Source organism: Lethenteron reissneri, chromosome 17, assembly GCF_015708825.2.
Source record: "Lethenteron reissneri isolate LAM-NWPU_2019-01 chromosome 17, ASM1570882v1, whole genome shotgun sequence".
Lineage (NCBI taxonomy): Eukaryota > Metazoa > Chordata > Hyperoartia > Petromyzontiformes > Petromyzontidae > Lethenteron > Lethenteron reissneri.
The window spans coordinates 8,148,799-8,220,887 of record NC_083795.1 but is presented as its reverse complement, the minus strand read 5'-3'; the positions used below and the strand labels follow the sequence as shown (position 1 = coordinate 8,220,887).

The window sequence follows — 72,089 nt, the reverse complement described above, 5'->3', positions numbered from 1 at the left end:
ACAGACAAATAATTAATTATTATTCGCTGACATTCCGGAGCTGGAGTAGGAGGGGGCTGGGGGGGGGCGGGCTTCCTTGTAAGTGGCAGCTTCGGCCAAAAAATTCGCTCCCGCTCCGAACGCATCGCCCATTTCCATCATCGTGCTCTGGACGTGCTGCACATCGCCTTGTGCCGGGGCACGCCTTGCTTGGGTGCCGACGGTTGCCTGTGCTGCCCGTGCAAAACGTTCAACAACGATCTTGATTTGAAGCTTTCGTGGCTGCAGGAATCCATATTCTTTGGTTCTTACGTGACTTGACCGAAAGAACCAAAGAGTATTTCAACAACGATGGTCATCTTCTTGGTTCGTGCGGTAAAGTCACGTAGAAGGGAAATAATAAAATATTAAAAATAAAACATAACAAAATAAAATTCTCACGACGTTTCGGCCACAACACACGCAGCCGTCCTCGGGTGAAGAACAGAGCTGTCTGAAAAACAGCGTCGTAATGAACACTGCTAACCTTGGTAGCGTATATTTAAATATATATTTATATATTTAAATATACGCTACCAAGGTTAGCAGTGCCACCTGAGGACGGCTGCTTGTGTTGTGGCCGAAACGTCGTGAGAATTTTATTTTATTACGTAAAATTTTTTATTATTTTATTATTTCCCTTCTACGTGACTTTACCGAAAGAACCAAGAAGATGAATCCCTGCAGTCACGAAAGCTTTAAATCAAAACTATGGTTATATATGCGCGCACAAGAAGGTGTCTCAAAACGGTGAAACACAACAGCAATCTGAGCATGCTTAGCATGTCGAGATAGGTTTGTTGTTGTTGTTGTTGTTGTTTTACGTGAACACAGTGCTCCTCGTGCGTAGACTTTCGTGGTTGTGTTGTTTTTGAATTGTACCGTGTTGTGATTTAGTTTGACATCCGACATTCCCACCCCCCCCCCCCCCTTTCCTGGGCTTGGTGGAAGCTTCTTGGGCATTTACACTATGAGACCTCCTTTACCAGTGGCAAAATATAGTAGTAGGTTTTTACCCTTCAAACTGCTACAAAAACTACTACTATATTTTGCCACCGGTAAAGGAGGTCTCATAGTGTAAATGCTTACCCCGAGCTCTCAATACTCTGATAGTGCGCTGTTTTTGAGTTGTACGCCTTTTGGCGTCATCTGGTCCAACACCAATGGAGACTAGGCTCTAAGAAAAGCTGTCTCGGGTGTGGACCAATCAACTTCAAGGACAGTGCATATCATTATCATTATCAGAGTTGTTTCTTTTTGTTAGCATTTTGACTGCTTGTGTTGTGGTTATTGCAAACATGATGCCTTGTATAAAGGTGTCAGTTTTTGTACCAGTTGAAAGGGTAAAACCCTACTACTACCTTCTTGAGCTTCTTTAGAAACTGAATTCAGTACCCGGAGCAGCGCCCATCACGATGAGCGAGACGTCGGGCGTTGTGCCAAACAACAACAACAACAGCAACAACAACAACAGCACCAACACGTGGAACAACCCACAACACACCGGAGAGCCACAATGTCCTGTTGTTGTTGTCGTAGCTTTTGCGCCTTTGAGCTACACCAGTAACAATTTCTGGACACTCCGCACACGCCTGGCTACGGAAGCTTTCTCCGGCGCTCGGCTGTATGCTGCTTCCAGGTGATACCACTTCTTACAACACAGCTGCTCTCTGTGTCATTTTCTGCTTCATTTCCTATTGAGCGAACACGCATTGATTGAGACATCTGAAGCGAACGACTTTGGCATTTGTGAACATTGTATTAAGCAGAAATGAATGTAATACATCAGAGTATAGGGCACGATAACCACGTGTGATTAAAAATCATTTTTCTATTTGATTACTGCACTGGGGTAATCATCAGCTGCTTATGTCCCGGTGTTGTGTTATAATGAAGTTTGTAAAAGAAAACTCGCTTTTAATCATGATGCGAATCAAAAAAGCGTCTAGTACGAGGAAAGATGACATTGTTCAAACTCATTGAGCCTGTTAAATCTATCGGAACAAAACCTCAAATTGTTGAAGCTACTGTAAAAAAATCAGTACTGTATAGTTGGGTGGCAAGGATTGTATTTTTCAGTTTTATTAAAACCTGCCCTAGAGCCAATCTATCATTTATGGGAATAAATATTTCAGGAGAACAACCCATTCAGTTTCGATAAGCTGGGTCGCGCTTTACCGCGGGACGGGGGAAAGAGGCTACATTTCTTCCCGGGCAGAATGTCTGCTCCATCAGAGCAAAGGGAAGTGGACCACCGTTTTCGAGTTGGGGACGTAGAAGAGGTTCATATTCTTAGGTTTTTTCGGTAAAGTCACGTAGGTAAAACATCAAAATTAATGAAAATAAAATAAAACAAAAATCACGACGTTTCGGAGGCAACACAAGTCTCCGTCATCAGGTGGGACCGTCACAGCCGAATTAGCTGCATCAAGTGAGGCCCCACCTGATGACGGAGACTTGTGTTGCCTCCGAAACGTCGTGATTTTTGTTTTATTTTATTTTATTTTCATTAATTTTGATGTTTTACCTACGTGACTTTACCGAAAAAAACCTAAGAATATGAATCCTTGTAGTCACGAAAGCTTCAAATCTAGAAGTAGAAGAGGTTCCACATCAAAGCATGGTGTTGGACGGTTGTTGTGTATGGCTATAGCCAAATCTTCTTAATGATCTTTTGAAACATCCGGCTGTCTGGCGCAGAAGAACTGTCAATCGTACGAAGCAGCTCTAGCCGTTGCTGCTGGGAAGGCCAGGGAGCCCATTCCAGGTACTTGGGGCGAACAATAGGCCTGTGTGTGTCACTCAAAGTGTACACCTCCGGTGTTTCAATGGCCACGGTCACACGGGAGTGAGGATCATTCCACACCGGCATCCTCCTGCCCTCTCGGATATCATTTCCCCCAGCAATAAACATCTAATCTCTCCTCCTGGCCTTTTTAATCAAAACACACTCCGAAAAAGGGGGGCTTTCTGTGGCATTGGGGTTCAGCTTTTAATGGGTGCTACCTTAGCTCCGTGGTGCTTTATCCCAAATTGTGTTTTTTACCGTTTCAGGAAGAGTAAGTTATGATTGACCGTCTTATACTGCGTTAGGTTTGTAATACTTTCTCATTTGTTAGCTTATATTTAAGTGATCGATTACGAGACTGATTATTGCCTTGATTACTTGACGAATCGCATAACAGGAGAATATCTGGTAGATACATTCTCACCTCTGTTCTCACGTGTGCTGGTGGCTTGGTGACATCATTGGTATAATCAGCCTCTTTCTCAAAAAACCCCATATGGTATGCCCGCTATTTGTCATATAGCGTCTTAAAATGCAGTCACATATTGTCCCTGTACGTTCAAATTGTTTTCAACATTTAGATTACACCTCGATTTCCTTTCCCTCCCCAGTGCCGACGTTTAAACACCGCATCAGCTACTCATTTAAGACTGTGTCGACCGAGCACCAGTCCAGATGTCACTCGACACTGATGTAAACCATGGCCAGGAATGAAACTCAGGGTCATCGGGTTCATAGCAAAGTGTCCTAACTGGTGTGACACCACTCCCCACATTCACACATATGCAGAAATACACACTAACAATACCACAACTTTTTTTTTATAAATAGTGGTATAAAATACAAAAATGTTTCACTAACAACATGTACATATTATCACGTATTATTTCTGAATCAGAATCCTGAAATTACCGTGGCAAGGTTTAAAAATGAAAACAATTCAAGGTTGTAATTCAATTATTGCACTACTTAAAAAGTAAATGGCTTTCAATGTTTTACCAGCACCACTTAAATTGTCTTTGTGCAGAAAACAATTGTTTATATATTTTTTAGATTGTGCAAGCTGATCTAACTTGTTTAGCAAAGCATATTTCTTTCCTGTATTTTAAATTAACATTTAATAATTTTACACAGCGACTGCATTGTTATTATTTACATGTTTATTTCATTCCTTACGCATATAATATTAATGTTGCCTTTTCCAGTTGCAAAATTACCCAGAATATGCCAGATCTCATTAGATCTCCGATGCTAAGCAGAGTTGAGCCTGGATAGTGTTTAGATGGGCAACCACCATGCATGTCAGGAAGCAAAGAGCAATCCAGCAAAATCCATTGTTATGCCATACCTTATATGCTTCCACGTCCATGCGACCTGCCCTCACCAACCCACACTGACCAGCGTGGTGAATAATGATATGCAATCACTTTCTTACCTTCTCACTGATAATTCGCTTGTTATTATGACAAATACCCATTTGTTCTGGCACCTCGAAACGTAATTCATGGGAAGCACGGTATCAACAATACATTCTAACACTTATGATGATTGTAAAATAGCCACCGCGACCTGCACAGTATCGGGTGCCCTTAGCCAACAGTAGATTGACAAAAGGGCTGTGCTTGTACACGTGCAATGTTGCATTTGTGGCCATATGCCTGCTGAAACTTTATGATGTCATCTCTCAGTTTCCCTCCTGGCCACTCTGCTACTACAAACCCTCACCCTTTTCCCAATAAATTGCAGGGATGCACTCTTACATGTTTACACTCTGCCTGTACCAATATTATGTTAAGTAAAGTTCTATCATATTTCACTTAATCTCAGTTTAGCTGCTTCGGTTGTGTAAATGTTTTTTTTATTGTTTCTGAATGTTTTATTATTATTATTTTTATTTTAGGCCACGGTTTGTAAGAGCTTGGTTGACTGCATCAATTTCCACTGAGTGAAATGTATTTTCATAGTTTACAAAGGCGAGGCATAATATTCGATTGTCTTTTCCACAATCTCATTCATCGTTTGTATGTGATCAATGATCGAACACATTTTCATAAACCGGCTTGCTCATGTGGATGGTTGGTCTCTAAATGTTCCGTTGTATTCTTCACAATAATTTAATTCAGTTCTTGAGATATAAAAAAATGATGCGTAAACACTTAGTATTTTTGGAAATTTTTTGGGTCCAACAAATTGTCCCACTTTATTCACATATTTGCTAAAGTTACGACAGTCATTTTAACAAGCAATCGATATGAGCCACGCGCAATGATTGAAGAACTCAACAAAGGGGGCTGCAAAGTGCCGTTCAAGATAAATGAGAGCGGTACAAAAGTCTCGGTAAAGCTTTCTCGCGTAGCTATATTAGTTTGCTATCAATAAGGTATTTAAACATCATCAATTTACACGTGGCATTAAATGCAGCGAAGAAAAAAAGGCACAAGCGAAACAGCAACCTCCCCCCTCCGCCAGCCTCCCTTTTTAGTAATTTAATTTATATCCAGCGACTTTCCTTATTTGAATAAGATTGACAATGGGCGAGTACAAAAGATGTTGCTTTGTGAATGAGCAGGCGCCATAAAGGCACTCCGAGAGACACACCGCACCGTGCCCAAATACATGGCAGCTTTGATCGCCAAGCGCCAGCATGGGTGGGGGGGTGGGTGAAGGGGTTGGGTAGGGCTAGGGCTAGGAGCAGCCCACGGTGTGGGTGGGGGAGTCGGAATAGATTTAGTGACACTGATGACTGTATGTGTTTTAATTCAGCAGGAGCCTCTTTAACACGGCTATTACTCCGGCGGCCCATTCACGTGCCTCCCTCGAGCCCAGCCTTTGTGTGACGCGCAGGCCCGGCTCGTTCCTCATCCGTTCACGGCCCCCGAATTGCATTGATCGCGAGGGCTCGCCTCCGGCCATCCCCGGCCGCTCCATTCAGCGCGCGAGCTCGCGACAGGGGATAGGGCGTCCTCGTTCCCGGAGACATCTGCTGCTGCGCGCTTTCTCCTCCTTCAAAGCGAGACGACGAACGCTCTTGTGACACACGCGGGGAGGGCCTCTGTTTTCTGTCTCTCTCCGTTTTTTGCCGCGCGCGACAACGAAATAAAAACCGTGTCGAGTTAAAAGCGCGGGCGGGTGTAGGAGGGTAGACAAAACGCGTTGTTAGCCAACGCCCTCAAATGATAGCTTCATTATGTGCTTGAGGCAGCTTTGGTTGATGTTTGGGTGTTGCTTGGTCAGTGATTTCTCTTTGAGACCTGGCGAAAAATCAAGCTACGCGTTTTAGGGGTGATGCCCGCGCGTTTTTTTTTTGGCACGATGTCCGACGTTTTGCCCCACGTTCCTGAAGTAGTTCTCAGAACGTGCAGCGAAACGTCGGGCATCACGCCGAAAAAAAACGAGAAACAAAGTCAAAATGGCACACCAAAGAATCGTGGTCAACAAAACGTTGTGTGGACGTTGATTTACACGGGAAATTATCTGCTGTATGCTGGGTTGTGTGCTGTGCGTAGATTTTCAATGTTATGCCTTTTAATATTTTACGCCAACCTTTGAATGTGGTTAAATAATGCATTTGAATGCTTTTAAAAAGCTGCGCGATCAAAACTGTTGATTTTAACATTCGCTATCGTTCATGAAAGAAAAGGAAAACAATCAACATCGCTTGTTCCTTAATTAAATCAAAGCGCATTTCAAAAAAATCAGAGTTTCCTTTTGGCTGAAACTGAGCTATAAAGTGTCCCTTTTCTCCTCGCTTTTATCAAAAGCCTTCCGGGATACATTTTCCAGACCCTGCCAAACTAGATGAACTGATACGTGATAGCCAAGCATTCAGGGAAAATCTTTGAACGTGTTTGAGAAATGACATGCACATTTCAGCAGAATTTCATAACACTTTCCTCAATTGTGTTTTAAACTGGCGGAGCGTCTATCAGATAGGATACGAGTATGAAAAGAATTCAATAACAGCGCTTGGTGAATGCTGAGGGCAATCATCAGTCACTAATTTTTTTTGTCTTATTTTAGTCATTATAAATTTGTTAGGACATGTTTTTATAATTTTACAACTCATTAACCTCTCGCCTCCAATTAATATACGGGCTGCACGGCGATTATAATGAATAATTATTCATACTTGACTTAAAGCTTTCGTGACTGCAGGAATTCATATTCTTTGGGTTTCTCGGTAAAGCCACGTAGATAAAAAATAATAATAATAAAATAGTAACAATATCACGACGTTCCGATCGCAACACAAGCAATCGTCATCAGGTGAAAAGTATAGCTGGAGAGCTGCTGAGGCAGGGAAAAAAGATTGTTATTATTTTATTTTTTATTATTTTTATATCCACGTGGCTTTACCGAAAGACCCAAATAATATAATTATTCATACGTCACGATAACCAAGAGATCACCTCTCTATTCATCGATGTTTTAATTTACGTGATGTCTTTAGATGTTATTTAAATTTTCTTGATGACTGTAAATAAATTAAGAAAAATTTTAAATAAAGATTTTCCAGTTGCTTCTTTATGCTGATAATTTCTATAACCATCTTAGCGGTGTTCATCTTAGCGTTGTTCCACTTAGTCTGCACAGTAGGATGTCAAAAGTCACCCGGAGGCTAGACTCATATTTAGAATATTTTGTTATTTTCACTCAGTCTTCCCAGAGCTGATCCGCTCTCAGTCGGGATTTAAAAAAAATCCAGCCCCCTCTGGACAGAAGATTACAATGCTAATTCAACGTATTTGCATTTTATTTTTGCCACTGATCTTATGACATATTTTGTATGTTGACTTGAAGAAGGCAAGGTCAGAATATGACTCTAATATGGATGTAATGGCAGCAGGCATAACACTAATTAATGAGGAAAATAATACAAATAAAACAAGGATATATACAAATGAAACAAGGATATATATACAACTTTTTTCGAATCCGTGAAATGAAGCATCTTTAAACTACATCGAGTACTGATCTGCAGAGTCAATGATACAAACATTGTCTTAGTTTTGGAGAGCAGTGGTGCAACCTGAGTTCAATTCTCAGCCACGGCGGGCATCAGAGGGAAGTAACATCAGAATAGGTCGTGAGCTCCCTACCTTCACCAACCCGCAGTGACCTGCGTGGTGAAGTATAGTCAAACAACCCTCATGATTGACACAACGTGAGGAGGCCTTCAGCAAGGAGCGGATTGACGAAGGGTTGGATGTAATTATGAGTATAACAAAACCTCAATGAGAGCAATAGTCCATGTCATACAATCATTTCTCCTGTCAACGATATCAGGGTCTGGCATTGAAAATCGCTAAAGTATAGAAATGGATCGCACACGAATTCACCCACTTATTAATGTATTGCTCGGCAGCTTAATTTGAGAAAATAGCCACCTTTTTTCAACTCATGTGGCAATTAATGTATTGCATTGCGTGCTGTTAAAATGGTGCAGCGTCTCTCTCTGGTAAATATTTAATGCATTGGCCACGAGGCATACTCCTCTTGTCCCGAAATGAAATGCCATTTTGTTAACCAAAGTAACAGCTGCGTGGAATTTTTTTTTTTTTAGAATGTGCTCAACTGAAATGATGTGTTTTTTTGAGAGCATCAACACTATCAGGTACCACTTCTGTGATAATTACACACAACACCTTCGACGGTGACACTTGCGCCGTACTAGCTGGGGAAGCATGACGAAGAAAGTTGTACTTAACCGGGCTTGTGTTTTTTGTAGTTGTTAAATTTCCTGCGGCAATTTTCCTGTAGATAGGGGAAGGATGGAATTTCATGAGGGACGTGAGAGCCTGTGGGTAAGATTAGACTTTTGGGCGATGCAAAGAGCACAGAGGGTCATGGGATAATCTTGTGCGCTGTGTTTGAAGCCAGCGGAAAACCTTGAGGTTTGCGAAGAAATGTCAATAAGCTGGATCGTAGGCAGTAGATTTTATGGATTACGCATTAACTGCGTACGCTCCCGTATGCTCGCTAGGGCAAGGTAGAACACATATACTCTTACGATTCAATATTAATGTATGGTTTATTTGCAGGACTAATAGAATATTATAGAGATATCCTGGCAGAGTAAGACGAATATTGTTCTGTATACATTTAATTCAGCTCTGGCAGATCTTGCTGAGTTTTTAATAGCCGCCGTTGTTGTGACATCACTCATGCGTCAATAAATGATTTCTGTTGCTCCATACCGAGCACAAACAGGCTCAATCTCGGCAGGCAGCGCCAGAAGCTTGCTGTGCATTGTCCCCAAGAGAAGCAGCTATACGTTTAACCACGTGCCATCTTGCGTTGACAATAAAACGTGGATATATACAGCGTCCATATGCGACCGCACCTCTCAACATGCTGTGCAAAATCATCGGGCATATTTATTTTATAGACAAATCGGTTATATGGGTCTCTATATAAGTCTCCCGGTCTCTGCGAATCAATACAATACGATGTGAATGTATAGCGTCTAAATGTAACCGCTTCTCAAGATGATGTACAGAAAAAAACCAGCGGGGAATATCTATTACACAGTGAAAATAGGCAGTCAGTCATAACCCAGACTTGTACAGCGGGCATGGAGTCGACAGCACGGACGGCAGGGGATATAGAGTTCCAGATATATGTGTAATCATCGTAATGACAAGTTCATCCTGTTCGTAGCCTTGCCACTACATTGCATTGCATTCACCGCTTAATTTTGTTTTTTTTCCTTCAATGTATCAAATGGTAACTCGGCTATCCACCATGCTTCCGTGTTGAGGTTTTTTGTTGTTAATGCTTTATATTCCAGCGTGCCTAACCCAGCTGTCTGCTCCCATCTCACACTTGGCTAGGCGCATGCAGGGTGTTGTGCCCTCCCCGCCTCCGACGCCCACATCTCTCCCAAATGCCCAGCCTTTCCCCGGCGGAGTAATACGGCTCTAATGAGGTGTAGATGAGCGCTAACTGCCAGTCCCCCAAGTGTCCGGGGCTGCCTTCCCCTCTGTCCCCGCCCCCCTCTCTGAATGGCTTCTCTTTACTAAACAATGGGACCTCATTATCACTCACTTAACTTTGTGGAGGGTCACAGCTGGGACATGGGGCAGAGGTGCCCCAAACAACAAGACAAATGTTCCTTGTCACGTCAAATACATCGCGGAATACGCGGAACAAAATCTTTTGTTGTTGCTCTCCAACAGAAAAAAAAAATGCTCGTTACACATTGTCACAAATCGGGCTCAGATACCGAGAATAACTTGGGGTGTAGTTACATTGCATAGGGGCGGTGCTTGCTTTAATCAGGCGTGCGTAAATTGTTGGGTCGTTTTCATTTCGGACGCATTTCGTTTAAACGCCGGGCCACTTTTCTTCATTTTGCGTTTGAGGAATACAAATTCACATGGGTGTGGATTCACCACCGCTGAGCGCGGTTGTATTAAGAACCCAATGAGTCAGAGAAAAGACCAGGTGGGGTCCCCCTTACTATCATCGCCCGGCTCCCTTGGGGTTCAGATCCGATCACTCCTGTGGGATGCAAACGAGCAGCGTTAGTCATTATCAGCCCGAGTGCTTTGGGGGGGAGAGTTTTATTCAAGTTGTCGATTTTTTCTTCAGAGCCGCGTGACTGATACGTGCAGTGGAGCCCATTGTTTTTTTGGGGGGCGGAGAGGGGGTTTGGGTATTCTCTCCCACAGATAAATAACTGCGGAGTGGAACCAGGGAGAAGGCAAAATAAGCGGAGGAAGACAACGGAAGAGATGGCACCGGCGAGATGAAATCACAGTTCAAAGGCCACTTACTGGACAGAAACAACTAAATAAAGGAAGGGATAGAAGAAAATGTGGGCGGCCTTTTGGCCAGCAAGTGGGACGTTACAGGCTGACAACAACAACAATTTAAGTCGCCTTTAAAGAACTTTGGAGCTTAAAAAAACCGTGACATCTGGCCAAGTAACGACGGTAGCTTACCTCCGTCTGGCATGGCTGCTCTGAGGTCCCAGCGGAACTATAAGCTGCTTCCACTGACAACAAAACAAAATAAAAACGTGAAATGAAACTCGTACTCTTTTGATAACGAAGATGCTTAAAATAAAAATGTGCAAATCACACGGTAAAAAAAATGAACCCCGCAAAACAATAATAGTTGCAAGCAGGTGAATGAATAGGTGGATACATAAATGATTGAATGGATGGGGAAGTGGCGCTCATAATTCTAGTCTTTTTAAAAATGGTCGGGGAATTGAAGTTGCCTTTACATATCAGAGCCCCGAGGCAGGTCTCAGTGCCACACACTACAGCTCGCTTAAACTGATGGAGCTCTACACGCCTTTCAAAGTAATTTTTTTTATGGAGAATGAAAAGGAATAATATCTGCCATTATTGCACAGGTTGTCCCCCTCATATCACTCTGCCGAAGCGGCTCGACACGTAATTATCACCTTTCGAGCCTACGATTCGATAATAAAAAAACATATTTTCTGTCTATGAACGTGGTGAGTCTAGCAGCTTCCAATGGTTGAACCCACACACCACCAACTGTAAAATATCGATGCCCATGCGTGCGATTCAACACATTGTATTGCGAGCTTAAGAATCTATACGAATCGACGCATCAAAACAACCCGAATAGGCACTAGGCAAGAATCGAGTCACCCCTACCCTACCACTTCCCCACAAATCAACTACTTATTATGATTCGGGGTTGCAATTTGATTCAAAAATCAATTATTCGTCTCATTTTTTGCCAAATCCTTTCTATTGTTTCTCCCTCCATCCCTTCTAATTTCTACGATATTTTTATTTGCTGCATTCCTTTGAATGTAACAAAAGCCTCTCCCCAGTCTGTGTTTGTCATGGGGATTGTTTGACCATATTTGATCACGCTGGTCAGTACAGGCTGGTGAAGACGACTCGTTGACTGCTTCAGATATCACTCGCCACTCGTGTTCGTCGAGCCAGGGAATCATCGTTACAAGCCAAATATTCCACGAATATATATCCACGAATGGATATTCTGACTACATAATCCGCAAAGCCATCACCTCAACCGTGAGGAAGGAGTCATCTGAGGATCCAGTCAAAAGCATCACCTTTCCATACATAGCAGGGGTAACCAAAATTATTTCCAAAATGATGAACAAACACAAGATCCAGGTCCGATTTAACACAGTACATATAATTCGTGATCTGATCCCATCTGTGAAGGACAAGATTCCTGACATGTAATATCCCGAAGTCTACAAACTAAGCTGTATTTGCAGCAGCAGTTACATTGGGGAAACCAAGCGATATGTCTCGGACCGTGTTCGTGAGCACAAGGCAGATTTGAAACACGGTAGGACCAATACTTCTGCCGTGGCTGATCACTATTTTAATGCGGCTGGCTCACACGAAATTGATTTCTCTAAGACGATGGTACTTTGCAAGCCTACTGGCTATCAACAAATATTTGTTCATGAAGCTATCCATATATACAGACACAGACACAATTTCAATCGAGAGGATGGTTATAAACTCAGCAATCGTTGGAAAGATGTTATCAACCACTTTGGGTCATGACTTGATTTGTGTTTTCTTGTCAACCTCCACCGTCAGCAGTGTGGGTGTATGGAGCGAGGTGCAAATGATTGCCTGGCGGCCCTTTGATTGGTGTAGACCCACTGTGTTGGCGTTGATTTATTCTACATTTACATTAGCTGCCCCACCCATCCTGCTGGCACACTTGGACTACGCCCATCTCTAAACCTTTATAAAGTTTGCCTTTAGAGGCTAACCCCCCTTTTCCTGATGACAACCGCTTGTGTTGCGATTGAAATGTCGTGGTTTTATTTTTTATTTATTTTTATATTTTTTATTTTATTTGTATTATACTTAAATTACTGAAAGAACCATGAATAAGTCTACATTATAGACTGCCAATACGCTCACTAAGTTTAATAAACATTGCTACAGTCTACATCATAGACTGCCAATACGCTCACCAGCTTAAAAAACAGGCTACAGTCTACATTATAGACTGCCAGTACACTCACCGAGGTTAAGAACCAGGCTACAGTCTACATTATAGACTGCCAGTCCGCTCACTTCGATTAAAAACCAGGCTACAGTCTACATTAGTGTTTTTTTCATATATATTAATTTCACTTTATTTTTTATTATTATTATTTTTCTATCTACGTGACTTTACCGAAAGAACAAAAGAATATGAATTCCTGCAGCCACGAAAGTTTTAAGTAAAAAATTACACCACTTCTTGTTCCGTGATTCATTGTTCGTATCACAACCATCGGCTAAGTACCCGTGGCCCACTGGCAGAAAAAGTGAATGCCAAATTCTGGAGTGAAATATACAGGGTACAACTGTAAATTACATTATTTAAAGCAATGCCATGATTTCGTAGAGGATACAGCCAAACTTGTGGCCTTGAAACGGATTGCGCATTTTTTCTTTAACAAATCTACAATATCCATTGCACACGCCGCAGTATAAATAAAACATCCGGCACCAACTGTATGCAATGCATTTTTGCTAGAGATGCAACCCTCTTGCGATGCCCAGTACATTACTTCTCCCACCATTGTCAATGCCACGCTAAATAAGTAAACAGACCTGGCATTTGAGCCAGGGCCCATTTTGAAAAGGTAGAAAAGAGGCTTTGTTTGATGAATGTTGCCCGTTATCAAGGAGCCCTTTGTTTGGCCGCCTTGAGAAGGGCCTGATTGATGTGTCGGTGTACAGGGTAGCAGGCGGCAGGCTAATGAGGGGCAGAGACCTTCAGCACTCTACCTTGACTTTGTTTTACCTCAGGCACGGTGCTCTTATAGATGAACCCAACGCCGCCATTTGCTTTTCTTGTTGTTATTGTTGTTGCCATCGAGGCGGGCAATAACGCGGTGAAACTTCGTTTGCGCGAGTACACCACCACGCCACGTGCAGCACGCGGCGTGCCACTTGCGCGTATTACTGGTCCCCGCGCGTTGCCAAATTGCTTGCCCCGGAGGCTCAGTGGCACCGGCTCGGGGCAGCCTTTACAAACAGCCTGATTACAATCGCTGACCTCTGCTCCCTGGTGCCTCGCAGCTAAGTGGGGAAGCTTGTCTCGTTAGGCATTGTTTATTCACTCGCCGGCCAGGAGGGCCGCGCGCTGAGAACGCGGTCAGCAAGTGCCCGATGTTGTCTCGGGGTCGAGTTGGACCCGTTGAGGGCCGCAAAACCGGTGTGGTGTTTGATTCGTTGCTGCAGTGCAAACGTTAATAATCGAGAGTGAATCCAATGATTTTGTCATGGTGGATAATCATGAAGGTGCTACTTCCAAGACATTCGGACACAGCATGGCAGAGTTGGACACATACCCGTTTGAGGGGCTCTCTAGAGCCTCCCGATAGTGGAGGTCCTTCCTCCAGCCGTGGCGTGAGCAAGCAAGTGCAGGGCTGCGGCTTAACCTTCTACTAAATGAAGACAATGGATCAGTCTTGAACTTTACAAGTCCACCGTCATTATCATCAACAACCAGCAATTCAATGTCGGTGCCTATTTGTGACACGATAAAACTCCCGTTTAGCCAGTAGCCAGCTAGTTTACAAGGGAGATCCATGGTGCCACGCTCTGTCCTCTGCTCGATGAAGATTACTCGATGATGTTACCATTTCTCACGGTCCGGCAATGCCAAATTTCACCAAACTCCTGTCGATAGGCTCATTTAATCGTTCGAGCTCCACCATAGTCATCCTTTGGCTGCTATTTCATCATGAGTTTCTAACATCATCCCTTCTTGCAATGTGGCCTGCCCAAGCCCACTTACATTTCTTAACAGTCACTGTAATATTCTTGGTTCTTTGGGTAAAGTCACGTAGAAGGCAAATAATAAAATAATACAAATACAACTATACAAATTCTTACGACGTTTCGATTGCAACACAGGCAATTATTATTTCTCTTCTACGTGACTTTACCGAAGGAACCAAGAATATGAATCCCTGCAGTCACGAAAGCTTTAAATCGAAAAGTCACTGTAATATTTCTAAATTGCATTTATTTTCCAATTGATGTATTCCTATTTCAGTCTATGGATTTCCCAGGATGCACCTGTCCATGTTTAGTTGCAGTCCTAGCAGGCAATATTCGCTGATTGAAAACTTTCCAGCTCCATCACATTTAAATGGTTGCTTTTCATAATCGAATTTATCATTCCAAAAGCAGTCTATCCTGCTCTCACTCGCCTCTTTATTTTATCATGTTGGTCTGCCTTCAACAAACACCCTCGATATGCACACTGTGTTGCGTTTTACAGTTGTGTCACTTGAAAAATATATATGTGTTCACATAATTTATTAGGCTATTCAATAATTTCCTGTCGTTCACTGCCATTGTTATAATGACTATGTCGACGGTGCATCTGAGAAGCCTAACATTTTAAAAATCTTCATCACCTGAAGAGGTAACCACTATGCTGTGTGGTCCGAAAAGCAGAAAGCTCCCAGACCAGACGGAATAACTGCAGACGGCATAAAATAAGTGAGAACAGCTGTTTAAACAACATTTTCGTACCCCTTTGCTATGTGTTTTCACACACATTAAATATCTAAATAATGCAATAAGACATCAATCATCTCTTCAACAAGGATATAGGACGAAAATGAAGAATAGGACGAAAGTAAGAATCACGTGATGATCAACTTTTCACAAAAATGGCAGTGCACCAAATAATTGTCGATTTAGAGGCAACCAACCATGAGAAGAAGCTGGTGTCATATAAAGTTTATTTTTTACCACTGACTACATACATAGCATCAATCATAATCAATCAAATACCATCATGGCTAGATTGTGTAATCTATGAAAAAGTGTTTTATTCAGTGGAACGTGGAATAAAGTAGCTATACTGAGATTGAACAAAGAAAGTAACAAGATAAAATTTAATCTTGACTTAAAGCTTTCGTGACTGTAGGAATTCATATTCTTGGGTCGTAGATAGTTTTGTTAATTTTTGTTATTTCATTTGCACCTATCTACGTGACTTTACCGAAAGACCCAAGAATAAAGATACAATTATAAAAGGAGTCAGGCAAGAATGCACACTCTCACCAACAACATTCAAATACATTGTCTGAAAATTTTAAAAGTAATTTCTTATATAAAAAAAGTTATCTGCGTAACATTATTCTTTTAAAATATGTAATTCACAAATATCATTGTTACCAAAGCACACTAACAATACTTGTTATTATTTCACACGAACAGTTCATTCACACAGCAGTTCCGGAATAAATGAGATATGAAGCAAATACAAAAACATGAATTCCATACACAGCAATAACAAATGTTCTCCTTTGCAAGCACACTTACTCCATCTCCATCCACAAGCCAGCCTCACATCGCTCTGCATGTGTGCTGTGGTATTCGCGAGACAATTTTGCAGAGTGAAAACGTCCACACCGCCACCCACTCACAGTCCCTCGCTGCCTTACTTGGAACATACACTCGGCGATCTGTGAGTGAACTCCCAAGTAAATCTGTGCTAATTGCACTGATTCCAAACACGCAGTATAATCAGAAGCCATGGTAATCTCCTAAGCCGAGGGCTTGTTGTGTTAAAAAGAGGTGCAATTTGTCTCGGTGATTTACCGTGTGCAAAGCAGGGATATTTTTCATAAGCCTCGCGCACCAACAGCAGGAGTTACCGATAAATCCTTCTTCTTTTTCCGGTGTCACGTGCCAAGACGCTGGCCACATATTCTTTAATAGGTTCCTGGCCTTTATTAAAGCTCTAAAAGCCATTAGGAGGAGCGAGCTATGGGGCACTCCGTCATGGTTGGCAACGCCGACACAGCTTGTTAAACAGATGATTGAGCTCGGGATAATGTAATTACCACTCTTACTCAATTGCAAGTAGAGCCATTTACATTTTTATAATTACATAAGGCTATATCTAATGGGTCTCCAAGTACTATTTGCCATAGTAACTGGTGTGGCAATAATGGTAATTTAACAACCTCTCTGACTAAAGTGCAGGTTTCCAAATTTCAATTAAATATAATTTTTAAAACATGCTCATTTTGTTGGATATCAGTGTATTGATAAGAAAAAATTATTTAACAGCGAATAAAGAAATAAAAAAGGGAGAGTAATGAAAACGAATGGTTTATACAATTTTAACTGTATAGAATGTACATTAAGTATTTGCGTTACATTGAAATAGCAGTTACTTCATTTCATATATAAAACGTTGATTATGAATAATACATATGTTTTTTTTGTTTTTATTGTATGACTTTGCGTAAAAAAACTGAACGAATTAATGAAATAGACTTATAAACATATGATAATAATAGTATACAATATTTTAAAAATTCAGAAGTCTGAAGTAGCCATGTGATAATTCAGTGTAACCATTATCGCAGTCCGACACATTATCAGTGGCCATCATTTATCGAGAGTAAATGTCGGGACCAACAACACGAGAGCTATAAGTCGACATTCCTACCATTAACCTCTCCCTCTCTATAATACCGTAATGTATATATTTATCCAGGATGCCACACTGAGTCATATGACTGCTGTTCAAGAGGACCCTGCATTGAATTTGTATTTTAGGATGTTTGCAACCAATTCATGGGTTGTTTAAACACGTGGGAGGAAAACTGGAGCACCCGGAGACAAACCACGGGTGCGAGGGGGCAACACTCTATCCCCATACAGATGGACACAGATGGCAATTAGTGCACATTTGCTGTACTGACTTCTCCTGGTGACCCAGGGTATGGCACTTTCAATGCCCATGGGAAGGGATTTCGATAAAGTTTGTGCGATTCACCAACCATCACTGCCTCCACAGTGCTGGATTGCAGGCGTTTGTCGGTAATAGTGATGAAAATAAAAGCAACTTGTACGTTTGTTTATAATAATTCAAAGCTTTCCTTTGACAAACTCTCGATTGAGGTTAGTCACAATTCGATCTCAGTGTACCACAAGATGGCAGCATAAAACAGGTTGCTCACCCAGACAACTTTGCCAGCGACAGCATTCGTGACACACTGGTTACCTGTTTATGATGCCATCAGCCAAACTATGGCCGCATTAAAAATACATTTAAAAACTGTACTGCACAAAAGCGTCTCTCATAATGTGCCATTTGTATTCGTGCACAGATTGAATCACAAATTGTATTGGGGGGAAAAAATATAGAAACAACCTAAATGAGCTTCCACAAAAAATAATAGCGCTCTATTTACGAGTCATAATAGTTAGTCACTCTTCTCGCTATGCGTGTCAGCAGGCTACAACTTTCAACTGAAGAGATGTACATGCCGAATAAAAAAACAACGGGGGCTCTCTGATTCACGATCGACAGCGAACATGTTACGTTCGCTGTCAAGGCACCCTATCCTGCACAAAACGACTAAATGTGTTTGAGATGTCGCGTTACAGAAGATTGGAATGAGCAAGATGGCATTCTGAGAAAGAGAAGAAGATGATGCGCTGAGAGTAAATGGCTAAAAAGTCGAATGGGAAGTCTCATGCGAAGGAAGGTGGCATATATATTTTCGGCATATCCAAAGAGGCTTAAGCTGGAGATAGGACTACGATGATTCTGCAAGGGAAACATAGAAGGGAAGGGGGTGGATCAGTTGATGGGACACTGTGATGAGTTGAACGGGAGTCTCAATGACAGACGCTGAAGATCGCGAAAGATGGACAACATCTGTCATGGACATCAACCCTCCGTTATGACGATGACACGAGAAGATAGATAAATAGTCTGAACAAGTGTATCTTTTCAAGATAAGCAACATTATCTTAAATTAGTTTCTTATGAAACTGCCTTCAAATAGTGTTTTAATTCACCATTCATGAGTTGTGGGTTTAAGAATACGTTTCAATACATTCAACTTTTTATTGCATGCATCTGGATCCCATCATCATCATCATCACCAACATCGTTATCCACTGTTGGATGAAAGCTTTCCCAAGTTGTTACACTCCCTCGCGGTTCTACAAGACCGCAATCCATCTCGCTCCTTGCACAGAAGCTGATCTTAATGCCCCTTCTAGATTTGAAGCTTTCGTGACTGCAATGATTCATATTCTTAGTTTTTTTCGGTAAAGTCACGTAGGTAAAAAACATAAAAAAGGAAAATAAAATAAAATAAAAAAAATTAAAATCACGACGTTTCGGAGGCAACACACGGAAGCTTGTGTTGCCTCCGAAACGTCGTGATTTTTATTTTTTTTTATTTTATTTTACTTTTTTATGTTTTTTACCTACGTGACTTTACCGAAAAAACCTAAGAATACTTAATGCCCCTTTTGCCGTTTGTGCCGTTCTCTTTGTGCTAAATAAATAGAATAGAATTTTCTCATTTGGCTGCCATTCCATCACTAGGCTCGTCTATGAGCCATCAACTCTGCTCGCGAAATGCCCTGCCCAAGGCCACTCTCACTTTGCTCTGGTCGATTTAATGTCTCTTGTTTGTGTTTGTTGCCCGATGCACGTGTTACTCTCTCTTTATCTCAGTGTTAGGGGCGGCCACAGTGGTGAGATGTAACTACCTCGACTGGTATGCAGAAAGTCGTGGGTTCGATTCAGACCCTGACGCCTGCTGCTGTATATTTAGGGTTTGCATGTCTCTCTCCCCGTGGTTGTGTGGATTTTTCTCCGGGTCCTCCGGGTTTTCTCTCCACATTTAGAATGAACACGCGTTTAGGGTATTTGGCTGCTATACATTTCCACGTGATAAGCCACTTCATTAAGCTATCGTTTGTGGCCAGGTCGCTTCTGAAAAAGAGCTGTATAGCTCAGTGGGCCTTACCTTGTAAAAAAAAAATTGCTTAGTAGTATAGTTTATAGATGGTTCAAACATTTTCGGATGTATATTTATGAATTTATCTTACAATCCAATGTTTAGCAAACATCTTCCAACATTTCTGTGAATAGTCTTGGTGGCAGCGCATTGCCTTCCCTTCCTCTATTCGCTTTTATGAGTTTTTTTTTAATATGGCAATACATTTTTTTTTCTTCAAGATTAGAAAAAGGTAGAGCCTTCAAAAGTATAAAAAGAAGCATGTTGTTGTGTACGGTAACCAAAGGAGCAAACCTGAATAAAGGCACGCTCCAATTTTAATTAAAAAATACGACAATACCACTGCAAAACTTGTCAAACTTTGCCACAAGTTTTCAGCGTGCCATCGAGAAGCATTTTGAGGCTGTTAGATTGTGTGAACACGGTGCTTTGATGCGTGGCCTGATTCATTTTCGCTGGCCACTACAGCAATAATGACATTTTGATTATCTTTTATTTCCCCCGGTATGGGTGGCAATGGGGAATGCATTTCTCTTCATAGAGCTGTAAAGGACCTATTTGTGTGTTGGGAGCACCATTACAAAAAAAAAGTGACTTCAAAGACTCAATGGCCCCCCAAAAAAAATCAATTCACTCCCTGTCGTATCTGGTATCTGTAAAAGCACAATATAATATCCTTATATTAATGCAGTCTTTGTGGTGAGAGAATGTGAGTTATATTCAGTTAAAAGAAGTTAGACTTGTGAAAGATTACACTAAAAGATACATCATGAGACTTACCAAAGGACAGGACTTTCTATATTGTCCTGAATCTGTTAGAGGCGATGAAAGGAAATCATTACGGAGCCCATTGTGCATTCCATGATTGTTTCACAATGCAGTTGCTGCTCTGTGGAATTATACCTGCGTTACTTGCACTTATTATTTTAATCAATAATGAAGGTGAATATAAAAAATACCAATAAAGAAGAAAGACTTTAGAAAGGGAAACAAACTTGAGGGTTTAATGTTGAAATGGATAAATAGATTTATATTGATTCATACGCTACTTTTACTGAATTGCGTTTGTAATCGTCGACGTTTTTTAAAAAATCTTTGTTGATGTTGTGTGCAATGAGTTAATGTGACCCCCTCCAAACACTACATTTACCACAATGTTCCAAAATAAACAAAAAATCATGGATTCTTGAATTAGGATCCTGGATCGTGATAACGCATTGAATTACCCGCAGTTTGAGTGAATCATTGCACTCTTACATTAAACCATATTGACAATAAACTGTTCATTATGTTAGATATATTTATCATCACGTGAAATGAAGGGGTACGTTAACGCTTTCAAGTGAATGTATTTTAGTTTGTACCTAATATATATTTTAAAAATAACCTGTGCGTATATATATTAAACATGCGATATTATACACATCATGTTCATAAGGAACTCCGAGGGGGAAATAAATGCATGTTTTTCAAAATAAATTCTTTTGACCCATTTTATTTCATTACTTTAGGCAAAAAGGAAGGCATCCCAGTTATAGGACACATGCAGAGTCAAGTACTTGAATCAGTGTTTCTTTAAAAATATCCTTCCACATTATACCAGCACCCTCCAGCTTAATGATGATTCACTTTAATTACGGACCAATTGTAAATGATTCAATATTCTTCACCATTTATTACATTTCAATTTCCTTGGCCCTTTCATTGACACCAGGCATGCTCATGGGGGAGTAGAGTTAATTAACTGTAATGTAAATGGAAAAAAATACATCAAAATGGTTTTGGAGTCCAGAGAGATGAAGAGGATTTTTTTTGGGGCCACCGACTTAATACATGGTCATGTATTGACACCCAAGTCACTGGCTCTTAATGTTCATGTATACTTCTCCAAACCTTCGTCGCTCATGGTCAAAGATGCCCATAGTCATGGCAACACCAGGCTCTGGTCTATTTTTTTCGTGAAGAAATCTGTGCACTCAAATGCACAATGTTGGAGGAATAAAATAATCCGATTACATTCATTGTGGTGCTCTTGTTGTGCATAGTCTTAACAATAAACGACATTTTCTGTATAACGAAAAATAAGAATAGGTTATACCTTTGCTGGCAATAAAGCAGGTGTTAAGATGTTCAATCACCAAATATAAACCCTTTGCAATGCATGGAGTGAGACAAGGCCATAAAGAAGGCTGTCTCTTGTGTAGGCTAATCAGTTTCAAATACAATGCATATATTATCAGCGCTTATTTGTTTGTATGTTTTGCTACAAGCATGTGTGGTTAATGCAGACATTGGACATCGTAACACCTGTTTTATTGCCAGACAGGGTAAAACCAATTCTTATTTTTCATCAACTTGGATACTGGCAAAAAGGCCCTGTAGATATTTTTTTCTGCATAGTTTTTCTCAATGGCATTGTTACAATGTAAGTGATTAAAAACACAAACATGTTCGATTATATTTAGGTTTAGTGTCTATCGGTTTTGTTACACGGTGAAAATGTGAATCTTGACGTTTTCCAATTTAGTTCATTTTACATGAGATTCGCTTTTAAATTCACTAAACCTGCAGGTTTTACAATGCACTTCCATTTATGAAAATAAAAACACAAGATAAATCATCAATATTATCACCAGCAGCCATGATGAATCCACTGCTTGGATGAATACCTTTCTCAAATTTGCCTCCCATCTCTCACGTACTGTACCGCAACACAGCAATCTGCCCAGCGAGTTCATTTCATTGCTCCGTTTGCTCAGTAGACGCTCTCCATTCCTTGGCTGCCACTCCGTCACTTATCTTGACCATCGGCCAAGACAGAATCTGTGTTTAGACTGATGTCCAGTAGGAGCGGGTCAGAAAGTTACAACAACGAACAGTACAAAAACACGATAGGAGTGCAAAGTGTAGGAAAGGTATGCACATCACAAAAAAAGATTAAAGTTTTTTAAAAAATCCAGGTGAGGCCCACTGAGCTATTAGCTTCTTTTTCATAAGCGACCTGACCACAAACGACAGCTCTACGAAGTGGCTTATCATTTGAATATTTATAGCAGCCAATTTATCTAAATAATGAATACCAATATACTTTACAGGAATGCAATGGCACTGCTTAATTGGCTTATATTATTGTATGTCCAGTACCTGCGGGCAGTTTGTTGAGTAGATGAATGTGCACAGGCTGCTTAAACATGCAACAAGTTCAACATTTTACCTTTTCCCCCACAGATGTCAAACACACATCAAACACAGTTCTTTCCTCCCCCCCCCAACATTGTACTCGATTCCCTCAAGCAGGGATTCAAAGGGATTCCCTCCTGTTACTAAATCAGAAGTGAAACATTGCAGACGGGAAGTCAATGACACAGAAGTGATGCCGATATTGAGAAAAGGAAGTCAATATCATGCACATCAATAGCTGAGGTCACCAAAATCCCTCGGGGTGACATTTCTCAAGAAAAGAAAAGCAATAATGTAAAAAAAATCAGACTTTTAATGGCGTTAGCGAGGATTTGCAATCCCCGTGAGATGTGTTAATGTTTCAGTTTGTATTTATTAATAAATGTACATATTCCGAGAGACGCATTCTTGGAATTGCATTGAGAGGGAGAAAGAGGAACATCTGGATAACAGAACATTCACAGGTTAAAGACGAACAGCAATTCAAACTGTAAAAAAAAAACACGTAAGCGAGCTTGAGCAGCACGTGTCGCTGTAAGAGATGATTGCCGATGGTCGAGGATAGTGATGGAATGGCATCCGAGGAATGAAATGCATTTTTCGATTTAAAGCTTTCGTGACTGCAGGGATTCATCTTCTTGGTTCTTTGGGTAAAGTCACGTAGAAGGGAAGTAATACAATAATAAAAATAAAGCATAATAAAATAATATAATAATATAATATATTATTTTATTACTTCCCTTCTACGTGACTTTACCCAAAGAACCAAGAAGATGAATGGAATGCATTTGAGAGTACATCCACCGAGGAAATGGAGTGGTGAAATCGTGTGGACGTGCTGGGTGGGGGTTTATATCGCCGGATCGCGAGCGATGGCAGTGGTTCGTGAAGGACTCCATTCAGCGGTGGATTTACCGTGGCTGACGATGAAGAAGCGGATGACGGTGATGATGGTGATGATGGTATAATTTAAACACACCTCTCAGTGGAGTTGTTTCCAAAAAAAATATTAATTGGCAAAAAATGCATTTCATTCAGCAAGCCTTCCTGCTACATGTTTTGTCTTGGATGCTGATTGCTTTGGCGCAATGATGGAGATAATTGGGTAATTAATTTGATGCTGATTTCATTATAAATATAGATTTTTCAACGTGACAGTAAAAAGTGCTTACCATAAAGGGGTTTGGGCTAATTACTTAGAAAATGTCAATACATTGTTTTTCCTTTTTTTAAGATGAAATAGCATTTGACCACGTTATCGTACGTAAATTATTCCTTGATGAAGACCAGCACTCAACCAAAAAAATTATACTCGTGAGAAAAAAATATCATAAGCACGGTTGTGTTAGTAATTACGATGACAACACACTGCGTTCTTTCTAAAACTTTGCAAACGTGCTTTTTGTGTAGCACGAGCGGTATCCAGTGGCCTCTGGACATGTCTCATGGAATTGCAGAGATGCAACGTTTAATCGGAATAAGCTGCTTTTAAAATGGTAAACATACTGCTCGGTGGCGTTTTGGGAATGGGCGAACACAGAAAGCGGCCCTTTTGAGTTTAAATAAAAAGTAACAGAACCCTGTGTTCTTGCTGGAAATGATGTTGGCCTTGAGGCTAATTTAAAGGCATGGCAGTAAGTGAAAAACTCAGGCTGTTTTTAAAAGTTCCATTTGTCTTGCTGCTCAGCGAGGTGTTTACCAGTTTTGTTCCCGTGCGTGTGGACAGTAATTACCAATAGAGCATGAAGCCTCTATTGATTCCACAAAGTCCTTATCAATCATCATAGGCCGAGTCCATTCCCCAGCCCGACATTATGAGGTATCATGGGCCTATTTCGAGAAATTATTATCACATTCTAGAAGGGAAATACATCACGGTGATTGAATTTACACTTTGCTGCATTCAACATATACGCACCCTGAATAATAGTTGTCTCAGGCAATATATTCTTTTAAGTGTAATTTATGAGTGCCCCTACACCAGTATGTGGGGCTTCATCCCAAATCATAAAAGCTTAAGTACAGCGAATTTGTGCGCCGTAAATTTTCTGCTACAGGGGCTAATATCAGGCTTGATTTGGTACGAGGTACTGCGGTACAGAGGCACAGGGACTATTTCATCGCACACGCTCCAAACTTGCGGCGGTGTTAGCCGCCAAACATCGCCGGTGCCGACAACTCATGGCCAAACGAATGGCCGCTCTTGTGTCACTGATTTGGGAATGAGCGGTATGAAAATGGGACTATCCTTCCAAGGCTCAATCGAGAGGTGTTGGTCAAAGATGAATGCAGTCCACGCGCGTACCTCTGCATGGGTAATGTGCACTGTGCATCGCCGTGTTATTTCCACTGGGTTTTAGGGACGCGAGGGTTGAGAGAAGGGGAAAATGGACACACACAAAAAATACCCACGGCTGTAAATGCTACATCCAATGAACAGTAATGCTTTTATGTGTGTGAAGAGCCCGTATGCCTTGTTTAGATATTTAACATTTGAAATGTGAATGCCCGTTGCATTTGCATGTAATTCTATCCCTTGAAGACGTCGTCTGCATCTTAGAAATTCCACCCAGTATTATATTTTATTTCAGGAAGAGTGCAGGGAATGTTACAGTGTATTATTTAGTACACGCCGCATTTAAAGTGGTACGTGAACTCTCGTTACGTGCCTACGTCGGTACAATAACCTGAACTCAAAATGCAATCTGCGTCCTTTAATTATACCAGTTGCGATACCGTATTTATAACGTGGCATCGACTAATTTTCTACATTTTATTGGCTTATCGCAACACATGCTCCTATAAAATATCACCAAAGCTGGCAATACCAAGAGAGAAGTATTGTATTTGCGCGAGCAAAGAATATAATCAGGGAACCAAAAGTAAAAGGCAAATGATCTCTGCCTCGTTCTTAATAACACCCTGTGATGTATGGTCGCCTTCATCTTTGCTGATATATTATAGCTATTTCATATTGTCTCCCATGTCGCCCTAAGGAGAGTCATACATCTTAAAACTGTTATTTATTACAAAAATGCAGTGCCATGAAAACTGTTAGTGTGATGATATTTACCCCGAGGCCAGCCCAGGCACATAAATAACAGCACTATTTCTACGCGCTGAAAAGCAGACATAATTTCAAATAAAATGAAACATTCTTTTATGGAAATTCAGAGGCAGCTGCGCAGGAAGAAAAGTATCAGTTAGCGGGCTGTTTTTATTTCATTTTTTGGGGCGGGTGGAGGGGGGGATCTCGACGAAAAGTTTTAAGGATATGACCCATTTTCAAAGATCTCAGGGTACTTTGTTTCTCTTTATTGTTTAAACACCTGATGCCTAAGAGGCCCAGGGTTAGTTTTCCCACGACACATTCCACACACGCAGACAAATGACCTGACAGTCAGCGTATACATAACCCTAAACAAAAAAAAAACTGCGTCGTATTTTGTGAAGCAGTGGATTATCCATTGAACAATTATGACTTACTTGTACATGTACTGGTCAGCGCTTTTGTCGATATACTGCTGGATGAGGGCCTTCCCGTGCCTGTGAGGATCATGAGAGTTATTTGACCATACTGTACTTCCCCTTGCTGATCAGTGCCGGTTGGTGATGGCATGGAGACATGGAAGGCATATACTTACGCGGAAGCATAGAAGTAAAGTACAATAATAGATTTTGGTGCACTGCCCTCTGCTGCCAAACACGTGGCCCAATAAGTACAATGGACCACCTGTTCATGATGGTCACCCATCTAGGCACTATCCAGGCTCAAAATCTGATTGGCTTGGGAGATCCAATGTAATTGGGCACATTTCAGGTGATTTGGTCTGAGGCTCAACCTTTTCATGTTTTGAAAAACAAAAATTGGAATGATGAAGACGACAACAGATTCTAGCTTCATTGGGCTTCTTGTCAGAAAAGCCTGAAGCAGGCCAATCGACCGAAACATGGAGACCGTTCTTTCCTCTTCGTGACAGTAAAACAGCAAAAACCCCTCTGTTATTATAATGTAATTAACGTGCTATTTTACGCGTTTGCAGTTGGATGAATAAAAACGAACACAGCGGGGACAGGATGTGCAGATTTCACAGTTATCAAATCTCTCTGTGTGTATATGCACTGTGGTGGGTGTGAGTGTGTTGTTACCGCGGTGTGTTGTTCATCGCGACAGCCCTTTCAAATGGCCGTGTTCACCAAAGTGGGTGTTAAGCTTGCCGCTCGAACCGCCTCTACTCGGGAACAACATATTGCTCTTTAGGCTGTCACTTGACAGTATCCTTTTTCAACTGCTGTATCTTACCAGTGTGTCCCCTGCTCTAGAAATGTGTGCTTCAATTGAACGCAGAGATGGAATTTCATCCTGCATATCTCCATTCCAAGCATTTCAAACAGAACAAACCGTACTTTAATAAGGTACACATTCATGTATACCTTCATTATCATCATAGTCAGGATCTATCCTCTGCTGGATGAAGGCCTCTCAAAGCCTTCACCATCATTGTACAATATATCGAGTACCTGTGCACGAGCTGATTTCATCGATCCATCCCCAAGACGGATTTCCTCTTGAGCACGTGCCATTGGCTGCCACTCCTTAGTTAGTCTCAACCATTGACGACATTATCCCTTCTAGTGATGCGTCATTCCAAAGTGCACTTTTCTTAAACAGTCCAAATGATGTAGGCACCTCCCCAATAAAAGTGCACATGGACACCTCGGCAAATGCATTGCTCCATTTGCAGCAACACAGCCATAATTCGTAGATGACTTGGTTTTTTTTTTTCATTCAGACTCTGTCGCCTCGACGGACCTGGTTTTCACCTGAGGACGGCTGCTTGCGTTGTGGCCGAAACGTCGTGAGAATAATTATATTATGTTTTATTTTTATTATTGTATTACTTCCCTTCTACGTGACTTTACCGAAAGAACCAAGAAGATGGTTTCACCTAATTCCTAAGGTGGGCTGAATCAATTTGCCCATATGTGTTTTTTTTTAAAGTGAGGGCATGCATTGCTTACATTTGGTTATCCCCTTAATTTGGATGATTCGAGCTCTGAGAAAGCATATGATCAGTTTGACTGTCAAATATAAAAGAAACGTAATTCTCTGCAGCAGTGGGAAAGTGCACAACCCCTAGTGTGGATAAGAGATCACTTGAAGGCATCTCACAAGTACTAATGTGAAATCGGCTTGAACTGATACGTAAGGTTGCAGTGCTCTACAAACATTCCGAATAGATTATCTGTCTCACGACATGACACCAATAGCAGTCACAGCACAATCAGGATACAATTGTAGGGAAAAAAAGACAATAATAAAAAAACGTAAATGATCTGTATATGTTATACAAATAAACCAGGACTAGCAAGACCAAGGACAATTTGTAAATACTGTAGCAGCCAAGGAAGGGAACGTATCTGAGTGGACATCGTCGAGAGATGGAGCAATTACATCATCTTGTGTGAATTATGACGACGCAGGATTGTAAGAAATGGCTACGGCCTTCATCCAACAGTGGACTGATCATGGCTGATGCTGATAATGATGAGATACTGTTATGGTAAATACCCTCTAGTTAGATTCCCTCTGCCTTTTGTATACAGTACATTCATGGAATTATTTTATAAGATAAAAAACATGAAGTTTACTAAAAGCAGGTATAAAGCAGTGGCAAATATTCCTCTAGTTGGTATTGTAGGTTAACATACCAAACCCTTGTTTAGAGATTAGCATAATCCTCAATCAATTGAATGGGTCACATTTGCATACGGTATTTACTGCTACTCCATTAACCCAAGGGTCTTAACTACATTTTAATGCAAAACATCTTTAATCAAAGCTCTGCTATAATTAACTTCATTGGAAAAAGTCGTGGGGAGAAAATCATTACTTACAGTAATTCGCTTTTGATTTTTTTGGAATGTTATCCACTTCTATTTCAATTCAAAAATTCCACTGATTAAAACCTATTAGCAAGAATTACTGCATTTCATTCACACTTTTAATTATGGAGAGAACTCATGTATGGTCTAATTTGTTAAGTCAATTACTGCATGCAAAAGGTCCCCATCAAATTAACAAGCCACTTCTGTTAAATTTTTAAAACCTGGCTGTTTACACCAGGAACACAATATATAAATCACACCGACGAATACAAAAAAATGGTTTTAAATCAGAACAGGCACCCCCATAAATGAGTCTGACTGGCATCCTTTTTTTGCAAGGAAGCATGCACAATACAGTACCAAATTTCAAGAACTGACATGCAAAATGAAACTTTGTTTATGAATAATTTTGCACACTGCAGACGATTTTCTATGTCTCCTGCCAGCAATTACTAAACCGAGAATGTGTGCCCTCTTTTGTTAAAGTGACAAATATGTGGCATTTAAAAATGACTTCGAATTCAATTTAATTACCAGGAATGACTTAGTTCTGTCAGTTAACGCACCAACAAAAAAAGATGTGTAGCATTGCTTTATCTGCATGAAGCAGTGCACGTCTGAAAAATGAATTTAACAACGAAAACGAAACAAAAGAAACGCATTAAGACACAGCTGAAGTATTTGTGGCACGAGCTAAAGAAGGATTTTGTTGCACCGCATGAATATTTTTGCATGCGCATGTAAGGAAGTTGTAAAAAATTCAGGAGGCATGCCGCGGCAGTATTTATAGGGCCGTCCTGATTAATTAATACACCCCCCTTTTTATTAATGTCCTACTCATTTTCCCCAAAAAAGGATTTCATTATGGGCTCATGCCTAGGGTAATGGCCAAGACAGTGAGCACGCAGGTGTACACGCTTTTAATTGCTTGAAACAAGTAGATCAATCACATGGGCAGCTGCAATTTTTTGGCACCATATGGTGACTCCGCAACCGGCAAATACGGGAAGTCCTGCTCCACAAAAGAACGGGGGGGGGGGGGGGGGCAAACCATTTGTTATCTTTAAAGAGCCAATGCATTTTAATATAATGGGTCAGTTCTTACTGACCTGCCATTATTCACTCATAATCCTCATTGGGTAGGGCCTCTTGCATGCATGGAGGAGTAGGCATGCTATTTGAAAGACAAATGCACAGAGGTTAATGCCTGTAAACCATTTTCTCTCAAATCTGATAATAAAACAACTTCAGATTTGATGGTTTTTGTAATGATATTTGTATACAGGTTTTTTCTGCTCATGATTACGCATGAATAGGCTGTAAAAGTGAAATAAATACACGGTAGCTGGTACGGTGAATGAAAGACAGTTTTGAAATTGCTGAGGTTAATAACGCCCTGTAAACTGTACACGTGCAGCCTTACGCCGGCACTTCTCCCCAAACGCTAAGTTCACGGCGTTTATAGAGTCAGATTTGCACATTCTGAACACCACGCATTTTTATACATATACGCTGAATGTAAAAAAAAAATAAACATAATATAATTTGGATTCATTCAGCATTTAATTGTAACTGCATCTCTAGATGCCCTACAATAATTAGAAACATGCCCAATACAGCGTAACGCCATAATGTTGCGTATAAAAAGAAAATTACTGAGCGATTTATAATGCAATGATTATTTAGTAATCAGCGGATAGTGTTTTTTGTACCCTTTATAGTAACAAACCACTGACTAAAACACTGATCTTGTTCTGGTAGCTATTAGTGTCCTTTAAAAAAGTATCCTCAAGCTCTTGCGTAATTAAGGGTTGTTACTCTAAACAGGGATAGCTTAAAAACAATTGAATTACACGTGTATGTTTTTTGAATGAACCATGTGAATTATTACGAGACTGGAGTGTGTAGCTCTAGGACTGTTCTCAGTGAAGAGTTCTCTTTAAGTAGCAATTAGCAAAGTTGATTGTAACTTGGTGTTGGCCTCAGGTGGCCTAAGGACTCATGATGAATGATGTTTAGCTTGGGTGGGAACCCAAGGCGTGGTAGCTAAGGGGAAGATTGGCAGCGCTAAGGCACTAGCAATTCTCCTTTCCTGAATAAATAAATACACATTACTGCGGCATAAATCTTTAAGTCCTGCGCTTCTTGTGTACACAGATCGCTGGGGGTTTTCCTTCTCATTCCTGTCCGAGCTGCAGCCACTCTGGGCCCACATGGAGTTGGATAGATCCGTGCAAGCACAACCAAACAGAATCTGTCATTGGATGTGGTTCATGGCTATAATAATAATGATAATACAGCAGCCGTTATCAATCCATTGCTGGCTAAAGGGCTGTCCACACCTTGTGAGTTATGAGTTTTTTTTTTTTTACCATACTTCACCATGCTGATCAGAGCAGGTTGGGTGAAGGAGGCAGGGCTCGGCCGGCTCAAATATCACTTACCACTGATGGTTCGCCATGGATGGATATCGAGCTCAGGTTGGTGGGCTCACAGTGGAGTGCACTCATTTCTGCACAACCACTCCACCCTCACATCTAAATTCTGCCGATGCCGATGCGGTTACCTTGTGTGTTGGTTTTCAGCTGTTGACACTTTTCTGTGACAATAGCAATGATTATGATGAGACAAATAATAATAATAGAATGCTGGTTTGTCGCTAAACAGAGAAAAAAGCCTTTCTGGAAATCCGCAGCTCTCAACCCTCACCAAACCATCGCTTGTAAGTCCTAGTGACTCCTAATAAAAGAACACGTATGATTCACTTACAACGTCGATGCATTACATCATTTCATTTCTGTGCCATGCTGGGAGTTCTCGAGGTGTCCCGTTGTTTGACGTGACTGCAAATTCCATTGGGCAGTGATCAGCAGTGGGATAATGGAATGTGATTTGCAGTGGGGTCACTGGAGGGATTTTTTTTTTCCTACAATGCCGAGGCCCCCTCCAATCGATGGAAGTGAGACCCTTATATCAGTGTGCTGGAAAGTGCAAAATGAAATACAGCACAGGTCCTGTCTTATCAGCAAAACCGGCAGCTGCGGGTGCCTCCATACCTGAGAGCAGAGGTCGCAACCGAGTACCTGATACCCGTACCCTACCCGATACCCGGCTACCCGTACCCGGCCGGGTACGGGTACCCGTTTGCGACCCTGGTGCGGCCGGGTACGGGTAGGCCGTGAGTCACTGGTGAGTCACCGTTTGTCACTCATTTCCCAACGTCTTGTCTCTTCTCACAATTCAAGTTCCTCGAATCAACCCACCCGCGCCTGCAACACGGCTTCATCCCAGAGGTCGCAATCAGGTACCCGATACCTACCCGATACCCGGCCGGGTACGGGTAGGGTACGGGTACGGCCGGGTACGGGTACCCGTTTGCGACCCTGGTGCGGCCGGGTACGGGTAAGGAATCAAAACCCGTTTGCGACCTCTGCCTGAGAGTGGCCTTTAATTTTCTAGCTGTAAAGGGACCGGGCTGTACTGACCAACGTGGTGAAGCATGGCCAAACAACCCTCCTGTCTCCTGTCTAACAGAGCATGGGGAGGCCTTCATACAGTCGTGGTTTTATAAAGGTTAATGCATTTTTATTATTATAAAAAGATCATGGCAAATGTAAATAATGGTAGTGCCTCTTGTGGCTGCAGGGGATATGTGAACCCATTACATGCAATATATGCGTTTTCCTCTATTAAGTATCATCACCACTACGGTGCAGCCCAGCCAACATAAAAGCCAAATCTCAGTTTCGAAATCCGACCGTCACATATCCGCCCGAACCAAACGACGACCATTGCAGTAAGTGTGCAAGGTGTAACTGTACTTTTCTACAGATGTTCACAAATCCAACATTTTCACACATCTCGGTTCCCCAGTGAGTTTGATGTAGACGTACTCTGCTATGAAAGTCTCACTCAAAAGAGGTTGAGACAAAATGTTCAACGTTGGCAGCTAAGAGACTGTTAGCTAATCAAGTGGGTTTCCCAACTGGCATTATGGGACAAGGCCAGAGGGAGATGTGGCTGTTGCCTGGAGATCTATGCCATAATCCATCGTGTGATGTTATCACACATTAGCTATGAACTCCTATGGCCGAGCAGCTTCTCTGAGAGATTACGTTGGATTATCAAATAGGTTTAAAACATGTCAAAGTGCGATGTGGTTTTTCTTTTATCTGCCACAATCCCACATCTGCACACACGAGGCCAGAAGCAATTTATCAGGAGGCCAATTCTTGTGGCCTCAGTCAGGCAAAGTCAACGAGTGTAATTGTAAAAAACTTATTTCACTTGCATGGAATATTCCTTCACATATTGAGGGCAGGGTGTTGGAATCTTCACCGCGAATCCTGACAACCGAGGGGAAGACCTAACACGAGATGGTGCGATACTGCACAGATGTTTCTGTTATGATGGGTTTTCTCCTCATTTACAGATTTCATTGGTTAGATACCAGAGGTCGCAAACGGGTTTTGATTCCCTACCCGTACCCTACCTGAAATGAGTGACAAACGGTTACTCACCAGTGACTCACGGCCTACCCGTACCCGTACCCGGCCGCACCAGGGTCGCAAATGGCTACCCGTACCCGTACCCAGCCGGGTACGGGTAGCCGGGTATCGGGTACCCGGTTGCGACCTCTGTGAGATACTCTTCAGGAAGATTTTGGAGATTGGAGGTGTCTACTGTGCAGCAGCTGCAAGATCTGGCAGAAGATAGAACCCGCTGGCAAGGTGTGGTGACATCAACGGCTTTGGCCACGATGCCCTCTTGTCCTGAGCATTAAGTTGTGATTGGTGGCCTGTGTGCTGCATATCTCTGCCCCCAGAGCAGTTCATGCAGCATGTGTTGGTGCTAAATCATAAGTCAGACTTAAGTTATAGTCATTACCTTAGGTAGAAATGATCCCTTGTTAATTCCTTCCAACGAAGATTAAAAGTGTTCATGAATTCCCTCTCTCCATCCATCTGGGGTGAGGGGGGTGTGCTTCCAATATGACGGAAACTTCAGTATTAAGAAGTTCAACATACATATATTAAGTTGTGTTGCGATTAGGGACTTGCCCTATAGCAATGGGCAAATTAATCAAAGGGCTGCACAGAACTTGGAGACAAACCATAGCAAATAGGACCTATACAAACACATTTACCCTGACAACTACCCACCGACTTCCGTACAAATTAAATCCTTGCAAGCACATGTTGGAAATCGTTACGTAATCCTGTACATGCATTTCGATTTAAAGCTTTCGTGACTGCAGGGATTCATCTTCTTGGTTTTTTCGGTAAAGTCACGTAGAAGGGAAGTAATAAAATAATAAAAATAAAACATAATAAAATAATATAATAAAATAAATAAAATATTTTTTATTTGTGTTTTATTTTTATTATTTTATTACTTCCCTTCTACGCGACTTTACGGAAAAAAACAAGAAGACTGTACATGCATTTGCATTATTTTTACCAACGAGTTAATTTAGTTTTTAATATGGGCCTGCATTGGGGCTCGACGTGGCACAGCCAGCTCCTTGTTTACTGCAGAATGTGCATGGCAGGGAATTAAGGGAGGGAGAGGCAACTGTGAGGGTAACGGAATGTTTTCTAGCGTTAAGCTTCAATGATAAACACAACGATGCTTGAGTGGAAACAAAAAAAATCCCATTTTGATAATCGACTGTCGAAATATACTGTATACAAGTGATGTTGTTAGCTTCGAGGCTGATGTTATATTTCTCGTTAGTGCTCTACCAGTTATCTTCTAGGGTTAGGCTACGAGCAATAACACGTTGTAATGAATAAGTTCATGAAAATATGCATTCATATCATAAACCTCCTAGGTAGCTCAGGACATATTTGGGAGATCAGCAACGAGAAAGAACAACCAGTGTTCTCGGCACTTCACTGGGTGATGTAACCATCGAGTGTGCAGGCGGTGCAACTGCTCACGGGTCGGATGAGACCAGTCGCTGAGGCAGGCGGTGGGGGCAGGGGGTGACATTTCGTGTTTTGCCCCCTTGCTTGCTGCTCATTTTTCAGACCCCCAGCACCTTGCTCCAGTCACCTTTTGATCAATTTGTCCGGTTTTCAATCGGGTACGTTCCTAACAGCAGCACTACTTCATAGGAGGGTTTCGTTCACATTGGATAACCTTTACGCGAGTTATCCTGCCCCCACGTTACAGACGGACGGAGCTAATGCATTACAGCTTTTTTTTTTCTTCCTGGAAAGTGTTGATTAAAAAAACACCCCGAGGCGTTTTACTGCCGATGACTTCAAGCATCCGAGTGCCGTCTCAAACGTGTTATGAAACACAACACATGTTAAACAATAATACAAACTTCAAACTACTATTTAAAAACACGGTGTATCCTACAACCTGCTCCGCTTGCTGCCAATGCAGAAGTTGAATGCAACTACACATACAGAAATACATTTCACGTGATCATAATTTCCTGATCGGTGTTAATAGATAGCGCGCTGGACTTTCAATTCAGAGATCGCCGGTTCAATACGATTTCTCGGCGCGGCAGTTGAATGAATACTGCAAAGTGGCTTAAATACCCCACCCCGCCTCTATAAAACACTCCCCACTTCTGCGAAGACGTGTGACCGGCATGGAAGAGTAGACCAAACACCCTCAAGAACCGGGCTCCCGACAGATGCCCCTCTAGTGGAGGCCCATCCGACAGCAGTCGCGTAAGTACTACGACTACTACGACTACTTTTTTATTTATTTTATTTTACCAGGTAAGGCCCACTGAGCAACACAGCTCTTTTTTCAGAAGCGACCTGGCCACAAATGATTGCTCAACGAAGTGGCTCATCGCGTGGAAATTAAAATCAGCCAAATACTCCTAAAAGCGTGTTTCTAAATGTGGAAGGTAAAACCGGTTGGACCCGGGGAAAAGTCCACGCGACCACGGGGAGAACATGCAAACTCGAAATATACAAGCGTCAGGGTCGAAAGTAATAGCAGGGCTGCGTATTTATCTTTGATTTACCTTTATTCAAATGTTATTAACGACAACTTAAAACAATGCTGGATAGCCCAATGCAAGGAGGCGAATGCAACCGAAACATACACTCATCGATGTTTTATTTTTCGATTTAAAGCTTTCGTGACTGCAGGGATTCATCTTCTTGGTTCTTTCGGTAAAGTCACGTAGAAGGGAAGTAATCAAATAATAAAAATAAAACATAATGAAATAATTCTCACGATGTTTCGGCCACAACGCAAGCAGCCGTCCTCAGGTGAAGACACACACAATTGCCCAGCCATCCATTTCTTCACCTGAGAACGGCTGCTTGCGTTGTGGCCGAAACGTCGTGAGAATTATTTTATTATGTTTTATTTTTATTATTTTATTACTTCCCTTCTACGTGACTTTACCGAAAGAACCAAGAAGATCATCGATGTTTGTACATGGAATCGCAACACCGATTCGTGATAATTGATCGAATCTTGGTTGATCGAATCTTGGGTGGGCGAATCTTTGCATGCGTTCTCGTCATCATCATCATTATTCGCCACGATGACCTTATCCACTGCTGGATGAAGCCCAACTCTCACGGTCCCGCGGATGTAACAACCCCGTGCATCACCTGCACACGAACTCATTCAATCGCCCCGACTGTGCTCCCTCCTTCGGCTGTCACTCTGTCGTTAGTCTCGACCACTGGGCTATACACACACACACACAATTGCCCAGCCATCCATACTCGTTGCTTAACTTTGCTGTGCCACGCGTCCTCGATAAGCGGCCAGCACACTCGTTAGCCGCAGTGCTTATTTCTGTATAAATGACGTTGGCGGGGCAGCTCCTGGCTTCGTCACGTATTCCCATCGCTCGGGCTACACGTCAACTCTGTTTACCGGCTGGCGGGAGCACATCGGACAGCCGCGACTCAGTCTGCGCTCTGTCCCTTCCCGAGCTCAAGCTGCCGCGGAGCGGTGGAAGGTAACGTTCAATCGAACTCGTGTGCGCACGTGCAACACCGCCACTGGGGAGAGACGTCCCGATCGACGGTTCGAGACGACACCCCCAGTGCGCACAGGCACGGGCTGTTGCTGCTGCTGCGTGAAGTCATAGGTGCTCGCTAACAGCGCCTGGCTCGGCGGTGCGTTGTTGTCTTTCAGGAGGGGGTGCAAATCTTTGTGTTTGTGGCAGTAAACGAGAACAAAAGTGATGCATTTAACACGGTTATCAGCTGCTCGGTCCTCGGCTTAATTGAGCGGCTACACGTGCTCTGGGTGTAAGGAGTTATTATTGGTTGACAACACGTGCTGCTGCTGTTGTTGTTGGCAGTGTGAGTTGCGCACGCGTGTTGTACGTGCTCAGACCTTTGTCAATCCACTGCTGGATGATGAGGGGGGTGGGGGCTGCTTCCCCACCATGCCGTATTTGTCGTGGGATGGGAGGGGATGGTTCGGTTCGGTCATACTTCACCACGCTGGTCAATGTGGGTTGGTGAAGCCGGCTACTGTATCGTGTTTATATAATCTCACTGTGTGGCTTTAATGGGTTTTTTTTGCGTGAGTACAAAGGTGCAGCCCTGCAATTGCTAGTTAACGCAACCGCTGGTAGTTCACGCAAGCGCTGGTAATCCGCGAGTCCACGACAGGGAGTCTGCGGAAAAGACAAATAATAACATCCCTCATGAAGGAAATGTACGATTTCAAACAGCGAGTTTAGTCTGCGAGTTGAAACACTTGAAGAAGAAACATTTTGGAGCCGCTGCTCCAGAGGGTAATTGTGGTGCCGTGTTCAGGATACACGAAATGTTCTATGGGCTGTCCACTTTTACGTTGTTTGATGGTGGATTTGTTTTGGTTAGTGGGCGTATTTGTGTTGTTGAAAATACTGTCGGCTGTGCCTGACAAACATCTGACTGAAGCAGTCAGTGCAGATTAGGGCTACTCATGTCAGAGGTAGGGCTATTTCATAATGCATCTTCATATTACGTCTGCTACCGTTGTATTTTCCTGCCTATTATATTTTTTCTGAAGATTTTCTTACGTTCTTTTATTTTCTTATTGCTGCCTATGACTAAATCACTAGGAATGCGCTCGATCCTGTCAGATCTCGGAAGCTCAGCAAGTTGGCGCCGGGATAGTTATTTAGTAGTAACATGCAACCACGAATAAACAGGTGTTGTAGGCTGCGATTCTACGTGGTGGGCAGTAGAGGGCGGTGCAATAAAATAATTGCATGCACCTATGCTCCCAGTTGTAAACCAACCCGGCCTTACCAGCTTGAAGTATGGTCAAATAAACCACCGAGTAGTGCGGAGGCCCTCTTCCAGAAGTGGATTGACAGAGGGCTGTTCATTTTTATTAATTTAGTATTAGTTTCTAGCGTCATTTACTTTTAAGTCTTTTGATTTGATTGCCTATTTCTTGGAAAATGTCGTGACCAGACAGATCAGTTTCAGTACTGATACAGCATTGCCATCTTCCATCAAAGTACTGACCAGGCTGAGATCTGCTGAGCTGAGATCTATATCAGCACTGAAGCTGACATACCTGGAAAGTAGCCATTCAGTAATATGACTCGCGTTTTTTTTTATACAAAAACCACGTGACCACGTTTTGTATTGCATGTTCACTGGCGATGCCAAAATCATTTTGAACGTGCCCAACTTCAGCAGATTTCAGACGCTGAACAAGATTGAGCCTGGTTAGTACTTGGATGAGAGACTACCTTGTTTAGCTTGGTTAGTACTTGGATGAGAGACTGCCTGGTGTACCAGGCGTTGCAGGCCAGGGCTGCAAGGCGGCCAGGAGATGGCAATACACCAGTGGGTCATTGCGTCTATCTTTGCAGAGCTTTTCGTGTTACCCCCCCCCCCCCCCGTCATATGTGTGGTGGGTTTTCTCTTATTTATTCCAACATATTAAACCAAACAAGTCAATAATGGAATCGGCCAGATATCCCAAAGTAACAGCACCCTACTGAAAAAGAGTCTTGAGACTCTGTGAGGCTTTTCTAGCCAAATAAAGGGCCATTACATGCCTCTGGTTAATTCTCTCGAAGGGTTGATAGGCGGTGGGCAAAAATAACTACTGGGTGGCAGCCAATGAAACGAAAGTGCCTTCGGTGCATCCACCGTAGAGATGGAGCATTGGGTTTGGCTTGCGTGCGGGTGGTGGGTGGGTGATGCATTGTGGGACCCTGAAGCATGGCAGTCATTTTGGTGAGGCCTTCGTTCAGGAGTGGATTGATCATGGCTGATACATGTTGGTATGAATATTGACATAGTTCTGCTGTATGTTGAACTTCTTTCGCACCGTACGTAACCAACGGCGCTAATCGGAGGTGCAAGGAAAGGACAACAAACTAAACACAAAAAGCAGTTTCAAAAAATACTTTTCAATGTAGATTTTAAAGTGGCTTGTTTTTGAATTGCTCCTTGAAGTACCATTGCCTTTCACGTGGTTTTGTGCCTCTGTTTAATTTGCATCTCTTTATTCATATTAACGTGCACTCTTCCATTCATCCCAAGTTCCACCTGTTCTGCCACCAGTGCTTACACTCATTGTCCCATCAGGACATTGATCTATGTACAAAAAAGATCACTATAATGCATATGCTCCATTTGTACACCCGTCATTGTGCCCTCTATTAAAAGAATACCACCTCTCGTTCAGTTTTGTCATCATCATCATCATCACACAATCAAAAGCCATGATCAGTCCACTGCTGGATGAAGGCCTCCCCAAGTCTTTGCTTTCTCTAACAATCTCAATAACCAGCAAACAGCATCGTTATTAAAATAATGCAGACCTAAATACCAAGTGTCACCAAGGTGCTGGTCTGGTTATTGAGATTTTGTTTCTGTTCCATATATTGTGGGGGTTTTGTTTTCTTTCCAGTTTTCACTTTCAACTTAACATAGAAGCCTCCTTACTCCTTACACAGTGCATGTTATTGTTGGAAAGGGTATATGGATGATGACTATTGTATTCATTAATTATGGCTTTAATTGCCTTTTGCAGTGACCCAAAATTACCCTCACACGTGTGCCTTGCTTACACTGTGTTCTTAGAAATCCCACTACACTATGCAGTAAATTTCAGACGAGTTGACTCAAAGATGTACCGTCTATAAAGCCATTAAGAGTTTGAAGTTACATATGTTGGGGTAGTTAATGAGTGGGTAAATAAATGGTAAATTATGCCAACTAACTTACATTCGTTTATTTTGTTACCTGTTGAGTAAGTTCTAAGCGAGGGGCGTTTTAATACATCATCTTCAGCCAGGATAGATTCACTGCTGGTCGAAGGTCTCCACAAGCCATCTCCGATTAGCACGGTTGGCTGCGTACAGTGCGAAAGAAGTTCAACACACACACATATTCATGCAATGTAACAAGTCACATGTTGTACCACCTACACATGAGCTGATTTCATCCGTTAATCTCCTCATTGAAAATCCTCTCAAGAGATATTCCATTTCTTGGCTGATGTGTCCTGCCTGAACAAACTTACTTTTCTTAACCCGTTTCAATGATGCATTTAACCCCCATATACTGTATTCTCTGATCCAATTGTTTATCTTTCTGTGCTTCAATTTAATTACGTATTTTAACATATGCGCACTATTGAGTACATGTAATAAACACATGTTCATGCACTGTAAACTGCTGAAATCACAGACGTGTTAATCATGTTACATTTGCTGATGATGTGTGGCGATGCAGTGCCAACTCAGTGGCTAGTGTGCTACGCAATGAGCCAAGCAACCTGATGTTGAATCTCGGCCTTGGCTAATTTGCCTGGCGAGTGACGTCTGAGCCAATCCTGGACACCCGACTTCACCAACACACATTGACCAACGTGGTGAAGTATGTTTAAAGAATACCCCGTGACTGTTGTATAGCATGGGGAGGCCTTCATCCAGCAGTGGATTGATAACGGCCCACAATATTATCATTCATGAGGGTGAAATGGTGTGTGCTGATGCACGGTAAACAAACATGGCATTAATACTGTGGCCACTGCCGGGAAAACAAATCCTTTTCCATGAATTCTTATTTTAGAATAGGCACGAGACTCAACATCTCATGGCATTTGTAATTGATGAGCATATAGGATAGCCCGCAATAACCCAAGCAGTTTGCCACAACCTCTGTCTATATTTAGGTTGTTTGTGGCCTGTGTTCCCAGCGTTAGAGGTTTGTGTTACTGTTTGCGTGTGACTTGAATTTCTGACTTGCTGCTCTAAGAATGTGCACGTGGTTAAAATGTAGCTGACTCTTGGCCTCATTCTTCACGTAGAAGTGTCAACATTGCATGTGGCATCTGCTGATGCCTCTTAGAGTAGACATTAATACTTTAAACTATTTTCTTATTTTACCAGGTAAGGCCCACTCGGCTATTAGATCCTTTTCAGAAGCGACCTGGCCACAAACAAAAGCTCAACGAAGTGGCTTATCATGTGGAAATGTTTTTATATCAGCCAAATAATCTAAACGCACGTTTCTAAATGTGGAGGGGAAAACCTGTGAGGACCCGGAGAAAAATCCATGCGACCACGGGGAGAAAGAGAGAACATGCAAACTCTAAATACACAGGCATCGTCAGGGTTGGGATTGAAACCCATGACCTCCTGCATACCAGGCGAGGGAGATAACATCTCGCCACAAGGGCACCCCATATTAACCCAGCGAGCCGAGTTCAATAATCGTGGCAAATATCGGAATCGATTCTGAGCCTCCCCTCGAGGTTAACCTCAAAACAGTACTAGGTGCGGTGTGTAAACATCACCACTGGGGAGACAAAGGCGGCCAGGCGCGGTGCAGGCCACCCACCCCCTCGTGTGTCATGCTGGTCTTCATAGGTGCTCGCTTACAGCACTTGCCGCAATCGTCTTTAAGGGGGGATCTTTGTCTTTGTGCCGACCAGGGGTGCAACATTTGTGGCTGTTTCTTATATATAAAATAAAGAAAGATATCTAAACATAGTAGGGAGTGTCTGGACACCTACAAATGCATATTGGCTACGCACCCCGGTTCACCAGTGCAGTGCGCTAACCGCCGAGCCACCACTCCCCAATGTCATTATCCACACTGTACTCTATTGTGCTCCTTGCATTGTGACTTTGTGTGATTTCCAGTTCTGCAGCAGTCATGTTGAAGATTAACAGCCGCTTGCTGCAGGCGCAGCTGGCGAGCACACCTGTTTGTCACAAGGAGAGTGAAGATGTTCAACAGGAACGGAAAGCCCTGCAACAACTAGCCACAAATCTTCGGTACAAAAACAAATCTCGGCAGCTACTTTTTTAAATCCTTTATATTAAGTTCGCTTGCTTGCGTGCTTGCGTGCTTGCTTGCTTGCTTACGACCGTGCAAATCTTTCGGTCGTTTTTTAACCCACTTCCCGTGATCCAATCGAGCTGACATTTTGCACATAGACTCGTTGTGCGAGACAATTAATTTTAGTGAAATTTTTTTTCCAAAATTTTACACTGTTTAGGGAAAACAAATTAAATATTTAATTACCAATTGCTTAATACTGGCAGACAATCATCTGACCCATAGGTGGCAGCCATCTCAAGCCAGAGGACGAGAGGACTCTAGCCGCCACGCATATAAAGGATTTAGAGTGAAAAACTTTGTTTTTACGGGTTATACTTGTTTTCTTCCTTATGTTATATTTGTTTGGTAATTTCCTCCCCCCCCCCGCCGCCCAACTTTATCCCAATTGTGCCTTCGGCGGCATGCCTTGAGACGAGGCATCAATTGAGGCCTCGCGCAGAACAGCGCAGCCTCTTGGCGTTAGACGACGACCCACAGAAGTGGATATCAACAGAGCTGGCTCTGAAATGCCTTCAAGCAAGGATGTAATTATATTATATTTTGGGGGGGACACATTCCCCCCCTCCATATTCAAATATGCTCAAAATGCCCCCCCCCCCCCCAATATATTGCTTTAAAAAAATTTGCTATGCTATATAAATGAAAACAACAATTTGCTAAACCTTGGCCACAATATCTGGCCTTCATATAAATCAATGCATAGATTTCTGTTTATATGGTTGTGGTTGGACTTTATTAATGCCTAATCTCTGCCATTACATACAATGAAACAAGAAATTGTAAAAAAAGTAAAAACAGAGCAATGTAATACAATACACTATTAGACATTATTGTAAAAAAATAATAAAAAGTCCATCCCATGTGTTAGTGAATTTTTAAAATATTTTAGGCAGGAAATCAGTTTTAAAATTTAGATATTTTTCTTGGTTGAGACCCCCAGACACCCTGGAAGATTTGGTCCCCCCCAATGTTGACTCCATGGCCACGGCCTTGCCTTCAAGTGACCTCTGATCAGCACAATAGAGGGCAGCATTCTCCTACCCACTCTGCACATGAGAGTAATGTTTGCCACGTAACAAACCGATATTTGAAATATCAAAACCGGAATTTAGCCAAATTCAACACGATTGTGTGTGTTTTTTGTGTGCAGTCATTCGTGACCGGGCTGAGACCAGCTGCTCGTTTTTTGTTTTTAATTCAAATTCATGTGCAAGGCTTCGGTGGCCCCGATGCCGTAATTGTGAGCATCTCAACACGTGTGGCGTTTCTTTTTCTCCCAACTAGGAATGTTTGCAAGATGACAAACGACAGCATTTTCTGTGGTCTGCGAATCCCTGACCGGTTTCAAAAAGTAAAGCAAGAAATCAGTTTGGTTGTCCTCACAGGTCAGTCTGAGGGCAACGGCGACCGTGTTTCTCCAGATTGTTTTCATCGGTTGCACCTCGGATCGCTCGGCGCTAATGTCCAACGTTTCGTGATGCGAGCTTCTCCAACGACTGAATTGAGAGCTGTACAGTAGAACCGCGGAAACCTACGCAGGACAAATCATTTGGTGATGCTCTTTTAGGCAGTGGTGCACAAGCACAGTCATGTAGGTGTGTGTGTATGTGTGTGTATGTTGAACTTCCTTCACACCGTGCGTAGCCACCCGTGCTAATTAACAAGGAAACTCACCACATTCCTTGATAGCACTGCCTTGAAAGGAAAAAAATATTGTAGGCCACGTATTGGGCAATGGCTCTTCGTAGCACAGAAACATTGCCCAAAACATCACCTGTTACACATTGTTCTTTTTAAGGCCATCGTGTTATAGATGAATGCTGTGTATATGTATTTATTTATTTCTTCCCGGTATGTCATATCTTCTCTGCGTCGTTTCCCGCATCGCAATAATAGTTTGCAGGGCTTCGTCCGATCGCGGATGTGTGTGTGCACATTTTTCTCTCTTTAATGAACAAGCCAGCGCTCGCTGCCCTATGTGGCTTTCGGCATCGTCGCGTAATCAACGGCCCTGCCGTCTCTTGCCAGGAAAGGGAGTCTTTTGTATTGACGTGAAGAATTGGGTGGGAGAGGTGAGCCGAGATGGCAAGCACTGGCTTGTTAAGCACAAGGGGGAGGTGGCTGGGGAATTCTCAAGAAGTGTCCAGCACCCAGACCCCCTGCTCGACATTAAGGTAAACATTTCACTTGTGCTTGTGACCCTCGTACGTCTGTGTACATATATTAAGCCGGCCACTGATGGTAGTTTGCATAAAAAAATACATACGCCATTCGTATAAGGTTACAGAAATCGTTTTTGTCAGCTCCAACCTTTTCATCGTCGTTATTTTCAGCTAAGCCTCACGGATTGTGATTATTACTGGCTCGAAGAATTCTAAGCACCGCATAATGCAGTGGACATATGGGCGCAACTTTTTCAGCGATTCTAAGCCAAACGTCCCGTTGCCGCATGCAGTTAGTGACTAGGATTTTCGTTCTCCATGTGCTTCTTCTTCTGTACTGCGACTCTTTTCCTGTCACAGCTACCGTGCTCATACCTCGCTCCACCACGTCCTTACATCTCACCTTCAAATTTCGATTTAAAGCTTTCGTGACTGCAGGGATTCATCTTCTTGGTTCTTTTGGTAAAGTCACGTAGAAGGGAAGTAATAAAATAATAAAAATAAAACATAATAAAATAATTCTCACGACGTTTCGGCCACAACGCAAGCAGCCGTCCTCAGGTGAAAAGCAGGTCTGTCACCTGAGGACGGCTGCTTGCGTTGTGGCCGAAACGTCGTGATAATTATTATTATTATTTTTTTTAATTATTTTATCTCACCTTCAGTCGCACGCCACTCCTTCTGCCCTCCGCTGCTGTCAACTCCACAGCCAGTCTCATCGTGTCTATTTGTCCATATTTGCACAACACAATCACCAAATATTGCCTTCTTGAAATTGCAAAAAAAAATTATAATCCAGAGTTTGCACTTTGTGAATGCCTTTCGTTATTGTTTCCTATTTTCTGGGTCCCGTAATTACGCATTACTTTATTTCCTTCATGGATAAAAATAGGATTTCTGCGTTCGTAGGAAGTGCTTTTCTTCGTGCAGTGATACCAATTGAGATCTTATCAGGATGATGAGAGTTTGATTTAAGTGAAATTAGACCGATGAGGACCTGCATTCAGTGCCTTGGAGATAAAGTCAAACATTTTGGTGACTGTCGAAAGACAATCTGACATCAAATATTTCCCTGATTAGGGGTCATTTCGAAATTTTCGCATTTCTGGAGGTTTGGTTACACTCGATAAATAAGAGCCTTTTAAGCACGATAATGACCGTGGACTTCATATTTTTTAATAACCCCCTCATATTTTACAATAACTGAAAGATGCACATAGTTTGTACAGTTATGGATCCATTAAGTTTAGGAATGTGAAATAGATCTTGGAAATAATTTTGAGGCAGCATGAAGATAGCATATTAATGCTGAAGGCATCATTCACTCAAAGTGTGCATTTACCGTGCATCCTGTAGTTTATTTCTTATCGGCGTACTCCAATTACGGCAAGCAAGGACAGAGGGATCTCTCTTCTGTCTCCAAACTTGATATTAAGTGGAGAAAGACAGCTGTGGCTTGCAGGGTAGAGAGATGAAGGCTCTGATTACGGACCGAAAAACATGGTTATAAAGGGACGTATTTGTAATAGTGTGAACAAAGGGTGGAAAATGTCCCAGCTTTTCTTCGGCGGCCCACTACACGTACAATGGGATACAAGGACCTTTCCGTTTTTCAATTACGTTTAAACAGAAAATGAAGATGCGCTGTGAATTACCTCTGTTCAACTTGAGAGTGTGGCGGCAGAAATAATAATATAATGCCTATGGTGCTTTGTGTCAAGGGCCTTTATTTGTGCACTGCATGAATACAATTATACCGGGACGATTCAGAGTTCATACCCCGTCTACTACGACAGGCATATTTGTTAATGTTTCAGATACTCTATTCAAGTTGTATTGTTGGGAAAAAAATGTATACATTTTAAAAAGAAATGCCGCGGCATGTTACATGGTTAATTGTTGCTTCGATTTTCTTCATATCCTCAAATGTAATGGACAATAATGCTGAATGGTAATCAGCCACGGATGATTGGTTCTTTTGCAGTGGTTTAAAAGGGCATCTGAATTTTCATTCGTCTGCAGTAAAACAATTAAGTTGTGTTTTAAAAATGTACCATTAAAGTAATACTGTTTGTTTATAATCATTAAAGTAATAATAGTAATATTCAGCCTTGTATCTGTTATGGGGGATGAAGGCCCCTCCACGCTGTGTTAAACATGGGGGTTGTTTGACTGTATTTCATCATGCTGATCAGTGCTGGTTGGTAAACGTGGAGTCGTGGACTGATTCAGGTATCGTTCGTCATTAGTGTCTGTCGTGGCAGGGAATCGAACTCGGGATGCCGGGTTCAGAGCTAACCACTGCGTCACTGCCTCCCCCAATGTCACATTGAATCAAAAACAGTTACCTGCGAGTAGACTTTATACAGCACCGTTTCTTTGTCGGTAATGGTTTAAGTCACCCATAGTTGCAGCCCATCTGCTGTACTTTCCGTGAAAAAAAATATAGCATTAGCTTTGTGCTTCGTCTATGTGCACACGTAATGTCCTATTGGCATGGAGGGATGGATTATTGGAATTGCTCATGGAGACAGAAAAAAAGGAACACATGTTCTCGAGAACATGGGTAAGTTCGAGACAGATCTCATTTTGACTGATAAGGAATGAAAGTGGACGATGGCGGGACACGTAACTCGACGGGATGATTGTCGATGGTCCAGAATAACAACATAATGGCAGCCAAGAGGAAATGCTCACACTCGCCGTGAAGATGGAGTGACAATTTCAACTACTCGCATGCAGGGGTGACTTTGATTTTGAAATGACAGGACTGTGGAAGATGGCGACGGCTTAAAGCGTACCTCTTGTCTCATGCTCCATCTCTTCCTCTTCCCTCCCCTCGCCCCTCCTCTCCTTCCCATCCCTCCCCGACCCTTTCGTGATCACCAAGTACCCCCTATCGTGGGTTCTCATTCATCAATCCTTGCACGCCCCTGCCATCTAAATCATTCTATTATGTCATCGTTTTTCAACCTACGTCAAGCGTCTTGAGTGAAGGCGCTCTATAAGTATAACATTAGATTAGAGTGGTCTTCATCCAGCAGCGGACTGATCATCGCTGATGATGAAGATGGTGATTTAATGTTCACGCTAAAAAAGTACGGCAGTCGAATATTATCTAATCCCACGGACCACGTGCTGTTGAGTGTTGAAGAGTAAGTCTATATTTGGAAAACACACGGTCACTCTGTAGCTCTCAGCACGTGGAATGGAATATCCGATACCATCCCGAACAACACACGGTACATGACGGAAACACATTGGAGAGCTACACGGCCCAACTGTAAACACCTACTCGGAGTTGCATTGGGAGTATCCCACGCAAACAACTACGGTCGGGTTGTAACGAGTCCTGTGATGTACTGTAACGGGCCTTCGTTTTGTTTCAATACAAATTTAAATACGAAAGGGAAGACAATATATATCCATACATCTGTCTCTACACGTAAAATTAATGAATGTATTTTTTACGCTTCCCGTCAACCGCAAGGCCTTCTGGGAGTGCACAGTTTCAGCAGCCTTGGTTCAATGAAATCAAACGCTGAACGAGTTTTGTCTCATCAGCAGTCAGGATTTCTTGAATAAATGCTGGTGTTGTTATAGGCAAAGATGCACTCTTTAAGATAAGTGTGCCAGTTCGACACAAAATTATATCATACGTTACACAAAATAATGATTTGCGTTATGTAATAGTACGGTCATTTTTTTTTTGTTTTTCAGAAAAAAATAGAAAATCTTTGGAATTTCCTTGTCGAGAAAGGCGTGGGCATCAAGAAGAAGCAGATGCATCATAAGGTTATCTTCATTAATCCCAAATGCCAGTTAGAAGCTGAGTTACAGAAGAACGAGGACATTGTTGGACCGGAAGATGTGGACAGCGTCATGCTCTGTTTTCAGGACTCATACCTTACAAGTTTAACTGATGCGATAACACCGTACTGGATAACGGGTGAGATTTCTACAGATCAAGGCATGTTAAAGGTTTATGTTGTTATAGACCATGCTGCCATGGTGTAATGATATCACACTGCAGTCCAGAGGTCGCCGCTCTGATTTCATCTTTTGACGCGGCAGTCGAAACGACGGGGCAGGTTCCTTAAGTACCACCCCTACCCCCGACCTACGTCCACCTGACAGTGTCAATGTGTACACCACAGTTAGACAATCGGTAGGTCACGTGTGGTGGGGCAAAGTGTGGGAACCCCGACCTCATCCAAGGCGGTCTAGTCAGTGTGAAAGAGTAGGCCAATTACCATCTGTGGAAGGACTGTCTAGGAGGAGGCCCTTCCGCCAGCATTGGGCTTCCTGAGAACCGTTTCTAAATGCGATTCCAAATTTTGTACACGTCATCTGAAAAATTCTACATTTGCTTGCTCATGTTCGAAAATAATAATAATAATCAGTAACACTGTCCTCAATGTGCAAATATACATGGAGGGCAATCAATGTGCAGACCTTGCCAAATATGTTTTATTTTATATTTCATTTCACCGATTCTATTACAATGGTGGATCTAGATTTGAAGAAAAAAACCTAAGAATACAATGGTGGTCTTGCCGTCAAGTCATGAGCAGAGAAAATATTCAATTTCAGAACTCCGCAGATGACAGTGCATCACACTGTGTCGGTGAATAGCCCCGGGAAATAACAGCTCGGAACTACTTCCTGAATTCACTTAAAAAGGCCTCCTTATCCACACCAGGGGCACACCATTATAAGCCTTGCCAAGAGTGTACATCACGTGTCAAGCAAACAGACATTTTTAAGCCTCGGAGCAGAATTTCTCCAAATTAAATTATCTTTTTTTTAATGTTTTGCCATTATTGACTGATTTGAGGCCCTCATCTCGCTATACTTTAGAAACTGATTAAATAACGGGTTTTATTTGCGTTCAGCTGAAGGCCAAATGAAACGGATTACTTCTGATCTTATCAGATCTCGGAGACCAAGTAGATGTTGAGCCTGGATAGTGCTTGGCTGGGTGACCGCCATGCACAAAAGGCGGGTGCAGTCGATGTTGTTGTGGGCACGAGCACTCGTCCCTCCGTTACCAACCAGTGCGTGATGAAGTATGATCAAAATATTTAACACAGCCCATAATGGGGGGGCGGGGGGGGGAGGCCCTCATCTAGCAGTGGGTTCACAAAAAAACGAGCCGTGCATGTACATATGCTTTAGAAAGTAATTTTAAGTGACATACAAACTATAGACCTGTGTGTATATATTACAGATAAGTTTTTGATTCACATTCAGATTTTTTAAATTTTAAGGACTGTTTTTGGATTTTCTGTTGTTCTGGATATTTTACATTAACAAATGTGCGGTCGTAACATAGTGGAAGTGACGTAACTTCCTTAAGGGTTTTTTTATGGGTTAAATTGCGTAAATATGTGTCGTTAACCCACCACCACTCGATACAGTCCATTAGTAAGGGTTGTCACGTAAATAAAATATGCCAATTAGTTACTATTTAGGTACACCGTTGTGTTGGAGAGTAAACCCACGACATTTACAATTTGTAAATCATTTCCTGTAACCTCACTCCTTCGGATCAATTCGAAAAAAAAAAACATTTCCAGATCATCTGAAATTAAATATGTAGGCCAGATTTCCGGCAATTTTTTCAGATGAATTAAACATTTTTGGGTATTTCTTTTTTTAATTTTTTACCCCAATGGTTTCTTTTAGGGCACCTTTCGTACCAACAGCTGAAGGAGTGTCAGAGCGCGCTGCGTGGCATAGGCACGTGGGACGTAGTGGAGCTTCAGGGAGGCATGCGTCTGCTCGGGGATTACAACGGCTGTCCCAGCGTGGCCCTGGACCGCAAGGAGACGGAGCTGCTTGAGTTCTCCCACCAGAGGAATGCCACCATGGGCTACGTGTGGGCCATTCTCGGCTACACCCCGCAGGTAACGACGGAAACGCTCGGCACCCAGGCAACCCTGTAGGTTTGAGTCGGTGTTCTCTGTGCTGTGTGGACCCCGTCGTTCCTCAATCGCGTCCCTTTCTTGTCCCCGTCTCATCCCCTTCTCGTCCCCTTCTCACCCCCTCTCGTCCCCTATGTCCCCTCTCTCCTCCGTGCCCCCTTCTCATGTCCGCCCCTCTCGTCCCCTCTCGTCCCCCTTCTCGTCCCCCGTCTTCCCCCTTCTCATGTCCCCCTTCTCATGTCCCCCTTCTCATGTCCCCCTTCTCATGTCCCCCTTCTCGTCCCCTCTCGTCCCCCTCTCGTCCCCCTCTCGTCCCCCTTCTCGTCCCCCTTCTCGTCCCCCTTCTCATGTCCCCTCTCATCCCCCTCTCGTCTAACCCCCAGTGATTGTCAATGCAAGACAGTGTTCTTTCCTTCACCAGGTGAGAGCCCATTGAGCTTTTGAGAAGCCATAGAAACGGGCACATCTCTTGTTATGTCGGTGACCGTAATTACTTGGCGACTGTGTATATATAGCCGCTTGGACTTATTTCGCAGACGAAGATGACGGACGGTGACGTTGTTTGCACGCCGTGTACAAAATCTCCCTGTGTCGCCGTACAGCAATTCGGCCTGGGTCAAGACCGAGGCACGTTTGGTGAAGCTATTCGCTTTCCAACCAAGTCAATTATAAACGATCATCTTCTACTGCAGCGTGCAAAACCCCCTAATTATGAAATTAACTGCACGTGCAGAGATGTCTTTAAACCGTCCTTGCTATGTTATCATATAAACCTGGTCCTCTAATTGCAAATTGTTTAGTCTCATCATCCGTGACAAATCACAAAACGATGATTATTACCTGCAGGCCTTTAAGCGATATCGTCTGCCGGCGGTAGGGAGCAGCAGTGGCTCATTACGAGGCTGTGTAATTGCTTTGTCAGATGGAGAGGTATAATGTATCTCCTTGTTTTAGCGTATGTAAATTTTAATTCATGTTTACATGTGCACGTTCTGAAGTATACATCTCTGCACTCTGGTTCAAAAGTGCACAGTTGCTATCTTTTTTTTTACGTAATAAATAAGTAAAATACTTTACGCCTGCGAGATTGCACCCACCATGCAGGTAACATATCTGCGAATTTGATGTTAGATTGTTAATACTTTAAACAAAAATCTTAACATTTTATTAATTTCAAACCAATTGTGCCTTCTTTTCTGTGTGATCTTAACGATTCAAATGCACGCATGTAAATTGATATTGAATGTATCGGCGCTCTTTAAAAGCTAACGCAATAGTTACATTGGTAAGCCATTGTGGGTGGTCCCCCCCCCCCCCCCGCCTGCACATTGTAGGAAAAAAATGTATTAGCTCCTCTTTGCTACAGCTGTGATGCCCAGACAGATTGCATGGCCAGCTGGCTAGATAGCACTTGGTTCCCATGTGAAAGAGGAGAGTGGCACTTGTGCTTAGAACAGATTTTGGCAATTTTGTGTTTCTTTAGTCCCAGGTCTTTTAGAACCAATGCCTTTTCATTCCCGGTACAGATTAATTAGCGCTTGCCGGGTCCACTCGCACGGGCCTGCTATTTGACTAGCAATTAAATTCTACAGCACTTTTTATCACCAGAAGTAAGTAATGATTGGTTCATTTCCACTTGAGGGGCTCGTTTTATATGCCAAAGACCATTCCGTCTATACACATTCGCCAGGTGCAGACCATTTTTTTTTTGCTTTGAAGAACCACTGAACAACAAAACGATTACTCTAATCTGACAATAATTAAATGTTTCTTAGCTTTGTCCAAAACTGGTAAATGTACACATCAATCATGCCATTAAATATTTCATCAGGATGTCAGCGGAGGCAAGGCGACAACACGGTGTGTTATTTTTCAAGTCCCCAGTGTTTTAAGAAGAAGAATTTTAATTAGCCGTGACAGAGCTTGTTGGGTTTGTTTTGTCTAAGGCTTGGATACGTGATGTTGTTTTGTTACATAGCGAGGATTTTATTCGGTGCTTTAGATTTCATTCCACATTTATCAATCTTACGGTAAACTCATGTCGACACATTAGCATACAACGTACGCAATACTTGTTTCCCCATTATATTTATTGTTAACTACAGTACTATTTATTGGTAACTTATGATAATTATAATGTCCAGCCATATGTCAATCCACTGCCAGATGAAGGCCTCCCCGTGCTATGTCGGCCACAGGAGTTGTTTGACTATACTTCACCACGCTGGTCGCTATGGGTTGGTGATGGGTCGGTGGAGGGGGGGGGGGAGCAGGGGTAGGGCCACAATTGGGTCGGATATCACTCGCCACTGATGTTAGCCCTGGCTGAGAATCACACTCAGGTCACCGGGTTCAGAGTGTAGCGCACTCACCACAATGCCACCAATTCCAGATATTTGCAATTACAATGCACATTACCATTCTTTACCGTGATCAGTCCGTTGTGTTTGTAATGCTTTAATTGCAAAAGAGTTCAGCGTAAATTGGTCACACGCAATATCACACACGTCATTTATTGTCCACACCGTGTGTTACCAGTTGACTCTTTATTTCCGTGCAGGAAAATGTGAGACGTTTTGATGTTCATGTTAATTCATGATTACGTTTCAACTTATAAAATATATCATTACTGTAATTAACAAAAGGGAAGTGAACATGGCACAGATGTAATAATTACATTTAATCAACTGTGTGAATTATGTATTTAATTCGTTTATGTTCCGATTAGCATGATTGGCTACGTACGGTGCGAAAGAAGTTCAACATTCATACATAACGCTGTGTTACTTTAGTATAACTAATTGTTAATTTTGATTCATGTTGTTTTTTCTGACTTTATGTAAACGAAAAGACACAAATTCGCCCGTTTTCTCATTGATAATAGGTACATTTCAAAATATCACTGTCCTGGTCACAAAAGCAAAGTTTGTGGGGAATAAGAGCCATTTGCTATACTTTTTAGGCATGAACAATTACGAAATAACACTTACTACCCAGGAACAAAAATTGTGTTACATAGTGTAACCACATGTTCCTCTTTCCGTTTTTCAGTCTAAATCTGCGATTTTACATATTCCCTCTGTTTTGTAAACATAATAAATATATCTTCTTGGTTCTTTCGGTAAAGTCACGTAGAATGGGAGTCTGAATTCAGACTCTGTCTCCTCGACAGACCTGTTCTCCACCTGAGGACGGCTGCTTGCATTGTGGCCGAAACGTCGTGAGAATTATTTTATAATGTTTTATTTTATTATGTTATTATTTCCATTCTACGTGACTTTACCGAAAGAACCAAGAAGATGAATCCCTGCAGTCACGAAAGCTTTAAATCGATAAATAATAAATATATGTTCACACACTGAGGGCCTCTTAAGAGTAGGGAATAATGGGTAGATTTCTACAGGCCCAACAGTCAGCTGATATGCTGGTGTGGTTAAAGTGTGAAGGACGACATTCCATGAAAAGCGGCTTTTGGCTAGCCAACTTACATACACGGATAGTCACAGGCAGGAGAGGAGAGTCTTGAGCCTGGGTGAGAACCAGCTGGAGGGTTATCCTAGAAGTGCAGACAGCCACAAGAAGGGATTTCCTGACAATGCGAGCAGCAGCAGCAGCAGAGATGCAGCGAGTATGCATCGAGCAAAGGTCGGCTGAGAGTTATGACCGAAGGCCTTGTTTGCTGGAGCGCAAAGCAAGTGCCTTCAGGGAAGACTTAGTGTTCATGTACGTTGCCAATTTGAACAATTATGATATGCTCAAGGGCACATTTGGCCAGGATGCTTGTGTTTCGACCAATCTTTTACCTCATTGCTCACAGCGACTGGCATAGGCGTGGTGATACCACATTCGTCATAATAGATGCAGTCCGCATTAGAAGCAGAGTGATGAATTAAGAACTAACGTGCATTGTCAGTTGCATTCTCGAATGTAAAAGAAGTCCAAACGTGCTAAGTATAGCAACATTATATTTATATCATGATGTCATATTACTAAGTGCTAGAGTTTGACTGGGTCACCAGTCACATTCTTATTTTCCATATTAACCGGTCTGGAGTTTGGCAATTGCACACTTAGCCCAACCGTAAATCTCAATTTCAATCGGATGTTAAAATGAATTGAGTTGTGCTTAGTGTGAGGTAGTCAATTTAAGGGCCAACCTACCAAAACATGACTGAGTTGCTTGGTGGTGAATGGAGGCCTTCAACCAGCAGTGGATTGACCATGGTCATGGCTAATGGTGACCTGGAGGTCCCTTTCAATCCTGCCAACCACAACACTCACTCCAAATATGTACGCAATGGCAATCACCACGTGTAATGTAGGCAAACCAGTTTCCGGGTTTGTGTTTTGATCTGGGAATACCCTCTAGTTAATGACACACTTTTAATTTCAAGTAAGTTTTTAATTAATCCACTTCTGGATGAAGACCTCTCCCGACGTCGTTTTGAGCATGGAGGTTATTTGACCATTTATCAGTGCGAAATGGTGCTGATGATATCCACAGTCGGCTCTTCTACAACATGATTCACTGCTAAGCTGTAGACACTGCCGGATGGAAATGTTGTTATCTCCTGACACGAAACAGAAAACACGGTTGTAATATAGTTAGAGGAATATAGTTCGAGTAAAATAAGCAACACGCTTTTTGAAGGCAATATTTAAAGTCACCATATCGTTTATATTGCCATTTTAACTGGACGATGCTACTTAAAAAAGTATTTTTTTTAGAGGCAAAAAATATTTAACTCACATGATACACAGATTTAGGGAATTGCTGGAAAAGTTGCCGAGCACCAAAATATCTCCTTTGATTAAATGTGGTTGGTTTACAGCGTTTTATAAAACATTTTTTATTATTATTTCCCTTCTACGTGACTTTACTGAAAGAACCAAGAATATAAATCCCTGCAGTCACGAAAGCTTAAAATCAAAAATTTCCAGCGCTTTGTTAATCCACTACTGGATGAAGGCTTCTAAACGGTTTTTTTTTTTACCATACTTCACCTTGCTGGTCAGCGCTAGTTGGTAAAGGGGCCAGTTGTGTAGTGCCCTGATGTCAGCCGTGACCAGGAGTCGAACTCGGGTCGCCCGAGTTTACAGCGCATCGCACGAACAGCCGCGCCACCGCTGCATGCGTTACGTGCAACTCTATTCATCTTCAGCTGTAATTATCGGTGCAATACTCACCAATTCCTTTTATATGCCCAGCGCTTTCTATTCCGATCTGTCCATTAGAAACCGCTGTAAAGAACAGCACGGAAGGTGTGAAAGGAAGCTTTCTCTGCCGGTAATTACCGGTGCGACGGGAAGAAAAGAGCAAGCTTGTGTGTGTGTGTGTTTTTAAAGCATTATAATTTTGCACAGTTCACCGCATTATGTAGCGTATCTGCATGTGATAATGAACAAACCGGCATAATAGCCATGCCCCTGGCAACAAATGATTAACTGGTATAACATTGTTGAGGTACAACATAGTCAAAATATTAATTTGGCTGGGTTTTTTCTTAAACGCTGCGGATGATTTTTCTTGTTCACCTATTACATACTCTTTGGTTCTTTCGGTAAATAAAAGATCACGACGTTTCGATCGCAACACAAGCAACAGTCATCAGGTGTGAAACAAACACAGCAGGAGGACAACTGATGACGGCTGTTTGCTTGTGTTGCGATCGAAACGTCGTGATCTTTAATTTTTTCTACCCACGTGACTTTACCGAAAGAAACAACGAGCATGGATTCCGGCAGTCACGAAAGCTTCAAATCAACACCTATTACATTTCAAAGGTTAAATTTCGATTTAAAGCTTTCGTGACTGCAGGGATTCATCTTCTTGGTTCTTTCGGTAAAGTCACGTAGAAGGGAAGTAATAAAATAATAAAAATAAAACATAATACAAATTTTATTTTTTATTTTATTACTTCCCTTTTACGTGACTTTACCGAAAGAACCAAGAAGATTTCACAGGTTTTCAATTTCCCAGGTCGGTATCCAACCTGTGTCATCAACCTCATAACGCACCTCGCCAAACCAGATCCAGCCCGGTGAACACTGAGCAGCCGTTGGAAATGCTCTAGCGACTTGGTTATTTAATTCTTTGGGAAATTTATTGACCTACCGGTAGTACAGATGTTTAGCAAATTCTCTTAATCGTTTAGAATCTGCCCATCACAGCTTGTGCAAATAGACAAGCATCACTGCGCCTGTAAAAAAAAAAAGCCGCTTTTTTTGTTTTCGGCATTTTTTGTTTTGCAAAGTGCCTCGAGGTGTTTGGCCTACCCCGGCCTCACCGAGAGCTGTTTCCTTTTAGATGTTTTTAGATCACTAACAGGTAGTTTACCTCCGAGGCACGCAGCGGATAGCTGACACAGGTCTCCCAAGTCGCAGGGCTAATGGAGAAGTAATTAAGTGCACGATCGTTCACTTAGCGGAGATTCCGAGGTTGCTCGCTGCTGATTCTGCCGTGCCGTTGTGTATAATGCACAACAACAACAACAACACCCCAATACGGCGGATGCGGTGTTGCACAAAAAAAAATAATCTACGTATTTGATGATCATGTTGGAGTTAAAGCGGGAGAAAGATGTTTCGATGAGGCTTAGATAGTTCGGCAGAGCTGTTCCAGAAAGTGGTTACTCAATTGCCTCGAAGAAAATCATTACTGAAAGATCAGGTTTATACACTGCCCGTGCCTGTAAGGGATTACTTAAGAAGTGTTTGCAATGACCTATTGATCACAGAGGCACGGAGCCATTGTCTCCCTGGGCTGCCCTTCCAAATTAGGCAACCCAACCCATTACAAGAAATGGGATTTTGCAAATCCCTAATAATGTACATGCATGTAGAGGCACTGGCTATCCTGTTGCTCTTCTATGGATTCTGATTAATAAAACATTGCAGTATTTAGAGAGGCAGCACTTAAAAAGTAGAGAGAATCATGCATAGTTGAAACTGTTCATGGAAAATAAATTATACGGGAAGAAAGAAAATGTCTCACCTCCTTGGCACAAAAAATCCATTATCTCGTAATTTGTTACAGAAAAAGGTTAGAGCCCATCATGCAGGTGTATTTTTATTTTATTTTATTTCAAATGCATTGCAAACGCTACCTTAATGCAGCATCTGTAATTGATTTGACATTGTAACTTTTAAAAGGTGTAAATAAGTCTGAGAATTAGTGCATTTGTGGTTAAGTGAATGTAACCGAGGGTTGGCTTGGACGGGGGTAGGAGGGGGGGGATGGTGAGTGGTGGCACGATGGTTAGTTCACTGTGCTATGAACCCAGACATCTGAGTTCGATTCCCTGACATCAGTGGCAAGACACATCTGAATTGATATTGTCTTCTCCATTTCACCGAAATCGCACTGACCAGTGCGGTGAAATATGGTCAAACAACCCCGATGATCCCCTATCGATCACCGCGTGGGATGTCTTCATCCAGCAGTGGATTAGCAAAGGGCTGCGAAGAAAAGGGTAACTGCAGCATGATTTTTTTTACGTTACGACAGTGATATATATGTACATTGCCCACGTGCACTTTACCTGCTTCGCATGTGCTTTCGACGGACGGAGGGATTTTAAAGTAATTATTTTTCCCCCCTCATTCCATATCTCACAGCAAGTCATTAGAGCGGCGCTTGCTGTCAGTTGGTATCCTTGGGTGGCATTTTCAGTAAAATGAGTTTTGGAAATATCTGCACGAGAAGTGCGACTTAAGTAAATGAAAGACAGTGCTGCACCATGAATAAGTCATTAATGCATAAATATTAAATTCCATTAGTGGGTGGGAATATGTTTGTAGAGGAAGACAAAAGTGCTTTGTTAACTGCATTATTAAGCTGGTAAAACCTAATATATTAAAAAACAAAAAAAAATCACTTGTACTGACACGGGTTCATTGCCGCACATGGCAGATCAGGAGCGGTGGATGAAACTGGAGTTGACAGCAGGACCAGCCATGAAGAAGGAAAGTCTCCCCTCTTCCTGTTTTAATGGAACTCATATTCTTTGAGCACAGCATCAAGCTGTCAATAGGAGACAGTCTGTCGCCACTGCCTACCTGCCCTCTACCCATCACATTTCCCGCCCATCTAACAGCCGCTAATGCTGCAGTTCTCAACACTTCACCACTGGGAACAGTCTAATACAGTAATCTATAGTGAGGTCTGGGTGGTTTTTTTCATCTTCAGCTATTGTTATTATTTCTACCGTTATCCGACCCCTGCTAAGTGCGGGTTCAGACAACAAATGAATGCGATCAAAGTTAAATATAACGATGCCGGTAATGCATCAGTTCTTCAAAAATAATAAAACAAAACATTCGAAACTTGCAACCCTCTCTAAATCCACTGCTGCTTGGAAGCTGCATCAGTTGTGAAGGGTTGTACTGGCCATACTTCACCACGCTGGTCAGTGCGGATTGGCGAAGGCGTGGAGGCCCAGGGACTGTTAGCTGCGGCTGGGGATCCAACTCAGCTTGCTGAGTTCATACTGGAATGGGATAACAGCACTGCCACTGCTCCACACATGAGAATAATACTCGTCACAGGAAAATAAATAAATTGTATGGTATGGCGGTACCCACGACGCCGTTAGCGCACACACACACACGGATTGTTACTGAGCAGCATCCTCATTATTATTAGTCGTAATTAATCTACTGCTGGATGAAGGAAGGCCTCGCCAAGCCACCACCGTCTCCCACGATCCTGCGATGCAATCCTATTAAGCTATTAACTATTTTTAAATCCTTTATGAAATCCTTTATATTAAGTTCGCTTGCTTGCTTGCGTGCTTGCTTGCTTACGACCGTGCAAATCTTTCGGTCGTTTTTTAACCCACTTCCCGTGATACAATCGAGCTGACATTTTCCACACAGACTCGTTGTGCCAGACAATTAATGTTCGTGAAAAAAAATTCCCAAAATTTTACACTTTTTAGGCAAAAAAAAAGTATTTTACATATATTCAAATAGAACGCATTCATGGCTTTGGCTGAACGTCACAGTATAAGAGCCCAGAGCGTAACCCCTCCACAGGCCGTGGCGGAGTAGCGCAGTTGGTAGCGCCCTCGCTTCCCATGCCAAAGGTCGCGGGATTGATCCCCGCGTCCTCCACAGGCGAATATATTTTTAAATCCTTTATATTAAGTTCGCTGCCATGCATATAAAGGATTTATAGTGAAAAACTTTGTTTTTACGGGTTATACTTATATTAAGTTCGCTTGCTTGCGTGCTTGCTTGCTTGCTTACGACCGTGCAAACCTTTCGGTCGTTTTTAACCCACTTCCCGTGATCCAATCGAGCTGACATTTTGCACACAGACTCGTTGTGCGAGACAATTAATGTTCGTGAAAATTTTTTCCTAAATTTTACACTGTTTAGGGAAAACAAATTAAATATTTAATTACCAATTGTTTAATACTGCAGACAATCATCTGACCCATAGGTGGCAGCCATCTGAAGCCAGAGGACGAGAGGACTCTCGCCGCCACGCATTATTATTTCACCAGGTAAGGCTCACTGAGCCGTATAGCTCATTGGTAGATGTGACAGAGCCGATTTTGTTTTTCCATTTCCACAGTGGTCATCCTCTGGGGCATGTTCCCTCCTTTGGCTGCTGGTCAGGTGTTAGTCTCGCCCATTGGCCATCTTCCCTTTCTAACAAGCCCATTTTCTTTAATCCACGGTCAAGTGTGTTGCCACCAACCTGCCCATGTTCCCTAATCCCTGTGTTTTTATTTCGGTCCCAAGCCTGCGTCTCTCCGTGCTTCTCTACCAACTTGTATACGTTTTTTGTCCCATCCGCTTCGTCGGTGGTCATGTTTCCGATCCGTACGTCATAGCAGGTGATGCTCGGGCATTATACACTGGGTTTTTTTCTTCCTTTAGACAAGTTAGACAACAACGGGCATTTTTTTTCGCGTCGTCATCAAATTCAGCTCTTAATTTATTTCTTTTCCCGGGTACAATAAATAAGAAAAGCGCTTGTCCATAACAAATGCCCCGATCAAACTCGCGCGCTCTGTGTAGAAAGTGAGCCGTATAATGGCGTTGCTCAAAGGTGGTTTGTTGTGCTTGGATACAGTGATCTATTGGGGCAATCAGATACGTTACCTGATGTGAGTTTACCTAATAACGCGCTGCCCATTGTGCTTGTTGGTCACTCAACTATCAGCATTTCATCACATATTGATAGTACCACATCTCACTATAATGAGCCCTTGGGAGACAACTTGAACGTTAAATGGAACGATGAGTGATAAATTGTAACCTGCCACGACTGACCTTTTCAGCTGGTGAATTAATGATAGTTGCCTTATTGAGAAGTTCTTGAAGTTTGCATTTCATGCTATTGCTCCACTTGGGTCTCTGGTAAACATCATTTATATGCAAATGTGTCACTTAGAGACGGCTGCAGGGGATCTCCTTCATCGCGTCTCTTTGAGGCATCGCTCTCAGCGCTCTGATCATTTATCTAAGAGGATATTTTTAGGCATGAGATGTTTGCAAGGTGGTGTCTCACCCGTGACGAAACTGTAGTTTTCTAAATGACCTATTTATTGTAGTGTCACATTGCAGGCTTGAATGCTTGGTAAAATATATGCCCCTGGAAGGAAGAAAAAAAACCCGAATTATTGCGGTGTACGCATATATGCTGAGTGGAGTGGTGGCGCAGTGGTTTGCATACTGTGCTATGGGTCCCGTGAACTGAGTTTGATTCCCGGCCATGGCTAACGTCGGTGGTGAGTGATATTCGAATTAAACGTGGGCGGGCACACTCCCCCCCCCCCACACCCTTTACCATCTTGCACTGACCAGCGAAGTGAAGTATGGCCAAACGACCTCAATGACTTATAGGGAGTAGGGAACCCTTAATCTGTCGGAGTACAGACAAAGTGATGTAAACTAAATTTCGATTTAAAGCTTTCGTGACGTGCAGGGATTCATCTTCTTGGTTCTTTCGGTAAAGTCACGTAGAAGGGAAATAATAAAATTATAAAAATAAAACATAATAAAATCATTCTCACGACGTTTCGGCCACAACGCAAGCAGCCGTCCTCAGGTGAAGAACAGGTCTGTCGGAAAGACAGGTCCCCTGTTCTTCACCTGAGGACGGCTGCTTGCGTTGTGGCCGAAACGTCGTGATAATGATTTTATTATGTTTTATTTTTATAATTTTATTATTTCCCTTCTACGTGACTTTACCGAAAGAACCAAGAAGATGATATAAACTATATCTGTATACAAGGTGGGAGGTGCATTAATTATCTGTGTGGTACGGTTAGTTAAACGGATGTGAACAAAACCTTCATAGGTCGTTTTCTTGCTGAACTGAACGTATTTGCTGTCAGACGCAGATGTGTTACGAGGAAGATAATGGCACCGGTTATTAGGCAGGTTATTCACCTCGTTTGTGCATTCACCTCGTCACCCTTGATGCCTGTTGCTAAGTAAAAGCCTGTCGACAAAATGACGGTCACGCACAATTCTCTACTTAAGGGGTGATTGTGAAAATGTGGTTGATCACATTTTCACCTGGGGAATCATTTAGCACACGAAGCTTAACTTCTGTGCCGTCATGCACATGCACAATAACGCAATTGTACATTTCTCATGCCAGTGCATTTATCAATACAAATTAAATATACGGGGGATGGGGGGTTGGAAGGAGTGGAGGAAGGGGGGGGGGGCAGGTGATATTTTTTTTCCTTCTTCCAATTTAAACCGTCGTATTGTTTTGCCTTTGATGTGAATGGAGAGAATTGTGTGTTTAAAGTCGGTTTCTGCACAGAAAAATGATTGGCCTGTGATTTACTGCAGAGGGTGACTTCTGGCAAACTGAATTGCGGTAAAGCTGAGGCGAGGTTCACAGGTGACAAACATAAAAGCGGAGGGATACGGTTAAATTGAGCTCCCCCTCAAATGACAACAAATAGGGGACTGGTAAATAGTATGGTAATGTATTCCGGGGGAGAGCTTTTTAGATTGAAAAAAAATATATACAACACCATTAATTCCTCTTTGAAAATAGATGGCAGCTGCAGCAATTGAATAACAGAAAATCCTTAATGAAGTTATTGTTAGATTTAATAGAGACGGTGAACAAAGCGCGGAAGCGCTCTGCCTCACGCACGCTCATTTTTTGGTAGATAAAAGGAACAGGGTGCGACCTCACCAGCTGATGAATGCGGTGACATCTTCCGTGCGGTGTCTTTTATTGTGGCCTACGGGAAAGGTTAGAACCATCAAATTCTGCAGTCTGGAAATCCAGTCATCTCAAGCAGTGCGGTATCAGGTCATCTAAATTAATCTTAGAACCTAAATAATAAATATGTTGGTTACCAACTGGGTAAAAAAAAAACAGTTGTTGCATTACAATTAGGTACAGTAGAATAAAATGCTGTGAATAATGCATGACGGTATCGTTGCACTGTTTGCACCGTACAATACACCGTACTTATTTTGGGTATAGGATAGGAAAACACGAATAACGCTCTAATCCACGTGTAAAATACAGTCTTGCAATATTCTCCCATCTGCAACTTTGGACAAAATGTTTCTAATTGCCTGCCACCACCGGCATGTGGCAGCAGGACATTTCTGTACAGTTTTATTCAAATTATGGTTCGTTGAATATCAAAAAATAAAACCTCATAAATAAAGTAGCCTTTTTTTTTAAAGCAACTATGTGAAATCAGAGTTGGAAAACATATTGTACTGATTGGATGCGATCTGGCTTGCTTGGGCTGCCCTGCATTTGAAACGGAATCGTTCTGCTTCGCAGTTGTCACAGTAACACATATTTAGCCCCTAGCACCCTCAGTTTACCGAGAACATTCAACATTAATTCACTCTAATTTATTTAAACCAACATCGTCACGGGGCTTGTCATTCTAATAATGTTCAGTACTTTATGGGTCTGTCTCCTTTGCCTGTGGCTTGAAATTGGTTACGGTTTAGTAGCTCAATAATTCAGGGCTGATGTGCTTTTGCCCAGGGCTTCTATTAGCATCTTGCTGCTGTCTCTGAACCTAAGGGATCGCAAAGCGTGGGAGAGATTTGCTTGCCCGAGAGACAGGCGCGTTTTCGGGCAGTGTGGCCCATGGAAAACAGTGAAGGATATAGAGAGCTGTAAGAAATAATTGCATTAATGGTTGGGAGAAGGGGGAAATGTGGAAGGATCAGAGTTCAGACTTGATCTCACATTAACAACATGTGCTGTAATGAACTCATTACACTCAACGGTTATTAAAAGTGAAATTCCCTAAAGTGGTGAACTGATGTATTTAATTTGCCTTATGTGCAGTAATTAGGATTATGTGGGTGGTGGTGTGCATTTGACTCGAGTTTTGATTACCTACAATTAATCCGTCGCATTGTACACGGTCAAGCATGTTTAGCAGCAGATGTTTTTCCCACCAGGAACCATGCGTTCGCCATGAGGACCATTTGGATTTCAATTCAATGCGATGAGACTTTGTGTTGGTGTGACAGTAGCATTGGTCGGCACGGCGAGTCTTAACTTGTCCTTTATTTAACTAATTCTTCATTGTGCGCAAGAGTGCTAGATATTTTTGTGTATGTAAGATAGATTTTTTTGCAATTTAAAATAAAATTGCATTTCATTCGGTATATGTGTACATCCAAATCAATGCAATTATAATGCAACAATGTGTAACATTGCCTTTTTGTGTTTATGCATGTGTGAAATAATGGCTTGCAATCTTACATTTTTGCTTTGTTTTTTTTCCCAGGGTGAGTCTTTTTTCGTCACGACAGTAACAATTAGAAAACAGAAATGCAACTGCAGTCACTTTCAAATGTATTGGATGTGGCTTTACCAAGGATAGAGTCAATATAGAAAAGAAGATAACCCAAGGATAGGGCCTTGAAGGAATCCATAGCAAAGTGGTATTGCAGTCCTCCAGCCAAAACCTCCTCGCTTTGCGCTATCCCAGTGGCAGTGGGTGATCATAAACCACGTGCAGACTTCACACGGGCGATGTGGATCACATCTGATGCCCAAGAGGCGATTATTACAGGACGATCCCCATCACAGATGTGGTGAACTTCGCACAATGGAAAGCATCGTGAACAGTCGCCCCTGATACTCGGTTCCTGGCAGGATGGTGACACAAGTCCATTTCCGCATCCGATGATGTCCTTGACTGGATATTTGAGCTCGATCTACCCTTGTATATTTTCTTATTTCCACATGACGAGAGGAGAATAGCGGTGAATAACTAAAGGATATGAATGGAGCATTGTTGGAGGGGCATCTGAGATGAGCATACATTGTTTGAGACAGTCAAGTATCCGTTAAAGGCAGCATTGATGTGAAAGAAAACAAGGTAGACAATTCCAAATTGCAGGTGTATAATATATCAGTGTGGTGTATTTTATTATCCACATGAACCTTGACAAAAATGTCGCCTTGCCTTGAAAAAAAACAACCCATCTCACCGCTCTCAATTTGTCGTATAAATCTTTTTGCTCGCCTAAAGTGAGCTGCACAGACCCCTCTAATTATTCAAGTTAGTGTAAATGGGTGCTGGTTTTATTTGTTTTGGTGTGCGCTTTGAATGTAGTCCAAAGTGTGATCGGGTATGAAGCACTTCACAGGCCATGATCTTAAATCGTCACTGGTTGGTTAACCAACTCTCGGGTTATTGTGCTTGCAGAATTGAGTGATGCGCAAATTGGCAAACGGCACAGGTGGAGGAACGGATGAATGCGTACCGGACCGTCGTGTCGTAATACGTTTTTGCAAGGTTAACTGGGGGAATAAGGGAGAAATAAGTTCAAATTTAGCCCAATAAAACAATTTATTATCCTGTAACTTATGGTAACTTACCCCGCGGCAAGGTTAACTAACCGTAAACTAACCAACCGCATCTTTTAAAATGGACTGCGTTTTTAATGCTTTCACATCTTTCAGCCACATAAATTGGGATGGCTGCTTACTGAAAACTACATTATATAGCTATCAAGCCATATGAAATATGTAATGTTGCAGTGCTTTCATTAATGGTATCATTTCACCACAAATACAGCCTCGCACACATACATACACACCAAAAGGGGCCAGAATGTATTGCCATACATGCCAGTTTTGCAAAACTCCAATACAAGCAGCAGGAAATTGCATAGCATAAAAATTCCAATTTACCAGTTCCACCGAGTGCGTAAAATATAATATGGTCCCGTGCACCTCGTAGAATCCTTGCGAGGGAGGTAGAAGTGTTGCGTAATCTTGCCTGAGCCTGGCTCATGATGGTCCTCGAATTGTGCGCGCGTGCGTGTACGTGCGTGCGTGTACGTGCGTGTGTGTACGTGCGTGTGTGTACGTGCCAACACCAGTGACGATTATCTGAACCGGTCCCGGGCCTCCCCTAGGTCGACTCAGCCTCAAATGAGTACCTGGTGCGGTGTGTAAACATCGCCACTTGAGAGACAAAGGCGGTCGGGCGTGGTGCTGGCCAACCACCCCCTCGTGTACCGTTCCACGGCCTTCATAGGTGCTCGCTAACAGCACTTGCCCCTACAGTCTGTTAAGGCTACATGGGGGATCTTTGATCTTTGTGTGTACGTGCGCGCGTGTACGCGCGTGCGTGTACGTGCGTGCGTGCGTGCGTACGCGTGTACGCGAACGATTTTGCTATTAATTTAGTCATTCACGCATACATGTTGGTGAGTGTGCACATGTGCATCCATGTGTGGTTTTAAGCAATTCTGTTTATATTCACTTGTGTTCATGTGTTCATTTGTGTTCGTGTGTGCGTTCGTGTGTGTGTACACGTGTGTACGTTTGTGCATGCGCGTGTACCTGTGCGTGTGTGTGTGTGCGCCCGTGCGTGTACATTTTGTTGCGCGCGCGTGCATGTCACATTCGTGCGTGCGCGCATTCACATTCACGTCATGCCGGCGTGCGTATTCGCTTGTTCACGTGTTTGCGTGTATGTGCGTGTGCGCGTGCGTGTGTGTTCCCGCGTGCGCGTGTGCGGTTTGTCTGCGCCGCGTGGAAGGTGACCGTGAGGATGTTTGAGCGAGGCGGCAGGAGCTGGGGATGGCAGCCGAGCACGGGCACCGCCGTCATTCCCTACAACGCCCACATCGTCTTCCGCGTGTGCGGGGAGGACGCAGACGCCAAAATCCCCGCCAATGACATTGACAGGATCATCCTGAGCATATGAGATTGATTCGGCGTTAAAAAAAAAATCATAACCTCGGCGCATTAACCGCCGCGATGTGCCGCCATCTCGGCCGATCAATTAACGGGATTTGTGTTTTAACTAATCGAAACATAAATCTCATCAGCCCCAGGTCAGTGGACATGAAAGGGTGCAACATCACAACATTAATATGTTTGTCTTTTACTTACCACACAAGGACATTTGACTGGAATACAGGATGGAGATTTAATCAGACTGGCTTGAGGGCTGTTTGGCTAATGTATATAAAAAAAAACTCAACCTCTTAGGATAGGAATATAAATTGGTGATAAATATTTCATATCATCTCACAATAAGTGGTTTCATTTTGAAAAATAATCAACGTAACCAACAGCCCCGCATGTTTAAATGCGCACTCGTGATTGATTTTGAAATAAAATTTTTACATTGTTAATCCTTCACGTGTATTTATATTACAAGCTCATATATTCTTTTAAAAGTTAAAGTCAATGCATGCTTTTTAATTTTTCGTCATGAATTATCTGTTCTTGTAAACATTCTGTGGTCTTCTGACTTAAGGTTTGTATGGTTCAATGATCTCTATAAACTTGATTTGAATTGCCGTGTGCCTTACAATATTAGATTTGTTAAGCAATCAGAAGCATAATTCCTTTGTAAAAGATTTGCATACTTATATTTACACAACATTGCCATGTATTTCATTGAATGCCTTGAAATCGTTAAATGCATAGTAATTTGTTTAAACATGTAGGCTTGCATGCTTCGAGTTACACTGAGATATAAAAAAGAAACCCATGGATTTGAGAACTTAAGCAGGGCAAATACATTTATTTCTTATTTTTCTAAGAAGTAAGTGGGCTTCGGCAGGACACTTTTCGAGAAGGAAGGTTCAAGAATAGTGACGGAGTGGCATCCAAGAAGTGTAACACGTCCGAAAGGGCGTCTGTCTCGGAGATGGAGCGTGCAGGAGCTAGTTGGACTAAATAATCGCAGGATTATGGGAGATGGTGGTGGCTTGGAGAAGACTTCATCCAGCAGTGGATTGAGCATGGCTGATGATGATTGCACTCTACGATGAGCCAGTCGATTTTGGTGGCGTTATATCATAGTTTTCAAAAGAACAACATGATTTGGCTTCATTGGAAATGAAGAATTCCAATTGTGCATCGCCTCTTCAGATAGATGGAGTCATATGGTTGTAGTTTTTTCCAGCCCATTCGTTCGAACAAATATTGCTTCTGCGGAGCTGAATCCCGTGTTCAATGAACTAGAAAACCACTCGTGAAACTACTGCGGTTTCGTAAAGTTCAGTGGGTTCAATTTCAGCAATCTCTTAGACGTTGTCACTGATTTTCTGCATGGGGTTGTGCCTTACTCCTTTGCACAATCTATTATCTTAAGGCACCAACAGTTTTTTTCCCCTCCAAATCAAACCTCTAGCATGCAGCATTGCTGCTGGCTTGTGGTACCAATCAGGCCGTATGTGTATGGTAGTTTAGAGAATTGTGGATTTATGAATGTTGACAGTTGAATTTTACGATGATCTTTGCCGTTACAAATGGAATTGCATTCTCATCCAAGCTCAGCGTAGCCAATAATGGGTCCTGGTTAATGAGCTGGCCCAACACTCACCACGGTATTTCAGAATGACCTCTGCGTGGCCCTTTGCGCTGCCTGACCTTATTATATCCATGTCTCTTTAGCCACTGAAAGTCAAGGCGATCTTTAAAGTTAATTACGTATTTACTGGTAGCAAGAAAATCATCCAATCATCATTACTGTTGTCATCTGTAACATATCACCACTCAAGAGTAAAATGTGAAAACGAATCGGCTTAAAGTCTTTTATTAAAAAATTGTCCTTGCTGATTTTGCTCCCATTTGTTTTTGAAGCACAGCATTAAACAAAAAACAGCTGCTATCTTTAAAGTCTACACACATTCTTTCTCAATTCGAGAAACATGCGGACTCTTAACTAATACACCTTTCAGAAAAAAAGAACTCGGCACATTCGTCAGTAATATTTTTTTTTAATGAGCGACGTTTTGGGCAATCGCTCTTCTTCATAGCACATGAAGAAGAGCCATTGTCTGAAACGTCGCCAATGATATATATTTCTTGTTCATTTCAGGCCACGTATTATTGACGAATGTTTAGTTGTTATTTGTGCGTGTGTAGCACTGCCAACGCAGCATCACCACATCATTTATTGCACCTTTAACCGTGCTGTTTGTTGCTAGCCGCGTGGCATTTTGGGAATATCGGGCCTCTTGGGCCCGTGCTCAGCAACGGTGATTTAAAAGCACAACATACTAAAATGTCCACACTGCATTTTAGTTTCTTCACCTCCGCTTAGAAACCGAAACTCGCGCGCGGTTTCTTTTCTTTCCGCCTCCCCCCACCACAACATCCGCAAAAGACATGTCGGAGGCCTCAGAGTAATTTGTGGTGATGAAGGCCTCAAGCAAACAATGGAAGTGCATCCGAGTGTGGCTGTGTGGGTCGTTGCCGTGGATCTGTGCTCGCTTCACCATGCAATCACAGCCTGTCGCCATCTGTTCCAAACCGCTATTCTTCAATTTCACAACCTCGCCGCCGACGCGACGGCTTCCCAGTAACTCATCTTTAGAGCGGCCGCTAAATGTGTTCCCTCCAAGAGAAGGGGGCCGCCGGCGCCATTGCCGACGGTATTTCTCTATAACCCCTGGTAGTTGTTGGGTTCAGGCCATCTATCTTGCGAGCGGCCGCTGCTTTGAATCAGCGGCCCCTTGGAGATAATGTACAATGTGTGGAGGGGGGCAGACGAGCGTGATGAATGTGTTTTGTTGTTTTGTGAGGAATTGTATTAGCCCGAGTCATGATAGATGGTGTCATGATGGAACACGGGCTAACGGAGAATAAGAACATGTTTTTAATGACCGACAGACAGAGAGAGAGAGCACTAACATATTTTTTGTCTGTGACAGCAAACGATGATTCAATATTACAAATAGAAATTGCATGATTTTTTTGTTTGTTTTGTTCATGTACGCACTGTGCTATCCCTTAATTGCCTTGGATAAGTCCATTAAAGTGCTGTAAACCCATTGAAAAACTGCCGCCAATGTCTCTAAAAGTTCATTTTCGGGTTCAATTTTGATGTCCTGCTCTGGAGTAAATAACTCCACCAATCTGCCGTTAGCAACAGCTTGTGCGCTCTCTCGGCGAGCCACTCCACCGCTATTGAGAACAGGAAGCCACTGAAAGAGGTTGCCGCGAGAGGGACACTAATGCACATCGAGCCAGTTAAATGTTCCGTCCGTCCATTTCTGCCTCCCTCAATTACGAGCTGTGCGCACGCGAATCCAAGAGCACACCTAGCACGAGCCGCCCCCCAAATGTGCCGGAGTCACTACTTTTTTTGACGAGACCCGTGAGCTTTGTTCAGCAAATGGGGATACGCATCTTGGCACTTAGCAGATCCTCATCAGCTCTTTCTTTGATACGCGCACAATGAAGGGGGAAGATGCTCCTCCAACTTACGTGCTTGCATAATGGCCGCGGTGGTTAATGTAACGTGTTTACGTTTTTTATCTCTCTCTCTCCTATTTCCTGCTAAATGACATTAGTTGTGCAGACTATTGTCCGGCCTTATTGCGAATGTTACTCGGATCTCCCTTTGTGCAGCACTTGGTATACAAGGCCTGATCAATAGCTGAATGGTGTTCATATTTTCCTATACAGTGGTATACTATATATACTTGCATTTGCTCTTGTGAATCTGCTGCATTTTTACTTATTTAATAATCAAAAAGTATTTGAATAACTCTTCAAGCAGGCCAATTAATGCTTTTAAGCATATTTCTTTTTTTTATCATCGTCGTCGTATGCGCAAAATAGCAAATGTTGAGCTCAATATTGCTGCCAATTTTTCAATTTAGGGCAGCAACTAATAGAATCCAATGACTGCTTTAGTCAGAATTCGTGTTGTCTTCGTGTGGGTGGAGAGTGTCGGTGCTTTCCTTGGAGACCACGATCAAGCACATGGACATCTTGCAAGTAATTGTTCTTTATGTTTTAAGTATGAATTATAAGGATGGTTGGGAGCATTTTGACATTTGTAGGTAGGTATTGTTTTTTTTGTGAGCAGAAAATAGTAACCCTGTACCTTGGTTATAATTGCACTGTTGGGCCCTGGCATTTACTTGGACTGATTGAGGTATAAATCTGCAGCTCGCTCAGTTGCGTAAAGATACTCTCAACCATTTACGTGTCGCAAGCATTGGCCATTGCCGATGGAGTTACCATCGCCATCAGCCATGGTCAGACTACTGCTGGATGAAGTCCTCGCCAATCCGATGGCATTTTTTACGATCCTGTAATTGTCAACGCAGTGGAAGGATTGAGGTTGAATGCAACTTAATTTCACCCAGAGTGCGCCTGAACTCATCACGTCTCGGTAGCCAAAGTAGCTTTGAGTCTGGATAGTGCTTAGATGGGTGACCGCAATCCATAAAACAGGTGTTATAGGCTGCTGCTGCTGCTGGGTCTTGTTGGCAGCAGAGGTCAATGCACAAAAGCTCAGTGTTGTAATGTATCATGCTCCCTACCTTCACCAAGTCAAACTGGTGAAGTATGACCACATAAGCACCACAACCTTACAGCGTTGGGTATTGAAATGTTTCCATGGGAGTATATGAACACACCTTTATGGACTTCACGGCTATATGAAATAAACGCACCCTACAACAGACGATATTCCCCACAGTTTATGATTATTCCATAATTGTTGCTATTACGTGAACAACATGGCTTTATAGAGGCATACGATAGACAGGCTTCTCACTCCAAGTCAGCTCTTGCCCTCCCGGCTCGCAGTTTGCGCGCTCCTGATGACAATTGTAACCAGGTGCACTCTTAAAAAACGAGGGCTTCGGTAGCAGCACAGGTATAAATTGCTAACTCCAGACTATTCATTTCATTTTTTTCAAGTCAGGGGGCGTGAGGGTAGGCGGGGGACAAAAACACTTGTCAGAATATCTCACATTCGTGCAAGGAAATTGTGAAGCTGTTAAAACCACAATGCTTCCATAATATATTTCTAGAGGATACCGTCAGTGTGGGGTTTCGTGGGTGTGTGTGTGTGTGTGTGCAATTGCTTAGTTATTGTGCATGTCCTTGGCATACAAAACTGGCGAGTTAATATTTTATAGCACAATTTGGGTCAGGGTAGGTGGCCCCAGTTTGACCACATTCATGCAGCAATAACCTTGACATGCGCTGAGTGCAAAATAAAAAAAGGAAATCTGCAGGAAGCATTGAGATTATGTGTGCATGATCCAGAGTCAATTAATTTTTTGGAGATGTAATCTCCACAAAACCTTGTTAGGGCACTGGTTCATATTTTAACAAAGACATTCATCTTGCTATTGATCCCGGGATGTCGTGATGGGTAGCAGGATTGATAGAAAGCAGGGGGAAAACCCACAAAGAGGCACTGGACAATCTCGGCACTTGCATTTCTGGAATGGCAACATGTATCGTAGTGTTCAGAGATGAATCTCTGCATGTTCTGCCACTACATATTATGTATTGGATACATGCGCAATTTGAGATAGTAGATATTTATCTTTGAAATCGAAGTCCAAAATGTTTCTTGGGTCAACATTGTCCATGAAACGGAACGCGTTCAAGATCGTGTCCACCTCGGAGATGGAGTGATGAATTGCAGCTCACGTGCCGGGTGCTCGTTGGCTTTGTGACATCGCAGGACCGTGAGAGATGACGACGGCGGTGGCTTGGGCAGGTCTTCATCCAGCAGTGGATTGACCATGGCCGTTGATGGCTCTACATGCTGTGCAATC

At 42.4% G+C, this 72,089-nt stretch overlaps 1 protein-coding gene across 1 annotated transcript; it reads left to right on the top strand.

Annotated features, from left to right (window-relative positions):
• Nucleotides 1-36,404: 36,404 nt before the first annotated feature.
• On the top strand, nucleotides 36,405-66,848 carry LOC133343424 (uncharacterized). Its single transcript, XM_061553013.1, has 7 exons — nucleotides 36,405-36,606; nucleotides 41,764-41,898; nucleotides 43,250-43,350; nucleotides 43,994-44,139; nucleotides 47,848-48,076; nucleotides 49,816-50,036; nucleotides 66,080-66,848. The coding sequence occupies exons 1-7, from the start codon at nucleotides 36,449-36,451 to the stop codon at nucleotides 66,245-66,247; spliced, it is 1,158 nt and encodes a 385-aa protein (XP_061408997.1). The 5' UTR covers nucleotides 36,405-36,448; the 3' UTR covers nucleotides 66,248-66,848.
• Nucleotides 66,849-72,089: the final 5,241 nt, after the last annotated feature.

Coding starts and splice junctions, on each gene's coding strand:
- LOC133343424 (XM_061553013.1), top strand. CDS start 36,449: ATGACGTTGGCGGGGCAGCTCCTGGCTTCGTCACGTATTCCCATCGCT. Junction 36,607..41,763: donor CTGCCGCGGAGCGGTGGAAG/GTAACGTTCAAT, acceptor TGTGATTTCCAG/TTCTGCAGCAGTCATGTTGA. Junction 50,037..66,079: donor TTCTCGGCTACACCCCGCAG/GTAACGACGGAA, acceptor GCCGCGTGGAAG/GTGACCGTGAGGATGTTTGA.